The sequence below is a fragment of the Varanus komodoensis genome, unplaced genomic scaffold (genome assembly GCF_004798865.1).
Source record: "Varanus komodoensis strain SLA01 unplaced genomic scaffold, ASM479886v1 scaffold3, whole genome shotgun sequence".
In the NCBI taxonomy this organism is placed as follows: domain Eukaryota; kingdom Metazoa; phylum Chordata; class Lepidosauria; order Squamata; family Varanidae; genus Varanus; species Varanus komodoensis.
The window spans coordinates 60,364,964-60,437,052 of NW_025335761.1; the positions used below are offsets into that span (position 1 = coordinate 60,364,964).

The window sequence follows — 72,089 nt, forward strand, 5'->3', positions numbered from 1 at the left end:
TTTATTTATTAGAGAATTATTAAAAATGATTCTTATTTCTTTGAAAAGAAAGCCACCTTTCTTTAAAAAAAAAACCAAGAACAAAATTATCAAGACATAAAAAACATCAAATGGCCAGAAATATTTTCCATTAAAATACTAAAATGTATATATCATTAAAACTGACGTACAAGGTGCTGTGCAGCTGATTATACAGCAGTTAACTTGTTGCACATTTGCAGAGATGCTGGGATGGGGTCCTCGTTTTAAACCCTCTCCCCAAATCTCTCAGGTTTCTGCTGCCCTGTCCTTGTGCTGAGCCGTGGAGAAACAATTCCCTCATCCTGAAGAGTCTTTCCAGGGAGCACAAGAGCCAGGACTATTTTTACTGGAGCTGAAACTAACATTTCCAAATATTTTACATGTCTCCAAATGTCCTATTTGGCAACTTAACAGTGGAGTGGGAAGAATTAATGTTCAAATTTGCATTTTGAATGTGAAACTTTACATCCATTTGAAATGAGTGTTTCAATGCTTTTGACATGTTGAAAAATGTTTTGGAAAAAGTATCCAAGATGAAGTCTAAATTGTACAACCATTTAAAACACCCAAATTTTGAAATATATACACACACACACAAAAAGTATCAGACACTACAAAAATTATAGGGCAACTATGAAACTTAACCAAATATGCCAGATTATTGCATGCCAAACACCAGGGTTTTCAAGAACAAAATAGAATTACATGTTGTTTAGCATGTATCAGAAATCAAATGCTAAGCACCAGTCCATGTCAACTGCCATAGAATATCCAATAGAATGTCCAGTGGAGAGATCAAATATTCAGAGAAATTTCAGCAATTATTCAAGAATTCTGACAATATCTGGAGAATATTCAAGGGAAGCAATTCCAGAAGATTCAAGAGCAAATTCATTCCAGCATACTGACTTTTTTAAAGAGCAGTTTGGAGAAAAAGAAGAGCTGAGTTGTTCCAAAAGCACAATATTGATGGAAGCAAAGTCTCCATGTGGGCCTTTGTTCTCTCCCCTTCAGTTGCCATCAGGTGCAACATTAAAAGCTGGACAAAGCTAAGGAGGAAGAAGATTTCACAGGAAGGATGAATGAGGACGAAAGGCAACGTCCTGTCGAAAGTCGGCTCCTGGGCAGCATCTTTGTTCCTGCCCCATCAGATGCTGGTTCCAACACAATCCCAAATAATCACCTGGCCTTTTGTTTGCTTGTGTCCATCTTCTCCTCCCATGTTCCAGGGATGCAATTAATGACGCCAGGTGCTACACCTCCACCCCACTTCCTATGAATTTCCCATTCACCTTTGCCAATTGTGCATGGACAATCCACTCCGAAGGTTTCTTTGTGAAAGTCCCCTGCCCTCGGTGTAGCATTATGACTGCAAGGAATCCAACACAATGGGAAGGAAAAGGGACTGTGACCCCCCCACAAAGAATTTACGCTCTCCTGCTGGGCCCCCCCAGGTGATGCCGGGGAATGGATGGCTCACGTGCCACAACGCAGGGGCCTGTCTTCCTGTTGTAAAAGCAAGCCTTCGTAGCAAGAGCAAAGAGGAGAAGCCTCACACTGGCACACAGTCAAGTGCAATTCTAGGGCTTTGTGCAGCGATGTTTGCTATCAACCGCCCAGCAGTGAGTGGCTGAAATTAAGGAACACGGTTAGAGATTGGATAATCTAATGGGTGTGGATGATTTACGGCAATCCTATTAATGAGTGCCCTTTCCTCAAATCCAATGATTTGACGGGTTGTGGCTTCCTTGATGGAGCCAATCCGTTTCATACTGGGTCTTGCGTTCAGGAGAAAAGAAATAACAAGGAGCAAGGCTACTCCTGCAACCTAAGTGAGGGCTGCTCGTTACTGGTTTTTCGGCGCCAGGTAAAGACCTTTTTATTTAAACATCATTTTAATTGTTAGAATATATGGTCTGGCCAGGGCAACTTCTTCTTCCTTCTCTTCTCTCCTCCTATATTATTTATTTACTTATTTTATACTGATAATTTTAATTTTATATTATTATGTTTGTAACTCAGTGTATTTTTTGTATTTTTGTATTTAATGGTAATTTATTATGTGCTATTGTATTTCAATGTATTTTATTGTGTTGTAAGCCGCCCCGAGGCTTCGGCAAGGGGCGGCATAGAAATGCTATAATAATAATAAAAAGTAGTGGCAGTAGGAGTTGCCAGAAAGGTGCCAACAGCAGTGTTTGCCGAACAGGAAGAGAACCCAGGTCGCGCCTCGCTTATCTGGCGCACGATGCTGCTGAGACACTGCCGTTGGTTCCCAAGAGTTCCTGGTGTGGCTCCCACCTGCTTGCTGTTCACAGGAGCCAAGTGGCTAGGTAGCTGAGACCTCGGCCACGTGCTCTTGAGGTGCATTGCTGGCCTCCTGCAGATAGATGGCAGCATGGGCCCGCCACCCACTCATACACGCACGAACCAGTTGGCATCATGGGAGCGTCCAGAGCATTGCTGCTGTTCTTATGTGCCATCAATGGTGCCACCCCTTAAGTGACAGCCCTCCAAAGTGCTCACAGCAGCCTTGTTCCGTTCTTCTGAGTTCAAGGCGGTGGCTTCTCTTACGGAATTGATCCATCTGATATTTGGTCTTCCTTTCCCTCTCCTGCCTTCAATTTTCCCTAGCACGATGGCCTCCTCCAGGGAGTCTTGCCTTCTCATGATGTGTTCAAAGAAAGACAGCCTCCATGTTGTCATTTTTGCTTCCAGGGAAAGCTCTGGCTTGCTTTGATCCAGGGTCCACTTGTCTGTCTTGTCCTGATGGCCCAGGGTATTGGCAAAGCTCTCCTCCAGCACCATGTTTCAAATCCATCAGTTTTCTTCCTGTCAGCTTCCTTCGCTGTCCAGTTTCCACGCCAATACATAGCGAGTCCAAAGCATTAGGCCACTTCATTTAGCTAACCAAAGGAAAATAAAAGTCCAGTGATTAGATTAGAGTAAGGACAACACTTTAGAAGTGTAATTGCCGGAGTTGTCATGGATGGGCAAAATGGGAATGAAAACAAGGGATAGGTTTAGAATGAAAAATTAAAGCTGACTTTATTTTAAGGCAAGGGAGAAAAATACCTGCTTCCATTTCTTGATGGCAAAAATGGTATTAAGCTAGTCTGGGTCCCAAAGAGTCCTGATTCTTCTCAAAAATGGCATCTAGCGCAGGGGCAAACCCAGGTGTGGACATCTAGGTTGGCCATCACAAGGTAGGCTAAACTAAGCTTGTGCCAGTCACACTTTGCAGATGACGTGACCTTGCTTGCTATATAACCTTAATTGGCTTGGATACTTCAAAGATGGCCTCCTCCTGTATTAACTTGTCCAGAGTTAAGAGTGGTACTGGGACTTCAGTGAACTGGACTCTAAGCTCTGCTCAGCCGTGGAACCAACTGAGTGACTTTGGCCCAGTCTCAGGCTCTCAGCCCCACCTGCTTCTCAGGGTTGTTGCTGTGGGGAAAAGGCCGAGAGGAGGAGAAAGATGAAGGTGGCTTTGAGTTCTTGAAAACAGAAAAAGGCAGGATATAAATCTAATAAATAAAAAATAAAGCGGTGAGACCCACAGGTGCATATCTCATCTTTGGACTGGTGAAAACAAGACTGTTCAATGAAACGATCAGTGATTGATTTGATTCTTAACATTTAGAGGGCACTCCTGTTTTGTTGGAAGGCCTGTATTTATCTGCTTTGTTTCAGTTTTGGGGGGGGGTGTGGTGGGAACTGCTGTGCTTATAAGGAAATATAAGCATATAACGAAATGACCATTCCTCCAACCACTCCTTGTGTGGAAGGATGATTCAGAAATACACAAAATAACAAATAAAAAACACTTTCTGAAGACTCGGGTAGGATTTGACTGGCAGTCTAGGATTCCCAACGGGAATCTTCATACTCATTCAGCCCTGGGAATGTCGGGCTGCTCTGGCTGAACTGACAAATTTTAAAATCCTTCACAATGCCCAGCCTCTTCCCAGGTGGGCGACAGGGTGCAAAGGTGGCGCATCCTTTGATACACAACCGTTTAATGGACAAAAGATGGGCTGAGCTGCCTCTGTGCCTCCGAAATGAAGGGGCAAGAAGAGGGGTTGGAAGACGCTTTCTCCGGAGTGCAATCTCTCTCCTCCTACGCTCCCAGGGGAAATGGCTGACCTCAAGCATCCCCTGCAGACATGATCTTAGCAAACTTGCGTACCAGCGCCCTACACAGATGGCTGAGGGCTCTGACAATGCTTTGCACTTGCACCTTTGTTTCAATTAGTGAATGGTTATCCTTTAAAGACAAAGCAGAACAGTTTGGGGATGGAGCAGGAGGAGGGAGGTTGCTGCAGACAATTCCAGCACAATAGGAAGTTTTTCTCTGTACTGGCAGGTGCGAGACAGTCTTTCAGACATCTGTGCATGCAGGTGATAGGTAAGCCAGTGCAGAATACGGTAAGAAAGAGCAGTGGGTAGAGCTTCCAGTTCGTGCGGAAAATCCACATCTCTTCATGGAAGGCACTGCATGAAAGGCGAAGTTATGGAACCCTGTGGCTGGCCAGCCTGCAAAGGCATTTTGTGACTCAGCCGACCTGCAGAAGGTGAACTAAATGGGCTGACTAGGAAAGGGCTTGGTAAGTTTTGTAAAAAAAGAAAAGATGACTCTGGAGCAATAGTTTTGGCCAAGGAAGATGTCCAACTCGAGGGTTCGCTAGGCTAGTCTTCTCCCAGGTGGCACCTTCCAGATATGGCATCAGTGCTGGCTGAGGTTATTAGGAGTTGCTCTCCAAGAAACCTGGAGGGGACCAGGTTGAAAAGGGGGTCACAGGCCAACATAAGAGATGCAGGGGCTAGATTGTACTTGAAGATACAACAGTGCATAAATGCAACAAACTCATGAAGGGCGTGGCTTGCACATATAGGCTTCTGTATTGCAAGGACTGTTGAAAAAGCCTACCACCCCATATCCCATCATAAAATCGTGACTAGGTTTGGTGTGGCTAAAAAAGGAAAGGTTGTTTTTCTGTGTTGCCTCCGGACTATGGAATGCACTCCTTCAAGAACTAGGACTGGTCCCCATTTTCTTGAAAAAGGATATAAAAAGTGTCCGTTAAAATTTAGCCTTTCAGACTGTGTAATTTTAATGTTTAACTGTGCTCAGTGTTTTGTTTTTATTGTTTTAAATAGCTTTGATGGATTTTTGGAATATAAGGTGGTATAGAAAGACTCCCTGGGAAGTCCTTGAGTTCCTTGATGAAGAAACATGGGAATATTAATTTTTGCTTCTGTATGAAAAGCAAAAGGATTTACACCTGTCACTATTGAAAGAATGTGTAAGGGATAACCCTAAAGACAACCCCCATCTTGAATAGAAACTTATTAATTTACTGGCCTTCTTCCTTTACAGTTGTCCAGAAGAAAGGTAACATGGCGGAGGAAAATGAAATGGTACTCTACAATGAAATTGCAGCCAACAACTGAGCAAGAATATTGCTTGCTTGCTTGCTTGCTTGCTAGTTGCAAAGTCGTGTCCAACCCATCGCGATCTCATGGATAACACTCTTCCAGGCCTTCCTGTCCTCCACCTTCCCCCGGAGTCCACTTAAGCTCACGCCCGACAAACTGTTATCAAAACACAGCAAAGCACATCACTAATAAAGTTAACTAACATTATGGGGAAGCTATACAATTCGTAAGTTTAAATGCGGTGAATGGGCAGGGACCGCTGGAATCACTTGGCTGTGTCTTTCCCTTCCCCTACAATGTGCTCTTTTCAGCCACTTCTTGGTAGAACTACCATGCTCTTTTGAATGGCTCCAATCAGTTAATATGGTGATCTGGCCATCCTCAGAGTTCTGCCTGAGGAGGTTTCCAGATAAAGAATGGTTCCAGGCATGGATGTGTATATTCTGCCATTCCTGGGAATCTCAGCTGCCACAGTCCACTGTTGATTTGTGTGCTAGCCTTCTCTGTGTTTGTCTACACCTTACTGCAGGGCCAGTGGGATACGCTGTGGTCGGGGTGTTGGGCTAGAGGAGAAATCGAGATTCAAATCCTCATTCGGCCATGAAGCTCACTGGAAGACCTTGTGCCAGTCACACGCTTGTGAGCCAAAACACTTCCGGGGGTGGTTGTGCTGCAGAAAGCCATTTTTGCTACTCTGAGCTCTTTGGAGAAAAAGAGGGACAAAAATGAGCTAAGTTAATGCTGTAAATTCCCATCCCTTTATATTACAGAAGGCAAATGGAGGCTAAGAGATACTGGACCAACACGAAGCCACTGGAGAGATGGAATCTGAGTCCGTGCTTCATAGACTCGAGTTAAGTTCCCCATCAACAGAACTAAGGACTCACTGGCTCCCTCTCAGGAAGTCTTGCTCTATGTAGCACGAATGTCACTATGCAAGCCGGAGGAAATCTGCTGTGATGACGTGGACCCATCCAGAGAAATCTCCTGGGAGGCACAGCAAACTCAGCACCATGCAAGTGTTACCCTTATTCCATTACTATCCAATTAAAACCTTCATGCACATTTACATAGGAAGTGATATGGGAGGTGGAAAAGGTGTGAAAGCTGTTGCAAGAATCCCAATTTGAGCCAGTAATTTCCACGGAAAAATCTACCAGGCAGCTTGACTTGCACTGGATTCTGCTTTTGCATCAGTTCCAGTCAATGCTAGCAATTCTTTGCCTTAGGGCTCTGTGTGAGCACCCAGCTCTTGAGTTCTGCATTTTTATGGGTACACAGTTACTCCCATGTATAATTAAGAATAAAATATTACAAAATTAGGAGTCTCTTGCAAATTATTGCAAAGTAGATGGCGTGGGATAAAAAGCACACACTATTACTGAGCTAAGGCCCTGGCCGAAAAGAAGAGTTATTAGTATAGACAGAAGTTCTTTTTTGAGGGGAGGGGCAAAACGTCTACTCCATTCCTTGTGTTACAAGATGTAGTTCTCCACCAGGTGGCTTGTGCCTATAAATTTTGCATTTCTGAATTACACTTGGTGAGAGTAGCATATAGAACCCCTTGACTGACAGTAAACCAAAGGACTCCAAGTGTATTGAAAACTATACATTACTTAATGCAATTTTAGCACAAAAGTACAAAAATCTTGCTTTTTCATGGGTGAGTTCAGGAACTAGAGGGGAAGGATGTAGGTGATATTTGCTTTCGTGTGAGTAATCCCATTGCTTTTCCATTTATGGGCCACACAGTGGAAAGCAGAAGCTGATGACTATTTGCAAGGAAACTGAGCAGGAAAGCGCCTGTGCGGTTTTTTGTATATCTTTTTAAGAAATAATGTTTTCTAGTAAATGCTGAACATCCAGCGTGGCCTTTGCTACAATATCCCTCAGGTGGAGAGAAGCCCTTGTCCACCAGAAAGCAGCACTTCAGTTGTCTCTGCCATTCCCTTGGGATACGCCCGGAACAGCTGTGGATATTTGCACCAACAGCCCTCGGAGTTACAAAATCGACTGTTCATGGACGATTTTGTACAAACGCTGACATTTGCAGCTTTGCTGTCACTAGTTAATGGCTTTTGGGAAATGGCTTCCTGGTTTGGAGGAGACAAGGAGCAGAACAGATTCTGCTAGGGCATTTTAAACAGCCATCTCAGCAATATTACTTGACAGCTTCTTTAGACAGTGTCTTACAGGGACAATCCTCTCCCCCTTTCTCCACCTCCCAAAGTTAACTATTTCACATCATTTAAAAGTCAGCTTTCCTCATCTAGTGTACCACTTCTTGTCACTCCTGCAGGCACCTGGCCTACTTGAACTTAAGCCACCAGATGTTGCTTTGTGAGTATCTCCCTGCCCAGGGCACTCTGTGAAACCAGGATCTTGGCTGGTGTATACCCACACCTGCTTCTTCCAAGGCAAGATGGCATACATAAATAGAGAAAAGCAACTCTGCATTCTGATACAAGAAGGCCATGGTGTACTGTGCACATTCCCTTTTTTACAGGATGTTATTTCCAGCTCCTAAGATTTCTCCCATATGTTAATGTGCATCTTTCTGTGTGTGAGGCCTACGTAAGCACCTTTCGAATTGAATGCAAAGCACTGGGAATACCCAACAAGGCAAAATGCGCATGAAAAACGGGACCAAGAAAAGAATAAATTGGGTCAGCACTCACGATATATATAGATTCTTCGCATGCTTCAGGGTATAGAATTCAAGTTGTCAGGCTGAAAAGCACTTCAGGGATCCTTGATCTGCATTTGACCATACTGAGAAATTGAAGCCAAACAAATCTTCAGGTCTAGAAAGCATCTGAGAATTAATTCCAGTGTAAAACAGCTGATCTTCTAGCATAAATATATACCATGGCCCTAAGATCGGCCTTTCTACCTTTGCACCAGCAAGTATCCAGTGAGAGCCATTGTGGTGGTAAAGAGTTAGATTCAGGACTGAGAGATACGGGTTCCAGTCCTCACTCAGGAATGAAAGTCACTGGGCGAGTTTGGGCTGGTCAGTCACTCTCAGCCTAACCTACCTCACAGGATTGTTGCTGTGAGATCAAAATGGAGCTATGCAAGTCACCTTGGCTCCTCTGAGAGGAAAAAAGGTGGGATATAAAGGCAATGTGCTTTTTTTTAAGGTTTCAGGAAAATTACAGGTGGTATAATAACTGTTCCAGGCAAATGGGTGGAAAGGATTATTAAAGATAATAGAAGGGCAAGTCTTGCTGAACAAGAATCAACATGACTTCAGCCAAAGGTAGATCCTTTCTCACTAACCTTTTAGAGTTGACAGTCTCAGCAAGCACGGGGATAGGGATGATCCAGAATAAATTGCACAGCTGAGACTTTCCAAAGGTTTTCAACGAAGCTGGATGTAATAAGATAGGGCATCTTATGGATCTTAACTAGTTGAAGAAAAAGCAGTGAGTAGGAATACATGGTAATAATGTGGCTCTAAGCTGTAGGGTCTCCAAGGACCTGTACCTGACTCAGGTTTTTTAAATTATTTACCAGGATTTAGGACTGAGCTGTGTTATGGCCATATTTGCAAATGTCACCAATTATTTTGGGTGATTAAAACAAAAATGGATACTGAAGTGCTCTGAAACAATGTCTCCAAACTGAGGGAATGGGCATAGAGGTGACAAATGCAGTGTAATGCAAGCAAGGTAAGGAGATGTACACTGGCACAAAATAAATCTTCACATATATGCTGGTGGTGTTTGACCTGAAAATACCTCATGGAGAAAGGGAATTTGGAGCTCCGGTGGTTATCCTGATGAAAATAACAATTCAATGAGCAGCTGGTATGAGAAAAGGTTAATTCCATGTTGGAGATCATCAGGTAATAAATAAATTTGCCTGTATTGTAAGAGCATACTTGGACTAGTGTATTCAATTCTGATTACTGCCCCTCAAAAGGATTATGAACAGTAGGAAAAAGTTCCAAAAAGGATAATAACCAAAATTATCAAGGGGCTGGTAAAATTCCCAGTATGGGGAAAGGCTGCAACATGTGGGGCTTCTTAACTCAAAGTAAAAATGACTTAACTGTAGATGATATAAAAGTGGATAGGAACTTTTTTTTATAATACCAAAACCTGAGCTCATCCAATGAAGTTGAATGGCAGGAGATTCAGGAGGGATGAAAGGAAGTACTTTATGCTGTACCGGCTATGGATTTGCTACAAAATGTAGTGATGGGCACCAATTTAGATGGCCATACAAAGAGGAAAAAGCAATTGAAGATAAGGCGATGAACAGCACAATAGCTATTTATCGCCTCTTGAACCCAGTTGTTGGCAAACCATAAGCATGCATGCACGATCACACGCTTGTCCTCTTCTGGGCTTCCCACAAGCTTCCTGGTTGTCGACTTGCTAGATTAGACAAGCCTTTTATGCAAACCAACAGATCTTTTAAGTTCTTATACACTGGATGACCCAGCAAATTGGGATCCTTCTTCTGCAGTCAGGAACAGCCATAGTACATAAACCTCCTGTTTCATTAACCGAGTCCATTTTAACACGGGCCAACTGCCTTTCAGCCCAAGCTCATCCTCTGGGTTGTTGTGGGGATAGGTACAAGGAGGCGCCAGATGAGGACAGCAGAGCAAACAGCTGTGCATAACCACCCAGCACAGAGCTGAATGGTAGACCAGCAAAAAATGCTGCTGCTTCTCCTCCATAATGTCTAGCACTTATCAACTGATATTGCACTGCTTCTCTACTCCTGCTGCACATAAATGGCTGCTACAGGTAGAGCAGCCACAGTGATATCACACACAGGGTGCAAGGAGGAAGAAGGGAGCACAGGAATACCACTTTTTGCAAAATACTGTTTTTTTTTTTTTTTTGCACAGTTCCACCAAGATGAATGGAAACAATAGAAACGGACTATTGTGCTAACAGCAGCATTAGAACGATGGCAACTTGCCTTCCTGTGGGCACGAGAAGGCAGAGTGTTTCCACCACACACTTCAATGAATTCAGGGATGAAAGATGAAACACTTCTCACCAATGGCTGGCCTATTGTGGTAATCTCTCTCTTTGAACGGTTATTGTCAACTCTAACTAGTGTAGTTCTGCATAACAGCATCAGTACTGTTTTGTTCTACACTGCATTTTGCATTCTGCGAGGGCAACACTGAACTCCATCACAGAAAGATGAGATTCTTTTCTCCAGCTTGAACTTCACCTATTTCAGAGAGGAAATAGGAAAGGGACAGAAAGAAATTTAGCTTACTGTTCTGAACTACCTGTACTGCCATATTAAGTTGATACCCCAAACACTGGTTACACTTTTTCCTCCCCAGAGGCTTTAACCCATGAGGTTAGAAATCTCTAACACTTCTCAGCCAGTGCATGTATGGGCCTTACAGGGTAAAACTATGAATTTATGGCACTGAAATAGTTCAAGTAGTTTTAACATATCATACTGATTTTGTGCTGCATAATCAGCAATATTCTAAACATTAACCCTATAACATAGTTGTAGGAATTAACACAAATTATGCTTCCACATCTATTATGCTCAATGTACAAGCAGAAATCTATCTTTTTTAAAAGCTGCAACATGACAGGAGCTTGATATACATCAGTGTTTTGTAAACCACAAGATGTGGAACCAACTCTTACAGTTATACTGAATTAAACATTGTTGGCTACTATAAAAAATCAATGTTTAGGACTACTTAAGTACAATGTTAACACTGGCTATTGTCAGAACTCACTGATAAATGTAAACTATAATAATCAAAAATTTAATGCCATCAAAGATAAGAAAGGTATACACAGCAGCATGCACATGAAGTAAAAAAGCAGAAGTATAAAATATTAACATCTTACGGGTAAATTTTGGACCATATTACTTTATTTTGTCAGCACACAGGCATTCATTCCTCCCTCTAAATTTAGGGAAATAAATAGCACACAATTCTTCAAAACTTTGCTGCATTGCCCCTGAGGTGTTCCAACATTTTTAGCATGTTTAAAAAGTTGCAAAAATGAAAAGTGCTTTCTTTTTTTGCAGACGAATGGACAAGAATGAGTGCCCTTATTAGAGGATGATGATACAATTGAGTATATGAATCTAATCTCATTTTGGTATACATAACACAGCACTGCAGCAAACAGCATAATGGACACAGTGCTCTGACCTTTTTAAAGTGCCAAATATAAGGTAGGGCAAAGCTACAGCTCCTGTGGCTCTTTCACTCCTGCTCCAACCCCTTTCATAGCACAAGTAGCAACAGAAGAATTGGTGGTGTTCTTAAAAAAACAAGGGTGCACCTATAGTACGTTTTTAAAATGTGCTATGTCTTTGACATTTTATATTTATTATTTTAACATATGGCTTTCCACTTGTGATTTTAAAACATAATAAAACAATTTCCACAGTCCAGTCTGAGGTTTTACAATTTTTAGAATTACACTTCAGTTTACACAGAAATAGGACCAGTTATTTCCAACCCTAAAACCATTTTAACCTTCTTAACTGAACATGTAGCATTTTAAATACATGTCTCTTGATTAGGTGGTTATACAGCTAAACAACTGACATCTTTATAGTTTGAACTCAGCAAAATTGTACATTTTAAGCATTTATTTGTAGGTAGGGTGAGGGATTGGTTCTTCAAACCGAAAGTTCCTATAAATTTATAAATACAAATAGTGCGTATGTTTTCTTCATCCATGCTTCAACAGGGTACAAACTGAATACAATGACGTTAAGGTTAAGCACCTGACACAAACAAGAGGAAGAAAATAAAGTGTTTGCTGGTATAATGCTATACTGGAGACATTAAGTTACTTTTTCACTGGTTCAACACTCCCTAACTCTTTAATAGTTTTAAGGCTATATATACACACAAATGTATATTTCAAAGTTAGGGAAAAAGACAGATATAGAAAAAATGCATTATACATTGCTTCCTATAAAAAGGTATATTTTACACCTTTTTAAAAAACCTCGCTACATTGCTACAACCTATTTATATATTTTGTTGATTTTCCTTTGGAGGGGCTTCTGCTGACTGAAAGATTAAAGATAGGTACATACTGATCGTACAATATCCTCAGCTAAAAAAAGACAAATACAAGGTGCACAAAACAGTAGTTCTGCAAACACACGACTGATCTGAACAGTTACTTCTGTATGCTCAGTAGGAGAAAAGTCAAGTCAAATTAGTTGTATTCCTTTTATAATTTTTTTAAAAAATTAGAATTTAATCTCAACAATTAAATATTCTGAACATGCTGCATATCAAACCACACATACTGTTAAATTGCTATGGGATTTTTGTTCTAAGTTGATGGGGTCATAAAAAACATACCATAAAAGGTAAGATTGTCGGGCTCTGACAAACGTGTTAGCAAGAGGCAAGAAAAAGCTCATACGATTTCCCTCACAGCAAAAACCTTGCAAGAAACCATGTAAAAAGATCATTTCATTTCTCAAAACATTTTATGCCCACTAACAGGAAAAAAGAGTTCCCATGCCTTGGGCAACAGGAAAGAGTTCTTCCCATTTTATAAATGGGCAAGTAGTTAATAAAAAATATTTATCCACATGACATCTCATTTACAAGCATTTTAGAAGATTGGGCGAGGGGTGGGGAAGGAATTACACATATATTGTTAGGTTTCTTATTGTTAAATCAGGCTTTATTGATAAATTGAATTTGAAATATTTTACTTGGAACAGCAGCCAACCCAGCTGATCAGGGAAATAAAACCAGTGCAGGCTCCTACTAAATATAGAAAGATACAGCTTCTTATGCAACTGATAATTGACAGCAATGATTTGCTCTAAAAAGGTGCAAATAATCAAAGCATTTTAACAGCTATGATCTATATTTATGGTCATCTTGCACAGTTGGCGAGCCTGTCTCCTCCTTTTATTGAATGTCTCACATATTTTAATGGGAATTTTAGACCCCACAGGAATTAAAAACAAGAAACAATTAAAAGTTTGATGGAGAATGAACTGTATTCCAGTTATTTTCCATGCCAGAGTTGCAATCATCTATTTTTATATAAAATATCATTTACATAATTTCTATGCACCTCCTGAGCATTTAGCTGGCTAAGATGCTGCTCCCAGCAATCCAGAACCACAAACATTAGGAAGGGCTCGATGAATGTTGTCTTGACCAACAAACAAAGCCTTTCATTTAATCTTACGTGATGTAAAGCAGTTCATTATTAAATAAGCATTTGTACAACTACAATTGCACTTTACAGAACAAAATCATACAACATAAAATTGCCTAGAGTCCAATTTACAACATCATGGGTTCAATTTCAATTTTACAGAAGTCTGTTTTTCTAAAAAATAAAAACCAGTTCCTGGGTTAGATGTTGGATTGCTGTTTTCTGCTGTAGTCACTTTCGCCAACACATCTTTTTCCTTCAATTAAGGTTCAAGATGGATGTTAAGAAGGGTCACTGTGGCACAGGTGCATTTTCCATAAGAAGGATGGATGTAAACTCCACAGCTTAGACGGGATTTACCACATATCATCAGTTGATGCAGAATCCTTAAAGAAAACAGAAGGAACCCTTTAAAGTCTGGAGCGCCCAAAATTGCAGCAGTTTCTGGATAATCCAGACTGGAAAGGGTAGATATGTCGATAATTTTAGGATTACAGTTTTCTTTTCTTTGTGAAGATCTTCACTTTGGGAATAACAATCTATGAGAATTGGACAAGAGCCCTGATAAACACAACTGCTGAGGTCAGACCTCATTTTCAACTGATTAAGTCCAAAGCTGGCTATCTTCAGATTTCAGATTTAACTGTGGCTAATGATTTAACCTAAAATTTATTCCTATGGACATTCTACATAAAGCCTGAACACACCAGAAAGGTCTCTGCAGGATCAATGGAAGAAGTTTTTAGACTTTTAAATGTAAGGACCAGGCCAGGTATATTTTAAATAGTTTTTTTTTTTTTTAAACCATCTCCGTTTGCCATTTTCCTTTTTTTTTTCTCCTAAGCCATTCTTGAATAAGATACTGCTGGACTACATAACAGGTCTGTGCGAATGAAGAGTGGCTTGAATGCCAGATGCAGACAGGCATCAACTGGATGCTATGAAAGAAGCAAGAGCATTAGAGTTTTGCTGCAACTCACCACTTCTTAGCCACAGTCCTGATATGCAGTATTACATTCAGACTTTTAAAAAGATAAAGGGTTTTCCTGCTCTCCTAGCATTTGAAAGCAAGATTAATTCTGAAGAGGGGACCAGACATCTAGACATTCAAGATTTCTAGAAATTCTGAAGCTATAGTAAGCCACTGAGACAAGCATTCTTAGAAAACAATGTATTCAGAGAACTGCAATATAAAAGTAATTTTCTAATCAGTAGCACACTTAATTTTCTGAAACAGTATGCTTAACTTAGTATGTAAAATTATACAGTTTGATATATTTATGACAGTTCAATTGCTTGACCCAATGATACCCAAAACATCTTAGTTTGGGCCAGTGAAAGGGCTGGCGGGAGAACCGGATACCATCACCAATTTAAGAAACTAAACTACATTTGTGTTTTCTGCACCTGCAATGGCACCTTCTTGCTATCAGCATGATACATAACAGGAAAAAACATACAAAACCCTAGAACTCCTTTCCTGAGGATAATTAGGGCACATTATAATGCTGGGAAGTGTAGAACTCACTTGTCCCATTATATTTCCAATTCCTAGAAAAATTGATCAAAACCTCTAAGAACATTATTTCTGCCCAAAGTTTCCATTAAGTCACCCTGGCCTTCACATCTCTATGAAGGATTAAATTACTTATGTTACATTTCACTTTAAAGTAGAGGGTGACATGGGGCTGGATTTAGTCATGCAGGATGTATTCAGTAATTCAGGCATACAATCCACCCTGCACAGGACCTCTTTCTTTTCTTTGCCGCCAGCCCCGCTATGACTTCACTCCTATGAGTTCACTCAATTATTCTTCTTTCAATTCAGAGCGAAGCGTTCCAGATTTTACAAATACATCATTAGAATTATACAGAGAAGTTGTGTCCACACTGCACTAGAGACTTTTCCACCAGTCCCTGCTGCTAACTTGAATGCTAAGCTGACAAGGAGAAGGTTAGCGGCTCTTTTCATCAGTTGCCTAGTTTGTATGCATGAGCCCCAGCCCCCATAACATCTCTCAAAGAGCAGAAAAGAAGCTTTCCGGAAGTAAGAAAGGTTGTTTTTGTGCCATGCATTATGTGCCTGGAGCACACAGGAACAATGCGTGAACATGTTTGCAACAGAAGAAGGTAGAGACAAAAACACCACGACAGCAAATGGGAAGACTGCAGATGGTTGACATCCTGGTAATTGATAATACAGTTAAGGAAATCAGAAAATTTGTGTAGTGAGTTTCCATGCGAGCATCAAACCTCAACAGTGAGCCACAATCCAGTGCTGAGGCAGGGGCATGCTAAAGGCACACGGCAACTATGGACTTGCTGCCCTGAACTGCACTGCGGCACGACACATGGCGATTTAGATGCAACATAAGTTTCCCAGTGAAATTATTTCACAATCTTGCCCTCAAAATGAAGTTAGCTATTTTCTCCAATGTTTGTGTGTTCATACTGAATTATCTTGGTATCGGGTGATGATCTTGGAAATAGTCAAGTTGCATACCTGTAGCTGTCATTCTTTGAGTGATCATCTCTGCATTCACACATATGGGTGCTGCATCTGCACGGTGCCTATGTTCAGGAAGATTCCTCTAGATAAGCCTAGAATTTTTGGTGGGATCCCTGCCCACCCCCCACCCCCCGTTATAGTTGGGCTCCCACCATTTTCTTAGTTCAACTAGAGACTGATGTTTGCCCTTTGTCTTGGTCCCTAACTGTCCTATTACTGTGTAAACAGTAGGTAGAGAGAGAAACATCCACCAATACCAACATAGGGCCAGCAGGTGGGTTGTGTGAATGCACAGATGACCACTTGAAGCACACTTACAGGTATGCAACCTGGCTTTCTTCATCATGCTCTCTGTGCATCACACATATGGATGGCTAGCAGGCATACCATCAAAGGAGGTGGGAGGTGTTGTTACTGAAGTATAGATGACAACACAGCACAACCAAACCTGTCTGGCCTGAGGATTGAGTCAATAGTGGTAGATGAATGTAGATGGTGTTGACCACGAAGCTGTTCTGCACGGTGCATCCAATCATAGTCCCATTTGGAGGGCCATTGATGTTGATATCGCCCTGGTGGAATAAGCTCTAGGGTGACCCAACAAGACCAAAATCGCTAGCTGGTACACTAATTTAATTGTCTCTATGGTCCGGTGGGCACGGTGTTGAGGACTGACTGGCTCACCTTTGGAGTGGTCTGCATATATAATGAACGTTTTGTCTTGTGAACTCACTTGGTTCATGATCAATAGAAAGCTAGTGCACAATGAATGTTGAGTGTATGAAGAGTCTTCTCAATGTCCATAGATGGCAACAGGTAAAAAGGTGAGAGCACTATTTCTTGATTTATGTGGAAAGAGGAGGAAATCTTAGGGAGGAAGGGCGGGTCAGTATGGAGGACCACTTTCTCTTTGTGGAATGTCAAGTGTGGAGGATCTATCTGTTCTGTGAAGAGTCCACTTGCTCTGCGAGCTGAGGTGATGGCCACCAGAAAAGAGACCTTCCAAGGGACGAGGTGCAGGTTCATGGTCATGAGTGGTTCAAAGAGTGGCTTTGTCAGTGCGTGCAACACAATGGACAGACTCCAACTGGGGACAACAGAGCGAACAGGAGGATTTAGAAACACAGAAACAGAGCGAGTCAGAAGGGGTTCCCTGGGCCATCTAGTCTGACCCCTGGCTCCAGCCAGCTCCGCTCATGACATGTCCACTATGTGCATGTCTAGCCTATCCTTGAACACTCTCACCGATGGGGCCTCAACCACCTCCTGTGGAAGCCCATTCCATACCCTTGGGGTCCTAACTGTCAGGAAGTGCTTCCTGGCATCTAATTGAACCTTGGCTCCCTGAGCTTTGCTCTGTTGGAGCACGTCCTGCCTTCCTCTGCAGGGGAGAACAGGCCTCCACCCACCTCCGTGTGACACCCCCTCACGTACCTGTATTTCGCCAACAGATCCCCTCTGCGTCTCCTCTTCTCCAGGCTGAAGAGACCCAGTTCCCTCAGTCTCGTCTCATACCCCATCCCCTGCAAACCAGCCACCAACCTTGTGGCCCTACACTGCACTGACTCTAACCTGGCTATATCCTTCCTGTAACGAGGGGCACAAAACTGAACACAATACTCCAGTTGCAGGCACACCAGAGTTGTACAGAGTGGTAGTAATACCTCTCTCGATTTAGATTGTTGAGAACTTTCATGAAGCAATGTGAAAGGGGTGGAAGTTGAGTAGCCCTCAATGGGACAGGTGGAAATTGTGGACAGGTATCCCTTGATAGAAGTTGGTTTACATTCTCTTTGGTGTAGGGAGCACAAAAATTCTAGTATCTTTTGAATGGTTCCCATAGCTGGGTCGAAGGAGTGGTCCTTCACATAACTCCTGAATTTTGTCCATTTAGTTGAATGGGAGTGTCTAGTGGTAGGACACAGTGAAGCTTGTAGAATAGCTCAGACTCAAGGGTCCAAGCCAGTCATTGTGGCTGTCAAATAATCGATCATATTACTGAGGGAAGCTTCAATGGAGATGTTTTTTGAAGTTGTTAGAAATGGGATATTAGATATGGAGTTTTGGACAGGTGTAGGAACTTGTAATTGGAGAGGGTTCAGGGAAGTAAGCATGGTCATTAAGAAATCAGCCATGCCATCAGGTAAGCCTTTGAATGTCAGGGTATAGTAGCATGCCCTGCACTTAGGACAGCAAGTTTGGAATGGAGGGTCAGTATAGGAAATGCCATGTGCCCTAGTAGCTGAATTTTTTTAATGGAGGATCACGGTTTGGTGTGCAGGTCAGTGGTTGCAGCCATGAGTTTTTCCATCTGGTCTCAGGGTAGGCACACTCAAGCCAACATGGAATCAAGGACCGCTCCAATGTATACAATAGTTTATGAAGGAGCAAGCATGGATTGTTCAATGTTAATGCACAGACCCAAGCAGTGAATAGTGCAGGTGGTTTCAATTGACCACAGTAAGTCCTGTTTGTATCGGCTACTAGCAACCTGTTGTCTAAGTAAACATGTACTCTGTGGAGTTGCAAACATGCACACACTGGAGCCATGCATTTGGTGAACACTCTTGGTGCCATGGATAGGCTGAATGGTAACATCTTGAACTCAGTACCAATTTGGAACCATAGAAAGTGGGTGTAGTTGGGATGGATGCTGATGTGGAAGTACACATCCTTCAAATCTATGGATGCGAACCAGTCCCCTTTTTTGTAATAGCAGCATAATGCTTTGCAGGAAGACCATTCAGAACTTTTGAGTGAGATGAAACAGTTTACTCCCTGCAGATCCAAAATGGGCCGCTGACCGCCATCTTTTTCCCCAACTGGGGGTGATATGTTACTTAAGCAACTGGTTCCTGCTACCCATCAGCACTGCCCCTTATTGGCATCAAGCTGTCGCTTGCCTTGCTGGGGTCAAGCAGCATCTCGATGGTGTTGGCGGTTTTGTGGTTGCTGTCCATATGGAGGATGCTCATGATAGGGACCTGGATGTCTGGTGTGGAAGTCTTGGCAGTAGGAGGGTCAGGCCCATGGCCACTTATGTGCCCTTAGTTGCACTTAGAATGGGCCAATGCCCATATGTAGTTCTAGCCTTCTTTTGTCCATGTGGGCATGGAAGAGACCTTCTCTATCGAACAGCATGCTCTCGATCTGGGAACATGTCTCCCGAAGGAGGTTAGCTGCCCGAATATTCAAGCCCCTCAAATCACAGTAGCAATTTGTTGTTTTGCTTCAGTAAGGAAGGCTCTGGTGAGCTCTTGTTGATCTGGAAGAAAAGCAGCCAAAGCCTCCATCTTCTGGCACAAGACCTGCTACCTCACCATAATGAGCTTTGTAATTCAAGATACGGAGGCTCGGGCTCATCACGGTATATATCCGTCATACCATCGCGTTCAAGGGGTGACCCTCTCTATGGTCTCCATGAAGCCTTCCTTATGTGGATTCAACAATGATGGAAATCAGGTGTGGATGGTGCAGAAGGTAGGGAATGTATCTCTCCTATACCCAGTACATCCCTTCCAGTCAGTGGAGGGTGGGATGCGGCCGGTTGGGAAGTTCCCAGGGTTCTTTCTTTGCTCTGGCCAGTGTTGGTATGAATGGTATTGCTACTGGAACTGAGTCCTCCATCTGGATCACTTCACAGATGAGGTCTTCATTAGGCTTCATAGTTCACTGAACCTGGATGCTTAACAATGTGGTCAGCCAGAGGACTTGCTCAGAAAAGTGACCAAGGGTTTCTCCTGGGGATCCCAGGTCTTCAGAGGTGGCTGCATTATCTGGCAAAGTTGAAACGGGCTCCGCAGAGCCTGCCATGTGAGAATCGGAAGTGTAGTCCATTGGATTTGATGACTAGGACCTGGTTGATAGAGAGGATCTTTGGACACCTCCAGGGTGCTGCTGAATGGATGGCTGCAGAATGTTAGAGGTGCCCGGCTAGGATTTGGGACGTCAAAGTGATCCTGGTGGGAACCAGTGCTCCATTGGTCTGGCTGGAGCTGGTGGCCCTGTGCAGTCACAGGAGTCCGTAGCACGTTCCCATGAGGGAAGTACTGCACTGGGAATGGGTATGCAGCCCAGTAAAGGTTCCCCCTATATATGGTTGTGACATTGAAGTCCCCCACGGAATGATGAAGGGATATCGGGAATGGGTTAGTTGATGCAGGACCAAATGGACGAGGTGTCTGAGGGACTGGTTCAATACTCGCTTCATGGTGTAATGTGTGCAGAGATCTAGGAAGGGAGGCCGGAACAGCTGGAGAATGGCCCAGTGAATCTCCCCTTCAGAGGATGATGCCAATCCCACCTATTCAGGGTGGCCCCTACTGCGGTCTGATCAAGCCAGAGTAGCTGGGGGAAGGACAGAGTGGCTCAGGCTGGTAGTGTGACTTGAAGCAGACAAGGTGGCCAGAGAGGCTGAATGGATTGGCGAGCCATGACACTCAGAACGAACGGGAGAGTGGTGTTCTTAAGTTTAGGCTTGTAAGGCTTTTTAGCCTCTTTGTGGCCCTTGGATGTAAGGTGCTTTCATTTTTCTCTGCGGTTCTTAGGTACATCTGTGGCAGTCAATGGCTTCAAAGCTGTTGAAGTTGGCTTCAGCTTGCCTGGAGCACCAGTCGATGGATGCTTTTTCATGGCCTCTTTTGAAGTGAAGGGGCCTTCACCCTTGCTGCCGCCAACATCCTTCATAGCAACAAGAGCACGTTTCCACATTTCCATCTTTAGGCAACCAGCCCTGTTCTTCCTGGCTTGCTTGGTGAAGGCCTGGAAGAGTGGGCACTTGTCCACATGATGTTCCTCTTTTAAGCAGAAGAGAAAAGGAGAATGGCCATCGGTAGACGGCATTTTAACTCTGCATTCTGCACATTTCCAAAACACCAAATTTAATGCCACCGGGAGAGAAAAGGAGGCAAATAGAAAAGGTAAGAATAACAAGGGGAGAGATGATAAAAGGGCTTATTTTTTAAATTTTTGTGAGGTGGTGAGGTGGGAAGGAGAGGTTGTGAAAATGGGAAATAGGTGAGAGTGAAAGCATCTCAGAAGATCAAGAAGGAATAAGAATTAAGAGTTGTAAAAGAACGCTTGTGAGGTAAAAGGCTACAATAAGAGCTAGAGATCCTGAGGCACTGCAAATAGCAGTTGAAAGTGGACTGAGAAAATGGCAGGAGCCCACCTATTTAATATAACGGGGGTGGGCGGGGGGGCACTCTTGCCAAATATTCTAGGCTTAGCTAGAGGAGTTTTCTCAAACACAGGCACTGTGCAGCTGCAGTATCTATATGTGTGATGCACAGTGACCATGACAAAGAACTGGAGGTTTTTGTTATATGAACATAATATATTTTAAGGAATGGCAACCTTTCAAGCAATCAGGATTGTTTAAGATAGGTAGTAATGACAGGCTGGCTGGAAAGCACCAATACTCACAGCATCATCATTTCTGTAAGGATTCAGTCTGTTATAAACGGCTTCAATTACGCTCCGTCTAAAGCAAGCAAAAAGAAAGGGGTTTAAATGCCATCATTTCATTGAGGCCAAATGCAACTTTAAAAGTTTCCTAAAATGGAAATACTTTGAAACTAACAGCTTATCAGTGTCATTTAATATTAGTAATAATTTGCCTACCCATTTATAAAAATTGTATGCCACCTTCCTGTTAAATGGCATCCAAGTGGGATTATCAAAATGTCATAAAGCCAACCCTAAAAACAAACTGACTGAATAAAACCATACGAATCTCCATAGATAGATGAAAGCAACAATTAAGGTATTCAATTGTACTTCACAGACATTCTATGTACCAAACTGGAGAGATAAATCTATGAATCAAGTTAAATACTACAATAAATTAAACCAAAACAAATGCAAACCACAACATCCAAATAAAAAGACAGGCGTTATCTGACACCTAAAATAGATTAACACAAGGTGGATTCATTGATGGAGTTCCCATCTACTGTTACATTCCTGGCCATGAAATTCTTACCTTATGGATTTTTTTCTATTTTTTTAAAGCTTTACAATAAAGCTTACAAATATAGACCACAGGCTAAATCTAAAGAATCATTCAAGAATCAGAAAACACTAGTTGTGGGCCAGATCCAAAGGACAGAACAACAGGTTGTATGTGCCCAAGTGAGCTTCTGCTTTATGAAGAACAGACCCATGGTAAACTTTCAAAAATCTTGGTGGCAAAGCTCAAGCAGTTGACCATGGCTCAGGTAGGTTTCAGGATCCTAGCGTGTATGTGAAATTTCCAGGAACACCTGCACTCTCTACAACAGGGAAATTGGACACATCGTTACAAGCTCATCTAGACAGGAAATTCTCACAGTTGTTCTGGATCTGCCAAGCTAAGTGCACAGTAAATCCCACTTCTAAAATCCAAGATCAATTTAACTCACCTCTAATTCAAAAGTGGCAAAAAGTCAGAAACTTCCATGCAAAAATTTCAAAATAGCATAGGTTAAAAAATTATGTAGAATTGCAAGAACAAATAGGCCAGTTTGCACATCATGACACAAGGACTTGCCAGGATGTGTGAGGCCTATGTGGCTTCTGGTTCCTGTAAACAACATCCAATTGGCCTGATCAGAAGTTTTGAGTGCGACATGCAAACCTGGACCAACAGTTGAATCGCTTGATCATCTTAAACAACCCACCAGTACAGGTTCACATGTCATGCTCACATCGAAGTCTGTTGACAGTAAACAGAAGTCGCTGACAGTGGCATTCATCCCTGTTAATTGTGAGATAAATAACCCACTATTTACCTCCATAAAGTGCAAACTGAGTCAAGAAACGGTTTTAACTTACAACCTCAAATACGCTGCAATGAATAATTTTTTGAAAAAAAATTAACCCTGTTTTTGCTATAAAAATAATTCAATTTATAAATCATTCAATTTATAGCCTCTTTGAGATTATTAAAAATATAAAGGCATTAAAATCCAAGATGATCACATTATAAGAAAGCTAGAATTAAAACACAGTTCAAAACAGAATAAAAAGCAGGAACGTCAAGAATGTACAGGCAGTCCCTGGGTTACAAATGAGTTCCATTCCTGAGAAAATGCAAATTCCTCTTTAAGTTGAATTTCGTATACAAGACAGATCACATACAGTTGGCTCTTCATGTTGCAGGAATTAAGGGAGCAGGACCTCTGTAGAAGTGGAAAAACTGTGAATATCTCTAGCTGCCACCCCCATTCACCAGTGCTTCCTCTTTGTAGTAAGGAAATGCCAGAGAGATTTCCCTCTCCAGTTGGATGGGTCAGGAAGGCCTGCTTTGGAGGCTTCCCCCTCTACCCTTTTACTTCTCCTCTATGGTGATGCTTTGGAGGCCTTCCTTCTCTCCCCATCCGCTTCTTCTCTATGGAGATTTCCTGTAGTAGGCCTTTAACTTGCATTTCTAAATTAATAGACTTTATGACCAAGTGTTTGTTAAGTATGGGTTGTTCGTAACTCAGACGTTCATAAACCACGGACTGCCTGAAGTTCAAAAAGCAGTGCTAAAAAGGCTGACTGTTAAAAGATAGCAGTGACAGGACCAAATAATCCTTCGTAAGCAAGGTGTTCCACGGTCTCAGTACTGCCTCAGAAAGACCCAACCCCTCATGTTCCTTACCACTTCTGACAGTGAATGGACGCAAAGCAGGGTCTCCAATGAAAAAAAAAAGTTAAGCATTTTTATATGAATGAATATAATTCTTAAGATATTCTGGTCCCAATCCATTTTAAACTAGCTCATAAATTAAATAAACTGATAAATACAGAGGTCCTGACATTATAGTATCTGATGTACTGATAATTACTTTGCGGTAATATTTGGCCTCATACTATCTGTTGAGCATTTTGATATAATTAAAGTTCCAAAAGTTTATCTTGTATTTATGTTTATATGCTCCACACAATTCTATCAAGGAAGTCCATTAATCCACCTCTAAGGTTTATAAAATGAAACAAGAAAGTCAACTATGTATTAGATGAAACTGTAGCAATATGTACCAAATAAAAACTATTTTGTGCACTCAACAGCACACAAACTGAAATAGCAAAACTATCATAGCCTTGCACCTCAAGACATAAAAATGATTAATATTTAATTACTTCTGTTAAAAAGGCTACCCTTAAAAATAGGCTGACCTTTCTTCAGCTGTGATAGGACACAGATTTAACTTTAATTTTAGCATCCACCTCCCAGTCAGCCACAGGACAGTGTGCATGCTTTCTTTTCCTCGTTTAATCTAACGCCAAATTTGAAAGAAATGGCTAAGGTTAATGCTGGTAAGCCACTTTTGAAATAAGTTGGTGGGTTCCCACTTTTTAAGAATAGCCTTATGAGAAAACATGCATACTGATTTAAAAACAAAAGCAGATTCAGACTGATGTAAACTTACTTGCTTGCCAGTTCACCTCCTGGTGGAAGGTTTGGGATGCTCTCTGTTTGTAAAGTACGCATGACGTGCACTAAGTCTGGCACTCCTTCACCCTGCTTCTTTATGATCTCTGGGAATCAGAAGTACTTTCTTTGTAAATTCAATCCAAATGCAATTAAGAATTCAACATTTAGTTTAATCAAAGATGGACTAAGGCTTCAAAAACTTGTCAAATCGAGAATTACCCCTTAAGTGACTTTGGTACCCTATTAAAATAGTGGGAGAGGAAAAAACAGTTCTATGAGATGTCCTTGTATTAATTACATCAGTCGTCCGTAGATCTTATGATTCAAATTTCAGAAATGCACAATATATTAATTTGATTAAATCATAATCTAAAAATATCAAAGTTTTGATGCTGTTATGGTATTGCAAAGGAACTTGTGCTGCCAGAGAACTGAGATCTTGGCTGCTTAAATTGCCTGGGAGAAAAACAAATTAGTTATAAATAGACTTCACAGATAAATATAACTGCCATTTTTAGCCAATGAAAATTGTACACTCCAATAGAGTAGCTACCATTAAAATATGACTGATATAGTACAAATGATACCACCTTAAATATAAACTCTTGTGAAATGACAAATTTTGCATTGCACAGCAAAATTATGTGGTTATAAGGCTCAAACAAATTCACACAAATACTTAAGCCCTATTATATATGAATGGTCAAAACAGCCAAGAATCTGAATTCAGTTACACCACTGGCATTGCCTTTTAAGCAATATGTGAGCACCGAATGCACTACCTATAGCATTCTCAATCCAGTTTGAAGTCCACTGCAGAGAATCTACATTTTATACAGCACACCAGGAAGCAAGATTTTAAATCCTTAGAATTTTTACCTAAGAAATCTTGGATCTAATTTTCCAAGATTCTTTATATTCCAGCTCCATGGTTGAACAACTAAAAAGCCATTTTTAGAAAGATAAAAGAAATATATATGGATATAAGAATTTGCCTTAAAGCAAGTGAGACTGCTGAACTGTTTAGCCCAGTACTGTCTCCCTTAAATGGCAGTGGCTCTCAGAGTTTTCAGGCTGAGTTATTTCCCTGCTTTGCTACTGTAAGAAAAACTGTTGAAGGCATAAAGCCTTTTACTTACAAATATTTTCTCCTGCAATATGTTGGACACTCAAAAACAATATAATGGATACTACTAGGAATACAATTGTTTTAAATCATTATTTTGGTCTTTTGGCTAACATGCTTGAGTAAAACTTCATGAAAATACCTGGAAAAAGACTAAGATGAGAAGCAGTGTCTTCCCAAAGTTCATCTGTAATGTTAATGTTTCACCCAAAATAAAATGAGTATCACAAAAATAAAACACCAGTAAGCTGTATGAGAACCATCTGAACAAGAACAGGATTGGGTAAAGTAATCTTAGGAAGCATGAAAACTATGTTTCAGTAACCTTTTAACCAAGGAAGTTTCAGCCCCATTTGTAGACTGATAGCAGGCACACTGGAAAAAGTGTAAGTGGCCAGGTATCACATTGGCAGGACTTTAAATTTAACATTAACTGATTTTTATAAAAAAAAAAAAAAAACCTCTACATAAAGAGCCATTAATAGTAACCAAAACCTAAAGAGCTGCTTAGGTATATGTGAAAAGTTTACCCAGGCAATCACTGACTCCCCTGTCTTTTTTGAACAGCTGACCCCACCTCACTTTCAAAAACACAGTGCTCTGCAGCATGGAGAGCTGCTGCTGAGGGAAAATAAGGTTAGTTACATGGTTCTTTGGATCCTGGACAGTATTTTGAAGAAAATACTTGACTGAGACTCATTATTTTAAAGATGAATTACTAGGGCCAGAATTTGCATTTCACCATCTACTATTTAGGAGAAAGGTTTCTAATACTGAAAACTAAATAAAGAGCAAAGATCTCAGATTTGTTTTGTCAAGTTCTTTTATTGTGAATTGTGAACAACTAGCATAGTCTACATCACTCTAACGCTATGTTGTTTTTGTACAAAAATAAAAGGGATTTAAATCTGTCTGAACTAAACAGTTCCATGACCTAAAGCTGCAGTACATTTGAAATACATTCTCCACTAAAATACATTTTTACTCAATAGAGAGATATGTACAATCCACAAATAATTTATGGCACAAATAGAACCAAGCTACTGGCCTTTATCTAGTAATATCTTGTATCAATGCATATTGCAGCTCTTTCTCATTAACTTAAAACACCTTCTCAAACTGTGGCACAGAAAATTAATGAAAGGCAGACAAAAACTGTTGAATATAACTTTAAAACAACTGTTCTTAAATAAAAAGTGTAGTGTTTTTAAAAGTCTAAAAAACATTCTATATATTACACTTTGGGGAGAATGTTATTGCAGCCAAAGATCAGCTTATCCCCTTTCCTAAATGAGAGAAAACATCTAAACATTGGGTTTTTATTGATGATCCGTAGTCTACACCACTCAGGTTGATCAAATTAAATGAATTCTTTGAAATACAGACACTTAAATGGCATATTTATTCAACATATATGTATTACAAAATGTATTCCAAAACATGGTTTTCCTACCCAATCTGTAAAGTGCTGAAAAATGTACTATAGCTAATCTTATTTTCTGTCTTACACTTAATAGTTTATTTTGCAATATTAGGGGTTTTTGTGTGTTTCAACAGGAGAAATATAAATTAAAATTGCCTGTGAGTTTTGTCAAACATGCCATTTTAAAAGAAAAATGCACACTTTGAAATACTTGTTCTGATGTTTCCAGGAAATAGCAGAAAGCGATTATTAAGGACATTTCTGGATGATTCAACTGTTATATGAACATGTTTATTTTCCTGAAGTAAGAATGTAGCAGCTATTAATCAGAATATTCCTCTTCTGATGATGAGGACAGGTATGCCACCTTTAGTGCATGCTAGACAGATTTTGTAGTTCAGAGGCTGACTATTTTTCCTAACCTCCTCTTTAGCATGACCCACATTTAAAAAGTGAGTTTTAAAAAACAATTCAAGGGTAGTATGCAGTGGCAGATGGGGGCTTAACAGAAAACACTGCAAACACTACCCTTTGGATCATGGCCATATCATTTATTCATATATAGTCTAACCATTTCCCCTCCCTCAAACCAGTCTCATATTGATGCAGATGTGTTATTCTTGGCATTTATGGGATTTGCTCATATTGGCTGATACTCAAAGAAGCTCATGCATGCAAAGTGAACACATACACAGAGAACGAAGAATTTCCTTCCTGTCTGTAGCTCCTCATACCCTACCAAAGTATGCTCAAGAACACATTCTGCTCTTCAGAAGCAACTTTTCAGGTGTACAGAGCCGCAACAGGATGAAAAGTCCTTTTGCTGCACATTACATATAACCTTTTGTATTCCAGACACTGAATGTAATTTTAAGGTTTCAAGACAAGGAAAACTATCACATGGACAACAGGAACAAAAATTCCTAATGTGTGTCCACATTTTACATATTAAATTTGGATAAATCTCTCACTGGATCAATGCAGATAATGTTCCTTAACCACAGTTAATGTAACAAGGAACAAGCTGCATTATATCCAACCTACCATATATCTTGCATTTCAACCATCCACAGAAAGCAGCTCTTAAAAAGGAAAATTAGCAGCCATTCTTTGCATTTCCCCAGCTTAAATAATATGAGCTATAAGGAGCACATTTAATAGTACCATTAATCATGTATATACATCATCTTGTAATAATTTTTACAACCACCATCTGAAACAGCTTGGTTTTAATGATTCCCCTTATTGGAGATGGGGACTGGGAGAAGGTCAAGGGAAGGTGGCTTGCCTAAGATCACCCAGGCAATTCACAGCAAAGATGAGATGAAAGATTTAATGATTCATAGCTCAGTCTCCTAGCACTGTACTTCAGCAGCTTTCAATGAATATGCTAATAAGTCAGTTCAAGACTAACACAACAAAATAGGCACCTGTTATTTTTTTATGTTGTGTGATGCCTTTTACAGAACAAAAAAAAGCAAGTGCATGAAACGTTTAACTCAATAGTTAATACAGCAAACACAAATACATCTCACACAAGTGCATGATACTGATGACTCGATTGACTTAATTACCTTCAGCTTAGATCCATAACACCATTTTATCAGTACTTCTCTTTCAAAAATCTGATGATTTTGTACTAAATAAGGGATTTATTTATTTAGAACAGATATGCACTCAAAGTGGTTACCTTAAAACCTGCAACTCAAATATATGACTTAACAGTAAGTAAACCCTGTTTACAAACTGGGGCTTACTTCAGTGTAAACATGCACAGGATTCCACTGCACATGTTCAAAGGCACTATAAAATACAGATTGTTGCACCTTTTAAATCTATGTTTTAACTAGAATCAGTTTTGAGCCATATGACACAAAATGTAAATTACCATATTAAAACTACTACTATACTAATTTCAAAAGTACCCCTATGCAGCTGTAACAGATGATGATAAATATTCCCTTAAATATAATCATGTTGTGATAAGCTGTCTTCCCAGAAAGTTGGATCCAAAATCATTTACAGCTTAAATGCACAGCTGATATCAGTCTTGCTGTAAATGTTATGCTCAGACCTTTACCTAGTGAACTTTTTGTAAGCAAACTTCAAGAAAACTTATTCTAATAGGACATACTGCACATGTCCAAACAGGCAACAAAAGTACCTTTGTGAGATGGTGAGATGTAAACTAAACATCCTATGGCACTTAAGGATTTGATAAAGAACCTATAGACATTTAGTGCTTGACTGTTGGGCTTTTGTTTAGAAATGAAGTTACTTATTTTTTTTTAAAAGAGCCACCTTCTACTCTGCTCTCCAGGAACTTGTCCAGCTCTGCCTCTCTCTTCACTGCCTCTGGTAATACCTTTGGTGCATTTGGAAAACAGATCAGTATCACACTCATGTTGTCTCGGCTTCCCTGGAAAGGAGGAGGGAAAATAAGAAATTTCAGACAAAGTTCTAATTTTCAACAAGTCTGATAAAATTGTTCTTCAAAGTCCTGACCCAACATAATCAATTCTTTGTTTCAAAATGCTTTATACTAGTTCCCAATACAGACTACAACCACAGCACTAGTAAAATAAAGCATAGGTTGCCTCAGGAAACAAAAAAGCAGGGCCACCTTCTCACATATTTTTAATGAAGTTGAAGCTTAATGTCCCAAAAAAACAAACAAACAAACAAATTTAAGAATTGGAACAGAAGAAGTTGATCTATTTGATCCTCAGCTACAGGCTTTTAAAAACCTAAACCAGATATAATATTATTTGCCAGTACCATTATACTTGACTTAAAAAATCAGAAGCAGCACCAAGTGGCTGAAAGAAAACAACCTGGTTTAGACACAATCCTTTCCCCTCCAGCTATCTTGCCAGTTAAACTATACTGTACAGCTGTCTGTCTCCAATGGGGAGAAGATATGGCAGCTATATCTCTTCACCCAGGACTGGTAAAGCAACTGGGGGTGAAGAGTTGCAACAAACTGACTCAAACTGACTCTAAAAAGATAGTATCAGCTGTTTGCACTCATTTACTCATGAAAGTATTTTTCACTGTAAGAGCTCATACAATGCAAATGTCAGCAATATAGAAGCAAAATAGGTTCAATTTAAAGGCATTTGTTTGATATTGGACTGCTTCAAAACCCAGCCATCAGCTGATTATGGTTAACAAGGCATCTCTTCATGATTCCTGCATGTCTTACTAACAGCGTAACTTAGAAATCATACATATTTTATTTTTTGCAATTCAAATATTTCCTTCAGAACTTTCAGCTACCTTGTACAAGCAGGTGTCGACTATCTCATTGCAAACTTTTTCAAGGTCGTCTGTGACTTCAAGCCTTGATCTGACGAATTCACACAGCTCTTCATTTCCCATAACATCCCAGATACCATCACAAGCCAGTATGATGAACTGATCATCTTCTTCTGATCTTTCAATTTCATAAACTTCAGGCTCAGGGGAGACAAGCTGCTCTGTAGGACCTTTCCCATGGACACATTTGTAATCAAAATCCCCAAGTGCTCTAGACACAGCAAGAGAGCCATTCACACGCTGAATCATTACTGAACCACCTGCATTCTGTATACGTTCCTTCTCCAATGGATTATTTGGTTTGTGATCTTGGGTAAAGAAATGCACCTTCCTGTTTCTACAAAGTAAACCTCTAGAATCTCCACAGTTGATAAAGTAAGTGTGCTGGGGAGAAATCAAGACTCCCACAGCTGTTGACCCGCTTCTGTCCGCACCATGTTTCTTCTCTGAAAGTAGCCTCATTTGTTCATCAATTTGCAGAAAACCTGTTCTGATTCCAGTCTTTACACTTTCCACAGATGGTGAAGCACCACGCCCCTTAAAATCGTGATTGCTTGTGATGTGATCTAATAAATGCTCGCAGCAATATTTGGCAACTTGGGATCCGGCATGTCCATCATACACAGCAAAAAAAGACCATCCATCAAGTCCATTTGGTAAGCCAATTACAGCTGTATGCGCATCCTCCATCTCAACTCGCCAACCTTGCATGCTACTGAGGCCATAACGCAGTCCATTGCCCTGCCCTTGGGCATTGTGCTTCTCCATCTTTGGCTTATCTAAAAAAGCTCCCATGATTTCTTGTCTTTTCAGTTCTATAGAGACAAAAAGATTTGCTGTTAAACTATTGCTAAGGAACAGTTTGAAAGTTAATCTTACTTTGAACATATTGCTTAAAGGCAGTGACACAAGCCCGAATTGCAGTCCTTATCATATGAAAATAAGAGAGTAAAGCTGAACCATACATTGATAGCCTTAACTTGAACTGTTGGGGGTTTTGTTTTTTTTAAGAATTTATGGGTTTCATTATGTGTTATTTTTATAGATATTAAACACTATGCAAGAGAAGGATTTACTCTTTATTAAGGTGGCATTTATCAAACTATCAGCAGTTAGTGTAAGTAAATCAAATCACTGCTCAAACTCTTCAGAAATAAACTATGTTTCTTGGCTTCTTCGTTGCACTGTGCAGTATGGTATACTCTACTGTATATAGTAATATTTATTTTATTGTTTTCATTTCTATCCCATAATTCAACCAAAATTATGCTCCAGGCAACTAGTAATAAAAGATGGCAAAATGACAACTCTAACTAAAACATTGCAGTCCGTCAATTAAAAGCGTGCTCAATAAATCACAAAGAAAAGTCCATTAGTAAGTAACAGCAGCACCCATCCGATTAAGAACTTAGTCTAGAGGCTTAAAGCCTGACTGGATAACAATATGTTTTGCCCAATGATGGAATGATAACAGAGATAGAGCTAATTTAGCTTGCCTTGCCAAGGAGTTTCAAAAACTGGGAGCAGCAACCAAGAAAGCCCTCTCTCAAGTCATGTCAAACATACCCCTAAATAAGGATAAGACTGACAGAAGGGCATCTTCCAAATATCTTACAACCTGGGCAAGCTCATACGCTGACTTTCAAATACCTTGCCCCCTAGCCATATAATTATAGCCAGCACTTTGAATTACATCCAAAACTGGCCAAGTATCCAGAGAAATTATGACAATTGAGTCACATGCTCAATTGTAGCTAGCCCAAAGAGAACAAAATTGCCACGGCATCCTGAGTCAGCCAAACTTTCCAAACACTTTTCAAAGTTAGCCCCGTGTAAAGCATGCTAAGAATTGTCCAGACGTGGTGTAACTGAAGCATATGTCACCATGGCAAGATTATTTTCAGGAATGCATGTAGCTGGCACATTAAGCTGTGCAAATCCATTTGTGGCTAACAAGAAAACCTGAGCATCAAGGTTCAGGGCTGAAGCCAGCAGTACCTAAATATCACTGATCCACTTTAAGAAGAACATTACTGTACTGTACTGGGAGTTTACAAAATTTTACCTTCTTGAAAGAAAGTTCATTTTGGTTACAATGAAGAGGTAACATTTCTAGAAGACTTAAACAATTATTTCATTCACAACCAGATGGGGGGCAACCCTAGACTTACTCCCAAGTGGAGCTCAAGAGCTACTGCAAGAAGTCAGAGTTGTTGAACTGAATGGAAGCATAGTCCACTGCGCTATTAAATGCAATTTAAATAGTAAATTACCAAGGAACTCCAATACAGCCATATTTCATTTTAATAGAGGAACATTTAAAAAAATTCCCTCATTTTAGATAAAGTTGAAAGGAAAAGTCTAGAGTGTTAAATATCTCTAGAGTACTCTGGAGTTACATAAAACCACAGCAAGAAATATTCAAAACTTAAGAGGTCTCATGCATGATTAACAAGCACTGTCAAGGAAGTTGCTAGAGAAAAGTTTTCCTTCAGAAAAACAATGCCCTGTTCAGACATGAACAAATATAAACTTGCACAAAGAAAATAAAGCAGGTAATAAGGGATGCAAAAATGGATTTTGAGGAACATATAGGTGATAATGTTAAGACTGGAAACAAGGGCACACTTTTATGCATGCTTAGTCAGAAAATAGTCTTAGAGTTCCCAGCATTCCACAGCTAGCCATGAAGGCTGGGTAATATGTTTCTGTATATAGCTCAGGGGTGGCCAAACCAAGGCTTGGGAGCCACATGCAGCCCTTTTGAGTTTATTTTGTGGCTCACAGTGGCTTATTTTGTGGCTCACAGAGGGCTCTTCTCCCCCCAGTCCAGATCCAGTGATGGCACAAGAAAGCTCCCGAGGCCACTATCCTGTCCCGCTCTCTACCTTGCCACAGCATGTCCCACCTGCTCCTGATGATGAGTACTTTGGCAGTTCTTCTTTCTAATGGCCCATTCCTTTGGGAAGGGCCCCCCACAGTTAGTGTTTCTGGTGTCTATGCATTTTATCAAGCACATTAAAAATCATACACTGATAAGAACAAGCATGCATAAGGTCATAATACATAAATAATATTTTTTTTTCATGTCTTGCGACTCTCAAACATCTGAAATTTACCATATATGGCTCTTCTGTTGAGCGAGTCTGGCCACCCCAGTATAGCTTGAAGTGCCTGATGCTGCCTAATCTAAGAAGCCAAGCAGGGTCAGCCTGGTTGAAATCTGGATGGGTGACTTAATATTGTGAACCACCCAGAATGATTATGGTGGTGGTGGTGACAGGGACCTTTATCTGTCTAACTGTTCATACAATGGTGCCATAAATTTATATGAAGCAGAAAATCAGCTAGTAAGCCAGTTGGACTACTGGATGAGAACAGAGTTAAAATACTACTAAAGGAAGAGAGGCTTGTCCATGTATATGAATATTCATAGCAGGTTAAAACTGTTTTCAGGAAATCAGACAAGGCGCATTTACGAGTTTTTTTAAGTTTAGGAAAGAAATGATAGACATGTATAAAGCAAGTGGGCTAATAGTATTTTTGTGCAGGATAGTAATTTAGTTGCAAAACTAGGTTAAGCCAAAGGCTTCATACTATCCATTAGTAACCTACAGCTTCAGGCTAATTTGCTCAAATAGGATAGATGGCCCTGTTTGTTTGTTTCTGTACCACCAGATAGCCAAAGCACTCTACACAGCTCACAAAAAATTAAAAGCATAATAAATTACATCAGAAAAGTTTAGAACTACAATATAAAGATAAAAATAATAACCAAATAGAAGCTAGCAAGAATGGAAAGTTTTAAAATAGAATACCAGGTTTAAAACAGAAGCTGAAAAAGCAAAATATCTGGCAAAATAAAGATCTCTTCATCTGGCACATTGTAGTTTGGCAGCTTGTCTGAATCAGATGAATAGTCGGCAGGATCCAACGGTGAGAAGCGGTTAGAGGGTGAGGAAACTCTTTGAGGCAGAGCAGGCTTTATGTAGACAGGTGACTGAGCTGCAAGGACTGCTGTCCACAGTTCCTCCGTGTGATAGGTTGAGGGACCCCACTGCTAATAATAGTGAGGGTTTGCTGGTGGCGGCAACAGCACCCAGTAGGGTTACCAGCTCCAGGTTGGCACCAGGGACCTGGACCATTCCCTTGGCTGAAGAAGTCACATGATGGCACTGGAGAAAAGGTGCCATGCAATGGCCTGGAGGCTGGTCTCGGTGGCTGCATCAAGGACTGTTGCTCCCAATACAGGGAGTACAGCAGCTTGGCAGAAAGAGTACCAGTAGGCTGGCTGGAGTAGTTCTTATTTATTTAAAACTTGTCTACCCCGTCCACCACTGACATCTCAGGACGGCTAACAATAACGAATAAATAAAATAAACAAAACAAGCACAGCATCCTGCAACTCCAGATAAAAACCCCAGTTTAAACCAACTAGACATTAAAATAGTGGGAAAACTAAAAAGTCTGGGATGGTGAGTCCTGTATTTCTCCTTCAGAGAAGGAGAGCATCATGGCCAATTCAGCCCAAACCATCAAGGGTCCAGATGGAGGCACCAGCACAGGAACTGCAGCAGGAACCACTGGCGGAACAGGCATGCATGCGTGAACAAACAACACCAATGGTGAGTGATGTCAAGCCTGTTTCTTGGGTTTGTCCTTGCCCTTCTTTGCCACCATTTGCTCAGCATCTACCATCTTATGGGCCATCTTGGCTGCCTTCTTCACCCACTTTTTTAATGGGTGTGTGCTTAGATGTGGGTGGCACAGTTGGAGCAGCTGTTGGAACCCCAGCAGCTACCAGTGGAGGGTGAGAAGCAGGAGTTGCCCATGAGGTTGAAGGGTGCTACAGTGGCACTGCCATGACCAAGTCAAGAGTCATAAGGGCATGGGTCCACATCTCCAACTTGAGCTGGCCTGCTTGTTTTTCCTGAGCTTGCTGTGTGAATGCCTGATAGTGAGGTCAAGAATCCACACAGAGATCTTTGCCTAAGCAAACTAAGCATAAGGGGTGCCCATCAGTAGAGGGCATGTGTGCCCATCAGTAGAGGACATCATACACATTTCCTAAAAGCTGCCTTGTGCACCATCAGGGAGAGAAAGAAGAAAAGAAAAGATAGTTGAGAGGCTATTCAAAAAAGAGAGAATGATAGAATGGGGTTTTTTTTGGTGTGGGGGGATAAGGGGTGGAAAAAGTCTGGGTTCTGAATACAAGAAAGAAGCGAATAAAATGAGTTGGAGAAAGAGAATAGGGCAGCAGAAGGTTCTAGAAAGCGATATGAGAATGTGTTAGGAAAGATCCAAGGCACTCACAATGGAAAATAACAGATCAGAAAAGAACTGGGGAAAATGACAAAAGCCCCTCCTAAACATACCAAGGGGAGGGAGGGCAGGGCTCCCACCAGAACAAGTTTAACTGCGAAAATCCTTCCGACAACAGGCCCCATGCAAACTTAGAGCCCATATGTGTGATACACAGATACTATTAAGAAAAACTATTCCAAACTGCAGAAAATGAATCAGTACAAATCCAAAGAAAAATATATCAACTAATATGGAAAACAAAACAATGGTCCACAGACTGGCAATGTTCAAATTATATTCCAATCCCCAAGAAAGGAGATTTAAAAGAGTGCAGCAACCATAGGGCCATTGTACTAATTTCCCATGCAAGCAAAGAGATGTTCCAAGAGTAGGACCAAAGAACATTACCCTACTTGGGAGTAGGAAATGCCTGACACTTGTGATCATATTGCAAATATACATTTCCTACTGGAGTGCACCAAGAAAATTCATCCACACTATTGTATTCCCAATCACTATGTATAGCTGTGAAAGCTGGACAGTGAAGAAACCTGACAGGAAGAAGATTAATGTGTTCAAAACATGGTGCTGGAGGAGAGCTTTGCTAATACCCTGGACTGACAGAAAGACAAATAGTGGGTCCTAGATTAAATCTAGCCAGAGCTTTCCCTGAAAGCAAAATGACACAACTGGGGCTGTCATACTCTGGACACATCCTGAGAAGGCAAGACTCACCAAAAAAGACAATCATGCTAGGAAAAGTTAAAAGGCAGAAGAAGGGGAAGTCAAAATTTGAGATGGATTGAATTCATACAGGAAGTCACAGCCTCCAACTTGGAAGAAGTGAATGGAGTTGTGATGGACAGGACATTCTGGAGTTCTTTCATTCATAGGGTTGCTGTAAGTTGGAGGCAATGGCACATATCATCATCATGGACTAGCTGAAATGTCTGGATATTTTTTCAATGGCACATATAATGCATTATGTTAATCTAGACAAGAGAGGTTATTAGAGAATGGATAACTGTACCAGGCTATCTCTGTTCAGATAAGGACATAGCATAAGCTAATAGAATGTGCTCTGTGCTACCTAGTCCACTTGTGGCTTTAGCAACATCTCTGGAGCCAAGATTACAAACCCGATTCTTTAGAGGGAGTGAAAGCCCATCAAAACAGGTTTAACATAACTTAGTCAGAAAATGGACAATCCACGAAAAATACATCTGCCTTGCCTGGATTCAGTCTCAGTGTATTAGTTTTCATCCAGTTCAATACCAAACCCTGGCACTAAGGAGAGCTAGAGCTAGTCATGCACATATTGGTGATAACTAAGTCCACATCTCTGGATAAATTTCCCCAGTGGTTTCACTTAGATGGGGAATAAAACAGCACTTAAGAACCTCCAAGAATTACTGTCAAGAAATGGAGTAATAATCCCCTAGCAGCATCCAAGGCACTGGGTATCCAAGTAGGAGCCGAACCACTGGAATTCCTCCAACTCCGAGCCTATCTAGTCTAAAAATCCTATCAAAAGGGATCTAGATAATCAGTTTCACTCAGGAGAGGTCTAATAACTGCCTCCTCCTAACTGACTGGCATCACTCCCTCTCTCAAGGAAGGATAACCTTTTGGACCCAACCAACCCAGCTCCTCACTATTCGATGTAATAAGCCATAATGGGCTACAAACACCCAGGTGGTCAATCATAGTTAGCCCACAGCTTGAGGGAAATTGATGGATAGAGGTGTGCATGGTACACCCACAGAATTTCTAATCTGTTCCAGGTACTCAATTTAAGGTACAAGCATTCAAGTTCAGCACTCAAATGGACAGAAGGCCTAATGATGGATACACAATTTCTTTAGACTATAACAACTCCCACTCCTCAACCCTGAAGTCAGTGTTGCCATTACATCAAATAACCAGGAGAGCAGGTAGAGACAAACTCTTCCCAGTTCTTCCACCCTGAAGGTCTCAGTAATGCACACCAGGGCAGCCATCAATCCACAATTCAATCATGAATATACAAAGATTTTATTTTGGGTCAACCTCGAAATTTGCAGCAGTAAAACCAGACCTTAGGAGAAAATTGGTACAACAATCAGGAACTATCTGGTTGGGAGAAGATCCAGAGGAGGGATATAAGCTTACAGTATCTATCCGCTCTTCTCCTTGGCTGCCTTGTTCAGCCCTGAACACCATACTGTTTCTATCCATAGCCACACTTACAGGGGTACTCCCAAATTTCCCCAGACTATCCCATAAATTTCTCAGGCACATGTTAAAATGTTAGGTTAAAATTCATAGTTATGGCCATCACCATGACAAGAGCACAATTTTAAAGAGCCAAACTCCAACTATATCCATTCAGAGGCAAAAATCAAGCCTTCTCTTTGACTACTATCTCCCCTCAGCAAGCTTGTGCTGGAAGCCAACACCTTGCTCTCTCAGCCAGGAGAACTCACAACAGCCCACTTAAAAACATTCACTCTGTTTGGTGATGCTGGCAGAGCGACAGCTCCTTGAAAGCAGGAGACCAGATTTATTCAATTCCAAACCTTCAATGTGCTACCTTATCTCTAGTCATGCCTCCTGCTGGCTTCCTGCCTTGGCTGAGAACCACAGGATATATACTCTACCTCCAGTCACCACTTGTGCGTGCAGAATACAGCATGTAGCGCCAAGCCAGAGTGACTGTATATATGTTCTCAAGATCAATTCATTTCTGTTTAGGTTATCAGAAGAATATGCAATTAATCCAAGCAGCTTCCCAGCAGCACTTTTAGAAGAACATGTCTCTTTTTTTTTGATTAACTAGGACAAAATATCAATGAAACCAATAAATATACTTTAAAGTCCACATGAGAAAGTATACATCAGTTTGCTTCCACAACAATTTACTGATTATTTCTTTGTGAACATGTTCATAGCGTCTTAAACATGACTGTAGCCTCAAACAAGTGGAAATAGGAATGATAAATACCTAATCCATACATAGTGGTAGGACAAGAATGCATTCAAAGTGGTAGAAAACATCAGACACAGGGCAGATATGATTTAAATCATGATTTAAATAATTAGTCAGACTAGATTTAAATCATGTTTTTCTACATAATTTGCACACGTGCCTGCCTTACTTGTACGTAGAAGAACTTCATAAAATTTTCCCAAACTGGGTCTCTTTTGAGGCCTGCTGCAATTATAGGTTTTCTCCTCTGAGGAAAGAATAATATGATAAGCCTCAGGCTATACACAAAAACACCTAAAGACTTGTGGAGTAGTCTGCTCAAAACGTTTCACTTTCCTTTTTACTGCTTGCCCCCACCTCACACTCACTTAGCTTCTTGGGCAGATCTATTCCACTCCCAACCAACTTCTTTATTCATTGAATGTTTTGAAACACAGCATTTAAGAGGTATGGGGTTGATTCTGTATACATAGTTTTAAGGTCTTTTTCTCAACTCTATGTTTAACATTTTTGCTGTGAAGAAAAGGCCTGTGAAAAATTCACAGTTTTAAGAACCATAAAACCAAACATCTGTGATAATATCTTCTAGACAGAAAACTTGCCTGATAACCTTACAGAAACTTCTGGAAGAGCATGACACGCAATGGATTAAAGGAATGCACTTACCCAAGAATTTCAACCTAGCATGAGGCTGCATATTCATGCAACCTTATTAAAAATTAATCCTTATTTCATGTTGAATAACATTTGGACTATAACATATCTTAAATAGACAATTATCTTTAGATCAGTTTTTCCTCAAAAGTATTTTATTTAAAACATCCAATTTAAATTTTAAAAATCCAAATTTTAATTTTTTATAAATCATTTTTATCCACCCTGCTGTGGATAAATGAACAATGAAAGTCTTCACTGACTGCTATATTTAAGTAAACTTAACTATCCATTACTTCTCCAGACCACTGTTTAAAAAGTAGCATTTACAGCTACTTCTATCATTTTTCTCAGTGGCAACCTTTAAAATATTTAGAAGTAAGCCCATCATTGCAATTCAATTTTTCTCAACAATAAGTTGTTAACAACCACATGTAAGTTACATGTTCTAAACCACATGTAACTTACATATACTGGACTGGAGTCAATGGGATCTGTTCCTTGGTTTGTTTGTTTAGAACATTTGTATGCTGTCTAATTGTATCACAGCACCTCTGGATGGCTCAGTCATGAGATAAAGCACAATAAAAAACTAATTACAACACTTAAAAGTACAATGTTAATACAATACAAATAATAATACAAAGAAGATTGAGTGGCATTAACTATTAAAATAATTTTTAAAAAGGGAGGACTTCACCTAGTGCCAAAAAGAGTATAAGGAAGGCACCAGGCAGATCTCCTTGGGGAGAACATTCCAAAGGTACCTTGAATGAATAAAAAAAAACACTTCCTTGTATGTAAAGGAGGCTGCAATTTCTGCCAAGACAAAGTTCTCTAGATCCAATTTATCTATATAATTTAAATTATCTGTATTTAAATCCTTTCTTCTATATAGTTATGGTGAAAACCACAGCACCACCATAGTCCTCAAAACATTGAAATGTTTTGTTTATTTATTTATTTAAAGCATTCATATCCGGTCCTTTCTGATGAACAGCTCAGGATGGCTTACAAATATGACTGCAATTTTATTCAAAACATTTACTGTACTATTGAATTATAGCAATACAATAAAATGAACAGATTGAGGTAGGCTTTAAATAGTGATACACATTCGCATGTACAAGCCAACTGCACAAAATGTCAAAGGTTACTGCTACTAAATCCTGTCACAGCAAAAATGTGAAAGTGAGGTATGTGTTTATTTGAAAGATGTGAGGTGCCTTGTTGGTTCCATTTAACAAGAACCATAAAGTAGGTTAATATTTCACTACTGTTTCCAGCAGCCAGCTGATCTAATAAGATATTCATTTATGTTAAGACATATTCTCAAGTGGTAGCAGTATATTATTGGCCATGATACAAATAAGTTTGAAATTCTGTTGCCAGGTGGAGTCAGTGGTTAGAAAGTTATCCCCTTAAAATAAAATGTAGCACTCAACTCACTGATATAAACATGACTCACTGTTTCATGGTTCCCACTCTAGGGAAGTATGCAACTTTCTTAATGTTCTGTACTTAGTATATTTATATCCTCTTTTTCCTTTCAAGGAACTCATGACAGTTTACCCTATTCTCCTTTCAATTTTATCTTCACAACAACCCTGTGAGGTAGATGAAGTTGAGAGTCAATGACAAGACAAAAATCACCTAGTGGGAACTAGAATCCAGATCCCCTAGGTCCCACTCCCAACACTCTAATCACTAGTTCACCTTCCCATGTAACTATTGAAACATATGCAGCAATATTTGACTAAATTAAAGCTACTTATGTAAAAGCATGAATACACTCCGATTTGCTGGACTTTGCAAAGCAATCTGTATTTTCATAGATAACAGACACACATCACTTTTAATGTCACTCACATCTTTTCAAGGTAATACTAAATGATAAAAGTCACCTTTTACCATGTTAGGTTTGATATTTAAAATTTAGAAGCAAACAGATGGTTATGGTTTATATTAATTTTTATTCAGTGTCACTCAGACCATCTCAACATATTTTTGAACAAGGAGGTGATCTTAGTGAAGGAAATTAAGGGTGCAATCTTCTGCACTTTTAGACTGGAAAAAGTTCTATGCCGCCCAGCATTCTAGTTGTACAACCTTCAACTAAACGATTGTGCCTTTAAAAGGGGATTTATTTGTTCCTAGGAAACATTCCCAGCTTATACCCAATACCATTTTTCCCTGGAGTTTCTTTAGAATACTAGCTGCAGAAATTCTGATATAAACCAGAGTATGGGTTCAAAGATAATACAAGAAGAACTGGAAATGAGTGGAGGAAAGGAAGAAGATCTAAATTCAGGAAAAGGAGGAAATGTAAGGAGATGGGACTGTGGAGTCTGCAAGCCAACTACTTTAATTCAGCTGATGCTGAAGCTCTCCTGGGGCTAGTGGGATTCAACAAGACAGGTTTCTCTAAGAACTTCTCTCAAGTCCTCTACTACTAAGACTACTGTTGGTGTTGTTAAATACATTAGAATGCTCAGGTGTCCTTTACAGGTGGCCACATGCTTAGCCACTTTTATTATGAAGCAATCATACATGAACAGGTATATTTTTCTTTATACAGAGATGTCTCCATGCACCACTCAGAACAGCTTTGAACAATTTAAAACCGCAATAGCACATAAAACAATTCAATAAAAATGTGTTAATGAGATGATGCAACCATGAAGGTAGAGCCGATCACTGGATTTTCTCCACAAAACTGGATCCCAAGATATATCATTCAGCCAAACCAGAGTCCCCAGCTCCGTCAGTTAAATCAGATAACTTCATGGAAAGCAGCACCTTTCTTCAAAAGAAGACAAACCCCTACTAATATTCAGAAGCAACTGCCAATGCTAAATAGCAGGGGCAATCTTCAGTCTCTCAAATATGTCACCTAGTTGTTCTCCACACCAAAGAAAATTCTGTAGTCATCTTAGTGATTCTCAACTCAGGTCCTTGATGGTGGATGACAACTCTCTTCAGGTCTGATCACTGGCCATGTCAGCTGCATATACCTTTATATAAGACCCATCATCCCTGCCCATTGGGACTTCATACAAACATAGCAGGCCTTGCAAGTAATACTGGACCAAAGTGGGGAACATTGCTACAATGTGCCTCATTAGTATTACATATAAGCAGCTGTACAGTAGTGAACTGAATGCAAACATTATGAGCATTCTTAGATTTCTTTTTAGTCATCATGGAAGCAGTTAAAGCCACACAAGCCTGCATGCTCTATAAGTGAAAGCAGTTGTCCAGAATGAGATTGCAACTAAAATGCATCCCTGTATGGTAAGTCAATTCTATTCACATTACAAAACATGCTCTTCTAGCATGTATATGAGAAACATATACTGCCATAATTATTCATATCCTGAGGACCAGGATGCCTGGAATATTTCTGCCCCTCCAAAGCTCAATTTAAGTATTTGTTTCTCAAAATAAAAAATCATCACACAACACCACACCAAAGCATACCAAAAGAGGGAAGTGTTTTGGAACACCACTTCTTTCTAGTATTTCTCTGCTGTCAAAGCAGTGCACAATATAAAGTAGTACTAATAAAATCACAGCAGAAGCACAATTTAAACACACTTTAAAAGATCTACAATAGCTAGTTATGATAAAGCACCTAGAAAATTTTCATTTAGACTACAAATGATCAGTTACTCTCAGCCTAGCACCTCCCCCCCCACCCCCAAGGTGGGATATCAATAAAAATGTACAATTAAAAATATTACACTGGAATGACAATCACATTTTCACTACTGTAAAAGCCAGGGCATGAAGCTGTGTCTTCTGAAAAGCATTAAGGGTATAATGAGAAAAATAATGTGTAAAGATGACCCCAAAGGTACACAGAATCTAGATCATGTAGGGTTTTAAAAAGTAACAGAAGTGAGTGTAAAAATAACAAAACACTTTGAATTGAGTCAAGATCTTGGAACCAAATAAGTAAACCAAAACATGACTAACATGGTCCATGCAGCTCTTTATTACCAGCAAATGCACCACAGAAGTCTGCATTAGCTAGAGCGCCAAAACTGGTTTCAAAGGCATTCTCACACAGAGTATGCTGTAACAAGCAAGAAAGGAAGTCATCAAAGTATGGGCAACTGAGGCAAAATCTCTGCCAGAAATTAGTTGTGCTTCATTCATGAGCCAAAGCTAGAGAAAGACAATACAGGCAGCTAAAAAGACTGTGCTAGTGAAACAGGACCCAGAACTCCCAGGTTACACAGACCCAGGCTGCATGATAAGCCAGGCCACCCACAAGGTATGCTCATCTTTTGCACCTGCTAGTATGAATGTGCAACTCCCAATAGGGTTGGGGTTGCACCATGTTGTCCAAACTCAGCTACTATGGGTCATTCAAGGCTTGAAAAGAACATTGCATTGCTCTCAGCCAATAAGATTGTTGATTGACTCATAGTTGCCAAGTCTGGACAACATGACACAATCCCATTGGGGGTTGCATGTTCATAATGACAGCGGCATGTGGCCAACATGCACTATAGCTCATTGTGGGTCTAACAACCCATTGCAAGGCTGATGCCCTCTGTGAACTGGTCCATACTGTCCTTTAAGAGTGACGGGCAAGAGGCAGGCAAACAATAGGTATCCCACTGGCAGCTGGCTGGCCACTGTGTGAACAGAAGACAAGATTAAATGGAACCTTGGTCTGACACAGCAAGGCTCTCCATAGTCTTATTTTTACATTTTATTACCTGTGAGAATAGTTTTTTTTAATGAAGGGCCTTTTTTGGCTGCAAACCATGCTAACATTGCCTTGAGGGGTGATAACATTCTTTGTATTCTAAAGAACATGTTCACAATCTCTCAGCATGCACAACACAGATTCTACTGAATACAAGTAGAATTCTGCTTCAGACCACACCAATTCATACAGCAAAACTGATGACTAAAAAGGCAGGGCCCACCAAACATGCTAACAAAGCTATCAAGCACATCCCCTCCCCATCTTCCCTTTGGAGTCCACACATGATTTGAACACATGAATAGAGCTTCTCACTTTATCATACATGACACACTGTATTAAAAGTTTAAACCACTGTTTGGGCAATACCCAAATAGGCCATTGAGCAAAGGAGCTCACCATCAATTCCATTCTGTAAATGGTTCCCACTGGGGATTAAGCACTTCCTCCAGGGGCTGCAAATGAGAATACACATTAAGGAGCATCAACAACCTGTTCTGATCCGGAAATTAGCATTTTTACTAATTTTGGGGTGCCCTAAAGGAAACACTAAAGCCCCATTGTGCAAGCAATCAGTGTCACCTATAGAACAGAATTAGCAGTTGACCCCAGTTTCAGTTCAGGTACTGTCCAATAGCTGTGTCATATATGATTAAATACTTTTGTGAAAGCTATGAAACCATGCAAAACAAAACAGAATTACATTAAATATTGTATGTGACTTGGGCAAATATTTTGAGTTAGATCCATACTCAAACTCAGCAGAGTTCTGTTTATACTGGAAGAAGGAGATGGTGATTTTCATCAAGTTCTCTGCACCCTATGGAGCAGTGTGGAAGGCACTGCTGGTAAATGCAGGGGAAAGGAGGAATAAGAAACAATCCCTGTTTTGCCTCCCTCCACTGTATCCTGGCTTCCTCCACACACAAAACAACCTTTTCATTTATGGAGGGGCAAGTCTGGATGTGATATAGCAAATGAAAAGGAAATTCCTTTTTAATATTTTGCAAACCTGTTTATTAAACATTAAATTTAATATTAGAATGTAATCTTTCACAGTCCTTAATCAATCTGAAAGTCACTCTCTCTCCTTAAATGTAAACTTCTTGAGACAGTGCCTTTGTAGCCCACACAAAGCTTATTCAACAGTGATGGCCTGTATTAAAAAACAAAAACAAAAAACAACCCAACAAACAAAACTAATTCATTTCTTTTCCATATTAGTGCAGGTTGATATTCAGGAAATTAGTTTACTACCTGCCATATTTCATGACTGGCTACTATGGATAACAACTTTTCCTATATTATTTACATAAGTATGACTCAGAACTTTGCATGAGAGCTGGATTGCTGTAACCACTGAAATGGAAAATCTCACAAGCAAATCTGAGCATGTAGTATCACAATACATACTTGCAGCATGCTTGTTAACAGCCAAAGAAATATTTGGCTGAAGGAATATCCTTTTGAACACTACACCATATATAGAGACTGCTGTACTCTAATATTACTTCTCCAGTTTAAGAGTAGAAACTGAATTAGAAAATATATACAGAATACCATGTGTTCTGATAAAATAGAAATATATACCTAGATAAAAATCTATACTGAACAATTCTGTAACAAAGAATGCACTATTTCCCTTATTCCTCAAGAACAATCTACATGCAACATGGGCTATACACTAACAGAATGGATTTTACCTCCCCACTACACCCCCACGTGTCTCCTAAATCTGCTCTCAAGGAAGGGAACACACACTTCTGCTTATGTCATTCTGGATTCAATCCATACCCTGGAACATAACCTGTTGATACAAAAGGTTGCAATCAAACACTGAAACTACTTAGTCAGCAAGTACCCCAACTTTTAAAATGGTAAAATATCCATTCCATTGACTTTTGTGAACACCTAGCTCAAATGCAATATGCTGTTTGTGTGAGCAGTTCAATGGCCCTCATAACCAAAGGATAGTGCACAGAAAGTAAAAATAAGTCCCACATTTGCATGCAGAACACCCATTCTACTCATTTCTGAAAACTTTATTTCAATTTTAAGCATTAATTTACTTCCATAATTGTCAACACACATGGACCAAATTGCTTATACCTTACACAGTGACATCAGCAACAATGCATTTTGCATTACAGCCTTAATTTAATACAGCTTAGTTACTTAAGTCTCTTAAGTATTATAGTTGATAAAGTTTAGCAATCAGCCTTACCTCTAAGTAGCCATGTACATAGGACTGTGCTGTATAAGAATTGTTCCATAAATCACCACTGCATATTTTGCCTAGTTTAAAGTGTATTTAAAAATAGCATTTAACAACACAATTTGTCATACTGCTTTATGACACCCTGGAATCTATCAATAAACCAGTTAAGCTGGAATACTTGGGTTTGAACCAATGATGCAGCTCAATTCTAAATTTTAAGATGACCTTCCTTTTTAAAAAAAATATTTTAATAACTGTCATATACCTTTGTTTTGTACATTCTGCTGTATTTTATTTTTGGTTTTAATGTGTTATGGGTTTTATTGTGTTTTTATTGCGTTGTGAGCCACCCAGAGGTGCTGTGGCACAATTGGGCGGCATACAAATGCAATCAATCAATCAATCAATCAATCAAGAAGGATATATGATTAGCAACACAGACCCAGTAGTAATGAAGAAGGTGGAAACAGTAAACAATAGTCCAGTGTCAAGACTTGAGAAATACAAGAGGAAATGCAATGCTTAGTGCCAACAAAATGAGCTGACCTGGAACTACCAAAGTGCATGGATTGCACCACTTTACAAAACATTCTTCTTTGCCAAATGCAGTACATCAGACCACGCAGCTGAACAGAGATCACAGGGATAATTCCTCAGCTAACTTGGGAGAGGGCTAAGGGCTCACCACTACACCTGAGGAGTAGGCCGAGGAGTCTTAATGCAAGCAAACTTGAGGATCCTTGGCCACATTAGACAACTCTCTCTTGAAGGTCACCTACTTCAACACAAATATTGAAGACAAATTTACCTCAATATTTGTAAAAAAAAAAAAAAAACTTTAACGATGCACTTTCCTGATACACTAAAGAATAACATTCAACTTAATGACAATTACTTCACATAAATGTGCTTGAGATCACAGGTGTGCACTCTGGTAATATATGGAACTCAATTCCTCTAGTGTCAGTGCAATTTACTCCTGATTAATGAGTGCAATTCAGACAAAACATTTTAAAATGCATTGATTTTTAGTGGAGGAGTTAAGTGTATTATCTCTCAGTGTATCAGGAAAGTGCTTAAAATGCAGCTGGATCATGCCCAAAACATTCAGGATCAAGATACCACTTTCTCTGGAGCTCCCTGACACTGGTAGTTTATTCTAAATCATGCTGGCAATGAAGTGCTCAAAATCAGCCCTATTTTAAACTCTGTTTAAAAAGTTTAAATACTCAAAAGCTAAGATTCATTCACTTTACCAATATACTATGAAGATTTTATGATTAGCACAGAAATAAACATGTTCCTGTTTACATGGACTATAAACTAAAACCTAAGCTTTCGGAACAGGATGTCACTTACATAACTGCTTTGAATGTCATTTTTATTGTAATGGCTGCCATAAAGCACAATGCTAATGAGAGACTTTAATACAAATTTAATAAAGCTGTCAAATATTCCATCAAGCCAAGAAAATTCTAGTGTAGATGGAAGTCTACCTTTTTAATTCTATCATTATGTCATGTGACTGAACTGTGAATACATATTTCATTTAGAAGTAGGCACCACCCATGTCATGCACTGATTTTTAGAATGATACTCCATTTCCACCAAGGATTTCAAAGTGTGTACAAGGATCTCTGCCTACCTTTTATCCTCATAACAACCCTGTGAGGCAAGTTAGAGGAAGGTCACATTCAGACTTAATACTGAAGTCAAAGAAACATCTCCCTGCCTCTATCCAATTTTCTACTTACCACCCAACTTTAGAGTCATCTGGGGGCCCTTACACACTGGTTCCAAGACACATCTGAGACCCACTCTAATCTATTAGCTAAGCATATCAAGAATAAAATCTCTTGTATCTACCAGGACACAAAATCCAACTTTAGAGCAGTTGAAACAAGTGATGTAGCCAGTGCATAGTCTGGTCCACTTTTATTGGCTGAATTTCAATTGGCTCAGCTTTAGGATGTTACCAATGTGCTTGAAGAGGTTCTTGCTACTTTGTCCATACTAGACTCTTGCCCTTCTTGGCTTAGCAGGAAAATTAGCTAAGTTGGTGGGGCAGAAACTGCCAGCTGGGCCAGAAAAATCAGTGCCTCTCTACAAGAGCAAATGGTCCTATGCTGCCTTGAAGAGATGGTGAGGTTACTTCTGAAGAACACTTTCTGGACTAAAAGAATCTAAATAATCTTAGCAAATGTTATTTTCCCGGACAAAGTCCTGGAACAAGTGGTGGCTAACCAGCACCACACATTCTTACATGAGACTGATTATCTAGATCCACTTCAGTTAAGGTTCAAGTTTTAGATCACAAATGGCTTTAATTCCCTATTTGCCCTCCCACCCCGAGATCGGCAGCAGAAGCCCTCCTCCAGGAACTCTCTGTGAAAGATATTAGGAGACAGAGTACCCGGAGGAGGGCCTTCTCTGTGGTGGCGCCCGTCTATGGAATGGGCTCCCCAGAGAGGTCCGCCTGGCGCCATCGTCATATGTTTTTCGGTGCCAGGTTAAGACCTTTTTATTTAATCAATATTTTAACAAGTTTTAATATTGAATTCTATTACCATATTTTAATTGCAGCCAGAGTGGGTCATTAATTTATTTATGTTATACTGTTATGTATTGAATTTTATTTGTGTAAGCCATCCTGAGGGCTCTCGCAAAGGACAGCATACAAATATCTCCTCTCTCTCTCTCTGACAGCCTTTACTAGCAGACAAACAGGAGAATGAGACCCTGTTGATTTTCCTGGAACTCTAAGCAACTTTTGTACCCATCAACCAAGGTATCCTTCTAGGGCAAATGTCTCAGTTGGAAGCAGGGGATATTGCATTAGAGCAGTTCCATTTCTACATGGGAGGGCTACTTCTAGGAAGCAGTGTTGGGGAAGTATCACTCATTCCAGTGTATTCTCCAGTATGGTCTTCCATGGTACTCAACATTTACATGAAACTGCTGAATGGAGTCATCTAAATTTTGGGTTGTGCTGCCAACAGTATGCTGATGATTTGCTGCTCTATTTCTCCTTTTCCTCTTTAAAAGATGGGTCTGTGGATGTGCTAAATCAGTGCCTGGCTGTAAAAATGAATCATATGAGGGTTAAAAAACTGAACTCAATCCCAACAAGACTGAGATGCTACTGATAGGTGGTTCCTCTAGCCAGATGGAGAGTGTTCAACCTGTTCTGGATGGTGTTACTCTCTTGAAAGAGCAGATTCATAGCTTGAGGGTGTTCTGTGATCCTTTATTGGTCACTTGTGACCTAGGTGTCTCAGTGGCACTGAGTACCTTATACCAGCATTGGTATTTGGACAGGGACAATCTGGCTTCAGTAATTTATGTTCTGGTAATTTCTAGACTAGATTACTGAAATTTCCTGTACATGGGGCTGCCCTTGGAGACAGTTCAGAAGCTGAAGCATGTGCAAAATGTGAAAGTCAGATTAGTAACTAGAACCAGATGGTCCAAACATATAATTATCATTCTGACCCACTTGCATTTGCTCTTATATGCTTCCAAGCACAATTTAAGGTGCTGGTCTAAAATGGTAAAGCCCTTCATGGCTTAGAATCATGATACCCAATGAAGCAACTCTTCTAACCATAACATACCTGAACACTACCCTCACCATCTGAGGCCTTCCTCTGAATGCTACCTCCAAGGAAGGCTTGACTGCTGGCAACAAGGAGCACCTTCTCTATGGTAGCCCCAGAATTATGGAATGATCTCCCCAACTAAGCCTGCTTGGTACCTACCTTATAATCTTTTTAGCACCAGGGTAATATTTCCCTCTTTACTGAGACACTTAGCAACTGCAAATAGCACATGGGGGGGGGGCACGCAGGGGGACTGCCAGTTGTTTTTCTGCTGACCTAGCAGTGTGGACTGGTTTTAGCTGTTTAGTTGGAAAAATATGATTCCAGTTGTTTTAATGTAACTTTATGATGTTTTATTGCTGTTTTACTCTGTATTACATTTTATTGTTTTTATTACTGTTGTTCACTCTCCAAAGAATCTGCTATTGGGCAGTACAGAAATTGAATACATAATTAAAGCATAATGCTACATGAACAAGATCAGTCTCCACCCAGACATGTATGCCTGAAGTTCAGAAAGCTTATTTGTTGCTTCATCTGAACTAGGGAACAGAGTTTATAGCTATAATTAGCTTCAACAAGCCTGTTTCATAGCCCATTAAGTTAGTTGGTCTAGAAACTAATCACAGTTAGTGTTACAACATAATCTACATCCAGCTGAAACAAGAGTTTAAAAGAAAGCAAGAGTAAAGGCTTTCAAGCTTCTTTTCCCAGCTGCACATAAGGAGGAGGAGAGGGATGAACACACAAGGCCAGGAGGTGGCAAGTGTCTTTAGTTAAAGCTATGTTTTAGGGTTGCACCTGAATGACTGCCCCAAGGTCACCAAGTGTGCTTCATGGCTGAATGGAGATCTAAACCGGAAACTTCCTAATACTAGTGTGACACACTAAACCACACATTTTAAAAAACGAACTTCTCGTTACCATTTAGGCATTTAAATATCTTTAAGCATGCAACCCTACTGAATGTGCCCTACTGCTCTAAAGTTCTTATGTTCTGCATGACTGAACCCATCAGGACAGAAGGAGCAATGGAGGCAATTTCACCTCAGCATCCTCCATCATTGGCAATTTACACTAGAGAGACTTTTCACCCCATCTAGTTAGTACATTTTGGAAGAGGCTCAGCATCTCTCATATCCTGACCTCTTGGGTCTTCTCCCTTCCCAATGGGCTGCTCCCTTTCCTCCTCCTCTGAGGTTGTTATTCTAACCTCGAAGGGCAGCCAGTGTACTGTACTGGCTGCAAGGGAGTAGAGGAGGGAAGCTGCTCTCTGACTGCCCTTCCAAGCCAGACAGCTGCTCTCTGACCTTGAAAGGGTTTTTCCAAGTAATCCTATAGTCCCTGGGACACTCTCCCAGGAACTACAGGATTATTCTCGAAATGTTCATATGATATAGCCCTAACAATTACACACCACAAACAACCACACAGTGAATCAAACCATTGATGCTTTTAGCCCAGTACTGCCTACTGGAAGAGTTCTTCAATGTCTCAGGTTCGGGCTCTTACAATCCAGCCAGTTGGACATTCTAATGGAGAGATGTTAGGGACTAGGATCTAGGACCTTCTGCAGGCAAAGCATATGGCTTACCGACTATAGCCCTCCTATGAATTTATAATCTGATTTCATTGTTTTTGTTTTCTGGTTTCATAAATGTCTTCAATAAAATTCTACTAAATTCCAGCTTTACACAACTGATAATTATTTAGTCTTTTGATCATGCTTACTGTTAACTGATTACTAGATTGATTAAACAAACTTCAGATGTTTGAGTGCAGCTATTATTTCCCCTTTGAAGGCGAAATAGAGACCAAGTTTTGATCCAGTTGAACCTCACTAAATTAGGAACTCCACCATACAATACTTCTAATTCCTTCCCTCCCTGACCCAATGCAGAAGAAGGAAAGGGGAAAAATAGGGACTGAGTTCTATCTAATTTTGGTTCAGAGAGTATTAAAAAATAACTCCACTCCCACAGTGTTCAAAGCATCAGTACAGTGTAACTGTTACAATGTTTGGTCTCAGCAGACCCAGGTTCTAGTCCTCACTGAGCTGTGAAGCTCGCTTGCTCTCACTGGCTCTAACTTACTTCACAGAGGGATAAAATGGAGAACCACATGAACTGCCTTGTACTCTTTTGCAAGAGGGAAAAAGATGTGATACACAAGTAATAAATAAGATTACCAATAAAGATCTTGTTTAAATCTAACTCCCAGAACACTAAGAGCAGATATGCAATTAGCCATACACATGAACCAGGTAACTGCTATAGGCATGTAGCTAACTGGCTCCATTGCCCTACCAACTAAGAATAATACTGATGAAGGAAGGAAAACACTGAACACTGAGTTAAACACTAACAGTTTCAAGGTACTACAGGAGCCTGTCTTAGTTTTGTGGCAAAAGGCCAGTGTGGTATAGTGGTTAAAAGTTTAGGACTGAGATTCAGGCAATCTGGATTCTAGTCCCCACTCAGCCATGGAGCTCATTAAGTGACATTGGGCCAGTCATAGCCTAACCAACTCTCAGATTCTCACAGGGTTGTTGTGAGGATGAGATTGTGAAGAGAAAGAGAATTATGTAAGCTACTATGAATTCCTTGGAAGGAAAAAAGGTAGGCTATAAATGTTTATAAATTATTAATATAGCTATTGTTTCTGGAAGTTAATTGGACAGTTACATAAAGGTGGATAGACTAGCTAAATATATAATCTGAATGGCTGGTTGAGAGGATGAATGGGGACAAAAATACAAAAACAAGGGTAAAAATAATGAATAGATAAAACAACATCCATGGAACAGTTATATATAGCTTTCAATGAAGTGTCCATGAAAGCTTATACCAAAATAAATGTTAGTCTTTACGGTGTGACAAGACACTGTACTTTTTTCTGCAAGATTACCATATTTATCCTTCCATAAAGAACATAAAAGCATCCTGCACTTATATTATCACTTAATACTTTTAATTCTAAAGCAATTTTATGAGATAGTTATCTGGCAACCAAATTCAGGTGACTTCTACTTCATATTAAGGTGTGAAAAGCACAGTTGCTTTAAACTAGATATAGAAAAGTCCACTACAAGAGATCTAGTGCTAAAAGAGGGAGGAAAAAAAGCACAGCTCCAACGGATGGAAAGTAGTATGCTGAGAGTTTTTAAAACTATTTTGCCATGTTTAGAATTAGTCTCTAGCCGTCATCTGCATGCATAAATATTCCACCCATCTGGCTCTTGAAGGAAAGCAGTCCCAGAGGAAAATTACCTGGCTACACTTTATCCTCATATATGCTTTATTTTTTCCAGATTGTGCTTCCAAATGTTCATTTCTACTATTTACAGATTTATTAAAGAAAAAAGGAAAAAAAATTGACCATTCCTCCTAATGGCTTCTGTTATTTCTTTTAGGGCTCCGGATAACCAAGACTCCAGAGAACTGAACTGAACTGATCTTAACTTCACTCAAGCTTGACAACGCCTTTAGTAGTGCAGGCACTGCAGCACCGTCTGCAGACTCAGGAAAAATTTGCTAGGTCACATTTGAGTTATTACTGTTATAATTAAAATACCCTTTGCAAATTATTTTAAATCTGTTTAACTGTTAATTAAATGTGTCATAGAAATGTCTCTCTAATAAAGTCTGAGACATGATGACACAAACTGCTGACCATGTTTCAAAATAGATACCCAATTTTACAAATCAAAACCCCATAAATATTAATATTTACAGTGGTTCTCAATAAGGCACAGAGATGCAGTTCCATCACACAAACTGCAAATTGATCCAACATGAGCTAGCCATAATTTCCCTCACCAAAATAACATTCCACCTTGCAGCTTTCTATCCCTAAACCTGAACCCTAACCCAACACCAGCATTTCCAGAACCTATTCCATTATGCAAAATTACATAAATCTCTCTATTTGAGAATCAGACCTGTGCATATTCTATAATGCAGAAGTACAAGAATGCATAGTAGGTCCAAAACTCAACAGCCAAGCAATCCCTGCTTACACTTGGGAAAAAAGCCACAATCTCTCATTTTTATGGCTAAGAGAGTATTGTCAATGTGTGGACAATGTTCAATAAAATCTGTGGATGAGAAGGCTGAGCAGATTTTTCAATTATTATGGGCAGGGATTTTGCACCCTGCACAACGTTTGGGCCCTCCCCACATATGCAAATCTCCTTGACTTTCATAATATATACATGCTGCAGAATTCATCTTATTTTGGTGCAAAATCTAGATTTTTAAAGTACAAGAGACATAGCTGCAACAACATGCACCATGAAAAGCTACAGAATAACTGCATTTGAAAAGGGAACTTTAAAAATGTACTAAATTACCTTCTTTATGTTCATGGGAAGAGGCACAATCCTCCAGAAACAATGTCTCATATCCACTTCAACTTTTCAAAATATCAGAAAACGCAGCATTTACATAACCCCCTTTTGTTTCTGTTCATTTCCCTTTCACACACCGTTTTTCTAAATGAGATAGCAATAGTTGTGTATGCAGGAAGCCAAAAACTAAGGCAGAGTGCTTTATAAATATTACACATGTGAATATATGTACCTAGTGAAGTGGATTATGTAGCAGGGTGGGGTACTTTATAAATAGATTCATTTATTATTGGTTCTCTGTGAATGATACCGGAATGCTTTGTGGCAGGAGGAGAATGTGTGCTTATAACCATTATTAATAAATCCTGGCAGACAAGGAGATTTTTCTCCCACCATCCCTCCAGGGAAAGAAACATACATCATGCTACGTCACCTTCACCACCAGATTCAGTAGATATAAACAATGAACTCAGAGAAATCAAATTTCCTACACAGGCATCCAAACTGACTTTTTCCACATATAAGCATGCATTTTTCACATACAGTTTAAAAATCTCTGATTGAGCTTAAATCACTAACTACACTTACCTGGAAAATAAGTTAGATACAATTTATAACTCTCAGTATAACAGACTACCACATTAATGAGCATTTATAAAGTACGCTTTGGAAATTTTGCTCTGACCATTTAAAAAAGAGAGTGTGTACTATAACCACCAGCTCTTGAAGGACAGCACTAACCCTATACAAACAATGTACTTTTAAGGCCTGCTAGGCACTTTCGTCCCTCCAGGTGCTAGTGAAAAGGAAAAAGAAACTAAGCAGCAGCAGCAAGGGGAGGCATTTTCTTCGACAGTTACCTTAATCCACCCTTCCTTCTGCTTTACGAATTTCAGATTGTAAGCGCCTTGGGGCAGAGACATGGGCTCCTTAAAAAGCCGCGAACGTGATTTATGAACAGCAATAATAATAGTAATTAATAATAATAATAATATAGCAACACTGTAATTTCAAAGGGAACACCAGCCCCTCCGAGAAAAGGAACGCGGGAAGCCACAAGAACAACAAAGCCAATGCAACCTTCATGGCTTTGCCATATGCCAGTTCCGGCAATCCCCCTCCTCTTAAAATACCAGCTGTTGGAGGGGCATAGAGAATCCCTTTGTGGATAATTACAACAACACCCCCTCAACACTTACACACACGGGCGGGCCAGTCGCCTCGCCTCGCCTCCTCCCCGCTTGCTTCCAGGCCCCGAGGTGCAGGCGGCGGCGGCGGCGGCCTCCTCTCAGGCCCCTCACTCCATCCCGCCCTCCACCATCTACTTACCCCGCTGCCCGGGCGGCCAGAAGGGGAGAGGGCTGCAACTCCGCGCTCTGGAGCGGGATAGCGATGTCTGGGCCAGGCCGGGCCAGGCCGGGCTGGGCCAAGCCGAGCCGGCGAAGGCGGTCTCGCCTCAGTTCATTCACACGGGGGAGACGACGGCGACGGCTGCTGTTGTTCCTCCTCGCTGGCCGAAGGGGGGAACCGACTGCTCATCTCTCCCGCCTGCCGCCTTCTCCCCTTCCCCGGCAGCCACCCACCCGCCTCACTCGCTCCGTCTTCCCCTCGCCTCACGCCGCCGCTCGCAGCCACAGGGCGACCCGCTCCCCTTTCTTTCCCTGCCCCCTCCTTCCCCCCAGCTCCGCTCAATTCCCTCAGGCGGGCGGGCGGGCGGGCGGACCGACAGGCAATCAAGCGAGGGTTGCGCACGCGCAGAAGAACCGCCCTGCGCGCGAGAGACAGCTGCTGGGGAGGGGGAAGGGACGACGTAAGGCAGAGAGAGCCAGCGCCGCGAGCCTGCGTTCGTTTACGCCGCGTGCGTGCGAGCGAGCGAGCGGCAGGATGACTGTTCAAGACCGACGCAGGGAGGGGAAGGAGCGAGGAGACGTGCGCGCGCACGCGCCAGCCAGACTCCCACCCTTCCTAATGCCTCAAGCTTTGCCATCCCGATTAACCAATGAAAGCGAGCCTCCCCCCCCCCGCTTCCCTCCGCCTTCCCGTTGTTGGTGCTCTGTGGTAGCAACTGCGACAACGGGGGGTCGCTTTTTATTATTAGTGCCGCCGACTCTGGAGCGGCGCGCGAGGAAAGCCCGGATGTTGAGGCTAGAGGAGGCGGAGAACCGCGAAAGGAAGAACGAGGAGGGGTGTTTGCTGAGGCTTGGCTGTTATTACATCATCCCCGGGCCCTACTGCGCCTGCGCACGCGCCTTTTCGGGGCTGAGGAGAAAATGGAGGGGGGCGAATGAGTGACTGAACCAGCGCCTGAGGGCAGCGGAGCCCGAGGCTCAGCTCTCCTCTTCCATCGCTTTCCATTCAGATTTGTTTAATTGGTCTTGGTGAAACAAGTGGGGACAAATAATAACCGTGTTGTTCTTGTTGTCTCCCCATTACAGCTGTGCGTATAAATAGATGTAAACGTTCAAACACTTTCCACAGTTAACCCCCACTGCCTCATCGCTTGCCTCGTAATTTTTATCCCCTCACGCACACATTTTCTCCATATTTCTTTTTTATAACATCTCATATCCCTCAAGTTTTCTTTTTTCGGTTGAGTGTGTGCCGAGTCAACGCCAGAAAAAGCTCAGGAAAAAGGCGAGAGGACAGATAATCCCGCCTACCCATTCTCTGCAGGCTCCACAGAGGAAAAATGGGGGTGTGAGATTTAAAAGCCAGGTTATCAGAACAAGGAGCAAGATATATTAAGAAATAAAGACAAAAGGCTGCGCCTAGAGGAAACAAAGGCTTGAAAAGGGTGGCAGTGGATAGGCTGCTTGAAAAGCAGAGAAAATGTTGATATATGCATGGAAATACTACAGCTTACCTCACTGATCTTTTGGTCTTACTATAAAGCCAGTGACCTGGGAACCCAATATGTGGGGAAACATAGGACTTGCTTTCTTTTTATATGAAGGATTTATGCCCCATGTTTCCTAAAAGCAGTTCAAAGTGGCTAAGATCAAGAAAATAAATATATTTTAAAAAAAACAAGGAAAAACTCTAGACAAGAAGCTAAAACATCAAAACACAAAACAATAAATACCATGAGCAATGAGCAATTCAGATTATTATTATACAACCATGCCAACTAGCTAATAAAGCCTGGTTGTAATAGGCCAAAGACCTTTCTTTAAAAAAAAAAAGTGGTCTGCCAAAATATCATAAATGAAAGGGGTAGATCAAACCTCACTCAAGAAGGAGTTCCAGAGCCTCATCAGGACTTTGTAAAATTCATACAGGTTTATATTTGATTACCAACTTTCCCAACAAAAAGTGTCTAAAACTGGATAATAATGGTCACAACTCACTTAGTTCTAATTGCTAGAATCCATTGCTGCTCTAAAGCTGCTTCCCCCATTTTCCCCCCCAGACAGACCAATATTCACACAGAGGGTTTTTTTTAAATTCTTTATTCTTTCTTTTTGGTGAAAGTAAATAACTTGCAAAGTGTATACAGCAAATAGTAATGTATCCAGTTGCTTCAGTACTCTCCAGGAGAGTATACTATATATGCATAGGAAAGAAGAAAAATCCACAAGAGAAAAAATAAATAGTTCCAGAGAAGTCTTCAGCTAGAATATATTAGTTGCCTTTGACTACAATATATAGGCCCCTTTCTCTCTTTTGGATGTTGAAGAGAGTTCCCGTTACTGGTACTGCAATCTGGGCCTATAATCTGTAATCAGATTAAAGACAAATCTCAGTCAGCAAATCCGAGACCACAGGGCTTCTCCCTTATGTTGAATATATTCTCCTGCAGGCGGAACTGATTAAAAAGTACACACACATGCGCATGCGTGCACACATGCACATGCGCACACAGAGGTTATGACATGGAAGCAACACTGTAGGATCACATGCAGAAAAGGCCATTCTAACTGGATACCTAATATTTGCAAATATCAAAAGACAAGGTTATCACTAAATCCAAAGTGTAAATGACAGTGACACATCCCCACTGGGCATTTACAATGCAATTCATATTTCCAAATGCTAGGTGTTTTAATTTTAAAAGGATGACCCTTTTCAGGGTTAGTTTAGCTATTACTAGCACATGACTTCAGCTCATGCTGAAATAAACCAAGGTACATTTATTAGTCAAGATAATACAGATTAATTATCCCTACTTCCTAGTTTTTAACTATGCTGCCAGGGTCTTGTACACCAGCTACAAACCTGAGTTTGCCATTCAGGATACAATTGCCAAAGGGGCACAGCCAATGTTGGTCCCTTGGCAGTTAAACCTGCATGATACATGTTTCTGGAATCTTTACAACAAGCCCATATGGCAGGTTATTATTTCAATGACCCAAATGGGACTTGCAACAAAATGTTGCAGTGTATTCCCATCTCAAATAGAAGTACATTTCCAGACAACCAACCATGATACTAAGCCGTTAGGAACTCAGTGAAGCCAATTCATTATACTTGCTCCATCTCAGATTTCCATTTTTCTGTTCCAACCAACATTCGGCATTCAATGGCTCCTGAAAGTCATTAAGCATCCCTCTCCACATTATGATATTTAGGGATGCCCCATCTGTCAGTGCAGGACCATTGAGTACGCCGTTCAAGGAAATGGTATTACTGATAGTGCAAATGATGGCTTAGTTAAAGCCACCTATTTCAAGAATAGGCAGAAGGAAAGGTACTAAAATAAAATGGCCAATATCATGCAAAACAATGGTGCTACCATACTAAGAATACTGCGTACAGTTCTGGTCACTGCATGTAAGCAGGTATATTAAAAGGGAAGGAAAGGGCAAGCAAGGAAGGAGCTGGAGCAATTGCCCCATGAGGAAAGATTATAACATCTGGGATTGTCTGGCTTTAAAAAAGGCATGTAAGGAGAGACATGATTGAGGTAAACAAAATTATGTGTGGTGTGAAGGAAGTGTATAGGGAGACATTTTTCTCCATCGCTGAAACAGGTTATTCCATGAAAGTGATTGTTGGGACTTTCAAGATAGATACATGAAAGAACTTCTTCACATAGTGTATAAATTATGGAATTCACTACCAAAGATGTTGTGATGGCCACCAAGTTGGATGGTTTTAAAAGGGGATTAGACAAATTCATGGAGAAGAAGGCTATCAGTGACTACTAATCCTGGTGGTTATTGCCTACTTTCAGTAACAGAGGCAGTGTGCACACCAATTGCTGAGGATCACGGACATATACGCATCATATGGTAGACAATGATGCACTATCTTGTGTGTGTTTTGACAGAAAAATTCCTAGAATCCCTAGAATTTTCCAGCAAGCTTTATAGGATTTTTTTCCTGCCGGGATTGCAGCCCTATTTAAGGTTATTTCCTCCCACCCCAAGCTTCTTAAAATATTTTTTATTCATCTCTTACCATTTCTTCTCCCTTTCAGGGGATTCCCAACAGCCCTTTTCCTATCATTTGTAAAGCACTGTTTTTCTACCGTCACTGAAAGTGGACTTAAAATAGAGATTCTACACAGCACTTTGCAAGCACTGTATTTTACAGCAGAGTCAGGCAGGGGCATCAAAATTTTCAGCCCAAGGGAGAAATACAATTTCTGAGAATCTCTCAAGAAATATATTCTTATATGCAGGGGGTTGGATTCAATGGCCTTACAGGCCCCTTCCAACTCTACTGTTCTATGATTCTAGTACTGGGTGGGGCTGAAATCAAAAGAGGTAAGGCAAAGACACCCCCAGAATTTAATATAAGAGGGTTAATGCCAACAATTGAGACTTAAAGAGAGGTACAGGGCTGACAAAAGGTGTACCTTAGGTGTACCTGAGGAGCAAAACACCTTAGAAATGCAAATGCCTCTGTCCTGAAAGGCCTGCCCCTTGCGGCATACCTTAGACATGCTAACTGTTCAACCTGCAAAGACTCCAGGCTGTCACCAAGATAAAGGAGATTGTGCTACAAGACCTCCTTTTTGCCCTGAATGCTGGATTAGAGCAGGAAATGCAAGCCAGCATGCACAAAAACTTCCTGCCTCCTCATCAACACAAAGAAAACCAAAGTGATGCATCAGCCAGCCCCAAAAGCCCAACACCAAGAGCCCACCATCACAGTGAAGGGACAAAAGCTGCAATCAGTGGACCAGTTTACATACCTTGGCAGCACCTTTTCCCACCCAGTGACAAGTGACATGGAGGTCAACTGCAGAATCGCCAAGGCAAGCTCTGCATTCTGCAGACCAAAGGGTGGGACTGCTATGGAATAAGTCCTGCTACAAAGCTTAAAGTCTACCGAGCAGTAGCGCTAACTACCCTGATGTATGCCTGGGAGACTTGGACTGTATACAGGAGGGACACTAGGCAACTGAACCACTTCCACACAACTTGCCTCCGCAGGAACTAGAGTGGTGGAGAGTCAATGACTTGCCCAAAGAGTGAGGGGGAATACAACCAGATCACTCTAGTTCTGGTCCAGTACTCTCTTAGGTATAGGACTGCCTTGGCTTTGTTCACATATTGGCCAACCAGCTGCCTGTGAGAATTTCATAAAACATGAATACAACAACACTTCGGTCTTGCATTCCCAGCAATTGGTGTACATAGGCATACTGCCTCTAATACTGAAGGTAATATATAGCCATCGTAACTACATGCAGTGATGGCCACCAATTTGGCTGGCTTTAAAAGGGGATCGACAAAGTCCATAATTTATGTGCTGTGTGAAGAAGCATTTCCTTTTATTTAATCCTGAATCACTGAGTGGAATCATATAAATTGATGAACAGCAACAGCAGTGTTGGACTGAACCCTTCTAAGTCTACTGTTCTATGATTTTTACTGTTCAGCTTTAGAGAATTGCCCCGTTGGGTTTAGTATAGGAAAAAGTAAGAAAAATATCTCCCTGTCAAGTTTGGGGCGGCAGGCATACAAGATTGCAACCTCAATGTCTAAGCAGGGCTACTAAAGGCTAAGAACAGCAGATGCATGGGGAAGGTGACTTTTCCCACTAGACAGAGGTTCAGTGCAAAGATGAAGATAACCAGTGGGCGATAATGAAGTGCTGACCAAATGGTATTTTTTATCTAAACAGATGACTCTATTTTTATGCTTTTCCCAAACATAAGCCTGTTCCAGTGTCAACAAAACTCCCGTTCTGCACTCTGAACAACAACAATAAAGCATCTTAAATATTATTAGTTTTTAAAATTACATTTCCAAATCTGTCATTTCTAGTTCACACAGCAATGGAGCTATTTGCAGCCACACTTCAGTAGCAAACCAGTGCTCTCTGAACTCCATGAACTCTATGGAATCCTATGAAATGTAAAGCCTGTAAAGTGAGGATCATGGGGGTGGGGATTATGGACTTTCTGAAGTTGCCCATTCCACTCTTCTTGAAAAGTTTGATAGAGGAGAGTTCTTTGTTAGAAAGCATTCCCTAATTGAAACACAGAAACAGCGCGAGTCAGAAGGGGCCTCCCGGGCCATCTAGTCTGGCCCCGGCTCCAGCCGGCTCCGCTCACGACATGCCCACCATGTGCATGTCCAGCCTATCTTTGAACACCCACACCGATGGGGCCTCAACCACCTCCCGTGGAAGCCCATTCCATACCCTCAGGGTCCCAACTGTCAGGAAGTACTTCCTGGCATCTAACTGAGAATCTGTCTACCCTGTTATGTACCATAAACTGATCTCCAACTTGGGGTGACCCTATGAATGAGAGTCCTGCAAAATATCTTGTGCTTGTCAGCCTGTTCAGTTTGTGTCAACTCAAGTTTGTGGCTTTCTTTATGGAATTAATCCATCTCATATTTCCTCTTCCTCTGCCTTTGACTTTCCCTAGCATGATTGCCTTCCCATGATGTGAGCAAATACAGCAGGTTCCATCTTGTCGCTTTTTGTTTCCCGGGAAATGTCTGGCTTGATTTTATCCAGGACACACTTTTTGGTCTGTCCAGGGTATTTGCAAAGCTCTGCCCCTATTGTTTTCTAGTTCCTTCTTGCTACCATTCCAAAGCCTCATTCTTCAGATTTCTTGGCTGCAGTGTCTGTTTAAATTGATGACTGAGCCAAGGTATGCAAATGTTTTACAATTTCCATGTCTTCACAGTTGACATGAAAATTGTGTAATTCTTCTGTGGTCATGATTTTAATTTTCTTAATGTTTAACTGCAGACCTGCTTTTATACTTTCTTCTTTCATTTTCATCAGGAGTAATTTCAGTTCACTGCAGCTTTCCACCAGTAATATATCAACTGCATATCTTAAATTACTGATTGTCTTTCACCAATTTTTACTCTTTTCACTGATTTGATGTACAAAGTGTACAAATGGGGAGATAAAATATACTCTTGTCTGATGCCTTTGCTCATACGAAATCATTCTGTTTCTCCATATTTTGTCCCAAAAGTAGCTTCTTATTCACAATACAGGTTATTTATTTATTTATTTATTTAGAAAATTTCTATGCCGCCCCATTCGCCGAAGCCTCGGGGCAGCTTACAAATAAATCAATTAAAATACTATAAATTAACAATATAAAACAAGTTAACAGTATAAAACAGGTTACACAGGATGATTAACATTTCTTTCACAACCATCCATAGCTTCTCATGATCCACAGAGTCAAAGGATTTGTGGTCTGTAAAGCATAGGGTGATCTTCTCCTGACATTATTTGGTGCGCTCCAGTAGGAAACATGTATTTACAATATGATCTTAAGTGCCTCTTTCTTTTCAGAACTGAGCTTGAATATCAGGCATCTCTCACTTCAAATAGGGAGCTACTGACAGAAAGCAGCAATGAATTGAAATCACTTTCCTTGAAGGAACTACAAAAGCAGAACTATAGCTGGATATTCAGAAAACAAAAATTGTGAATACAGAAGAATTACAGAATTTTACTGTCAACAAGTGAAGAAATTGAAATTGTGAAATTTTTCAGATACCTTAGCTCCATTATCAATTCAAAGGGAGACTGCAGCCAAGAAATTCAAAGAAGACTACGACTTGGAAGGAAGGAAGGAATTAGAAAATATAATCCAGTGTAAGCATTTTTTAATAGACTAAGGTCAAGACCTCCCACAATTTTGTATTCCTGGTCACTATGCATGGGTGTGAATGCTGGACAGTAAAGAAAGCTGGGAGGAAGAAAATTTATGTGTTTGAAATGTTGATTTTTTTTTCTATACCATCTATATTTCCACAGAACATCTCCATAAGGTTTACAACAATAAAAGCATCAGAACAATTAACAGTACTCAATTAAAATAAAATTAAATCAGATACACATTAAAATTAACGATTAAAAAACTGGGTCAATAAAAAGGTCTTGGTCAGATGCTGGAAAGAATGAAGAGTCAGTGCCAGATAAATCTCTCTGGGGAGTATATTCTACAAACAAGGAGCCGCCACTAAGAAGGCCCTTCTGCTTGTACTGGTCCTCCTCACCTCATTCATGGAGGGCTCTTAGAGAAGGACCTCCATAGAAGATCTTACGAACTGACCAGCTGTATACGGAAGGAGGTATTCCTTTAGACAACCAAACCCTAAACTGTTTAGGTCTTTTGTTATTGTCAACATCTTAAATTTGGCCTGGACTTCAATTAGTAGCCAACACAGATGATACAAGTCCAGCGTTATATGGTCACATCTGCCAGTCCCTGTCAATAGCCTGGCTTCTCTATTTTATACCAATTGAAATATCCAGACTGTCTTCAAGAAACATAGAAACAGAGCGAGTCAGAAGGGGTCTCCCGGGCCATCTAGTCTGACCTCCAGCACCAGCCGGCTCCGCTCACGACATGCCCACCATGTGCACGTCCAGCCTATCCTTGAACACCCGCACAGATGGAGCCTCGACCTCTCGTGGAAGCCCATTCCACACCCTCGGGGTCCTGACTGTCAGGAAGTGCTTCCTGGCATCCAAATGGAACCTTGGCTCCCTGAGCTTTGCTCCGTTGCAGCACATCCTGCCTTCCTCTGCAGGGGAGAACAGGCCTCCACCCATCTCCATGTGACATCCCCTCACATACCTGTATGTCGCCAACATATCCCCTCTGAGTCTCCTCTACTCCAGGCTGAAGAGACCCAGTTGCCTCAGTCTCGCCTCATACCCCATCCCCTGCAAACTGGCCACCAACCTTGTGGCCCTACGCTGCACTGACTCTAACCTGGCTATATCCTTTCTGTAATGTGGGGCACAAAACTGAGCACAATACTCCAGTTGCGGGCGCACCAGAGTTGTATAGAGTGGCAGTAACACCTCTCTCGATATAGAAGCCACACTTCAGGCTATGCAACCAAGGGTGGCATTCGCCCTCTTGACCACCGCATACAGCACATTACAATAGTCCAAACAGGAAGTTACTGCTGAAGGAAAACATGATGCTGAAGGCATATCCTTGACTGATAGAGAGATAAACAAGGGAGTTCTTGATAAAATCAATCTATACCTTCCCCTGGAAGTTTCATCTTCTGGCACGATTTCTTGTTTTATTTTGGATTGTTTCATCATAGAGTGTTCAAAGTAAGAAGATTCAGGAGTGGTTTGCCATTGCCTTCTTCTGTTCAGTACTAACCAGAGGTAGCTTGAGTGTCACTGCACTTGTCTGCAAAAGATCATCCACCAGTGTTGCTTTCAACTACATCCACAGAACGTGCTCCAACGGAGCGAAGCTCAGGGAAGCAAGGTTCCATGTAGATGCCAGGAAGAACTTCCTGACAGTCAGGACCCCGAGGGTGAGGAATGGGCTTCCATGAGAGGTCGTTGAGGCCCCATCGGTGCGGGTGTTCAAGGATAGGCTGGACGTCCACATGGTGGGCATGTCGTGTGCGGAGCCGGCTGGAGCCGGGGGTCAGACTAGATGGCCCGAGAGGCCCCTTCTGACGCGCTATGTTTCTGTTCAGCAGCAGCCCTTCAGGAATTTCTCTGCCCCCATTGTTAGGAATGAAAGAGGTAGTTATTCTTGGCACTCCTTCCAAGGTTAGGCAATTCAGACTCGTCAGATGAGGAGCGGCCCTGAAAACCAGAATCCTCACATGCTGCAGGGGGCTTATCTTAAAGGCATCCTCCTCCGGTGTTCATGTGAACACTGAGAATAGACATGATTTATGACTGCAGGGAGGGGCATGGGAGAAGAACTCCTGCAGCCAGCCAAGCCTGGTACAACTCTTAAATTTTGTTAAAAAATAATTTTCAAACTAAAATACAACCAAAATAAAACTACATTTAAAATATAAACATGAAATTAATCATACAATGGAAAGAATTCTTAACAGTACTGTGCCCCCTATCACCAGGACCAAGGATAAATGTTACAGGTAAAGGGAACACATTCAAACATTCTTTCTATATTTATTTCTTTATTTCTTTAAAGTTTTTATATGCCGTCCCCATTGCTACATAGCCTCGGGATGGCTCACAGGACATTGCCCCCTTCCAAAACTGCAAATGATTCTTTTGATGGCTCAAATCCTTTCCCTTTTGTAAAGACATGCTCAATAAATACACCCCAAATATCCTTAAACTTATTTTTCTTTAAGTGCCCTTTTCTCGTTTTAATACCACATGTAAATTTATTAATAATAGCTGTATTCCAAACTTCTTTATACCAATCACACAATTGGTAATTGTAATTTACTCTCCAATCCTAAACTATAATTAATCTCACTGCAGTTATTAAATTTGCTGTTGATCTTTATTATTCTAGCTCCATTGTTTCTTATCAAATATTGAAATAATGCAATCTTGGGGCATATCTCTATATGTAGACTTAATATTTTACTATATTCTTTAAAAACTTTCCAAAATTTCATTATATATTTGCATTCCCACCACATATGGAAATATGTACCCACTTCTCCAACATAAATTGGAATTTTATCTATACAGTTCAACTTCACCAGAGCACTTAAGTAGCACTTCCATTCAATTTTATAAACATTTTCCTTTATTCTTACAGACATATACATTTTAATATCCTCTTCATCCAAATATTTTCCCAATCTCCATTACTGATGTTCTCTCTCATATCTATTTCCTATGTTGCTTTAAGTGAATCGTATCGATTTTGTTCTTCTGACAATATCTTCTAAATGTTACCTACTACCACTTTCATTCGCATATCTCGTTTTTCCTTTTCTATAATCATATCTTCAGACTGTGTATAATCCCTGCATCTACCTCTTTTCTTTATCCATTCTCTTGTCCAACATTCTAATTGAATCACATTAGACCAAGTTATTTTCTCCTTTCCTAATATTCCCTTTATCTCTCCATTTTTGGCTCATTCTTTGTTGGTTGTGCTTACTGGAAGTGCACTGGAGAATAAAAAGTGTTTGCCTTCTTGGCCCCTTCCAGCTCTCCTATTCTCTGATTCTATGAATCTCTGCTTTGAGCATTCTGTCTTGGGTGACTGTGTGTGTACGACTGTCTTACCCAGTAAGACAGGTGGCAAGGCTCTCGGTTTCTCTGGCTCTCTCAAACCTCTCATCACATTAAGTTTTGGGTCCAAAAGGGGGTATCTTACCTAGGTCTGGCTTAAATTCAAGGAAACCTAAGAAAGGAGGGCTGTTACGCCAGGTCTCTTGTAGAGTAATACACCTCAAAGGAGGTGCTTGCTCTCCAGATTGCCACAAAAGCTCTGGGATTTTTTAAGCAGGCTGAGAGAGCAAGTCTAACCCTGGTTTTGCATTCACACAAACACACTCAACACAGAAGAAAATCTATTTGTCAGAAAAATATAGAGCAGCACAAGCCTTTAATCTGATGTTGTCTAGGCAGCAAATATTCCTGTTGCATCCCAAACTTACTCCATATTTCTAAAGCGATGAAGAACTTCCAGCCTAACAGAGTGACTAACCGAAGGGGTGTCCATTACCTTGAAGAAACTACCTTGCAGGGTAGTTTCTTGAAAGCAGTCTTATGTCTGGGCAGGAAGGCTGGGGGGGGGGGCGTGGGGGCTGTGTTCAGAGCATGTCTTTGCTTGAGTTCAGAGCTAGTGTGTATCTTTTTTCTAAGTCCCTGATCTACTATTTCTCTAAACATGTGTCTATGGGAAAGATGAGTTGCCCAGACTTATGCTAATTGTTGGAAGGGTGTTTGATTGCTTCCTGATCATAGAATCATAAAATAGTTGGGTTCCAAGGAGCCAGAAGGTCACTGGCTCTAAGCCCCTGCTCAGTCTATGACCTGAACTATTGTTTCTCTGGAAACAATAGTTCAGGGTGGTATTGATAAAGTAATTTCTAGGTGTCTCAGGACAATGGGGCATCCTCTTTATGGGGTTGTTTTGCCTAATCCAGGGGTCGGCAACCCACAGCTCCAGAGCTGCACATGGCTCTTGAATCCCTCTGCTCTGGCTCTGTCGCTCAAAATACACGTCACAGCCGCCGATCGGCGACATGTGCCGGCACGATTTACTGAGCTTTTTCCCCTGGTAGGCCAACCATGGATAAATCGAAGAAAAGAAAAATTTCTGAAGAAAACAGAACATTTAATGGTACGTGGGCAGATTCATTTGCTTTTACTGATGATGAGACTGGTTTACCGGTATTCTTAATACGTGGTGAGAAATTGGCAAACAACAAAAAGTCGAATGTTGCAAGACATTTCCAGAATAAACACGCAGCCTTTGCTGAAAAATATCCGGATGGAGATGAGAGAAAAAAAGCCATTTCGGAACTGATGCGGAAGCTTGATCTGAGCAAAAATCATAATTTAAGTTCGGCTTTTTATTTCATAAGTACAAGGAGGACTCAGATAGACATTGAGTATTTTATTTGAAAGTAACCTTCAACCCAGCTTCTTTTTTTGGAGTTCAAAATGTTTTTGTTGCATGCTGAAATAAAAAATTGGTTTTCTCTGTAGCAGTTCACTGATTTCATAAATGCAACACACTACAGTTTCTTTATACATAGCATCAAGGTAAAAAATGAAATACGCAGTGTTATCTTCATTTTAGATGTCAAAAGGATTTTGTGGCTCCCGGTGTTCTCTTTTCTGTGGGAAACGGATCCAAATGGCTCTTTGAGTGTTTAAGGTTGCCGACCCCTGGCCTAGTCTTTTCCCAGGGAAATGTCTGACCGTAAGAATTCCAGCATTCATTCTTATCTCACACTGGTTAGCCCAGGATACTAGGTCCTTTTTCCTGAATTCAGGCTTACCCATTAGGGCCCATGACCTAAAATCCCATTCCGGCCTGGGAGTTTATGGTTATGGCACTAATATTGATGGATACATGCGTTTCAGAATGGCAGAGGCCTTGGAGTTTCCTCTCAACACTAAGAACCAGGGAAGCAGCTTAGGGTCCTTAAGACCCTCGTCAGCCTTCCCCTAGAGAGTGAGATGTACTGCACTGAAATCTATTTAAATTGTACCTATTCAGATCGTTGTTCTAGTTTGTAATCTTGTATCTATACTTATACATGAGAACATGGAAACTGTATGCACACCTGCCCTGTAACCAGCCCATCTAAGCTGTTCTTTGCCACTTACCTGCTCAGGTGGGTGAATAGCAAATGTGAGGAGGTAAGCAGGTCTTCTCCCTCTCTCAGAGAAGAGGTGGCTTTCCTCTCTCGTCCCTTTTTTGACTCCTTTGGAGCCAACAGCAGTGACACCATGCAAGAGGCAGGGGATGAACAGATGCAATCATTCAGACTCCCCCAACCTGGCACCCTCTAGATGTGCTGGGATGCTGGGGAAGTGCAGTCCAGCACATCTGGACGGCTCCAGGTTGGGGGAATTTGTCAATATTTGATCATGTTTGCCTTCCAGCTGTGCTTCTCCTAGTCCATGCATCACTCGCCTTTTCTATATTTGACCCAGCCGTAAGATGCCCATTCCTTTTTATGTAAAAATGATCTAAAGATGCACTGCTATATGAGAGAGCGGAGAAGGGGAAAGAATGCCAACAATGCTTTGTGCTCTGCTTCAGGACAGCCAGTAGAGGGTGCTCAAAATAACCAACATTTCAGCAAGTCCCCAAAGGTAAACCCTACCCAAAAGGCTTCTCCAACCTGGGGCCCTCCAAAGGGTTTGGAGTACAACTCCCAGCATTCCTAACCTCTGACTATGCTGGCAGGTACAGATGAGAGTCGGAGGGCTACACAGCCATTAGCCAAAGCTGGTTCCATGTTCCCTTTAAGCCCTGGGAAATCTGTCATTTGCAGGCCTCTGCTAGCAATTTCCCTGAGGAAAAAAAGACAAAGGTAGAAATGCAGAAGTCAGTGTGGTAAAATGGTAATAGCAGACTTCCCCAACTTAGAACCCACCAGAGGTTGACCGCAAATCCTACTATTCCCAGCCAGGAGTGCGGCCATGTCCCCTATCTATAAAGAATAATCCTCTTTTTAAAGGACTATCCAGCTGAAGGTGCCCCCTGTTTGAAAGGCTGTGTGCTGCCAGTCCACCTTACAGATGGGGAATCATATGACACTCAGAAACCTTGTGCTGTCCTTGAAGTTGCCATCAAAAGAAAGCATCTGGACAGCAGACTGGGAAGGCACACAGATCACACAGATGTCACCTTTCCCCAATATTTGGGCAAGTGCGTATAGTCAAGGCTATGGTTTTCCCAGTTGCAATGTATGGCTGTGAAAGCCGGACCATAAGGAAGGCTGAGCGCCAAAGGACTGAGGCCTTTGAATTGTGGTGCTGGCGGAGACTCCTGGATAAAAATATCATAATAAATAAATATAGAATAAATCCAATCAATGCTTAATCATCTCACAATTCCATTTTTGTAAGATTACCGATTTTTTTAAAACAGCACTCTAATTTTTCATAATTTAATGTGCTAGTGTTGTGCTTGCTAGCACAATGGGATTTTAAATCTGCCTGGAACAGCAAACAAAACAAAACTCAGAGCGAACACATATGCACACCTGGGCTAACCTGAATCAAGCAAGACCTAGTAATCGGGTTGGTTCACACAATACAGCAAGCCGTGGTGGTTTCTTGCACGGGGAGGCTTTTTGGGTCATCCGTATCGTGTCACAGTATTTCAAGCTCAGCGCATTTGATTTTAGAAACCACGATAAGAAACAGCAGTCTATGGCTGCCATGCTTCTCTGGTTGTCTCATTCCAGCATCATGGCTTCCACAGTCCTTCCAGGGTCCCATGAAAAGAGCAGAAGTTCAGGGGCGATGGCTGATGGGATACATGCCAACAGCAGGAAGATTGCGAGAGGGGAGTCGAAACCACGCTGGCACAGAAAGCACTCAATTGTCTGGTAGGCACATCCAGGCCAAAAGAATATGTACCATGGAAACCAGGCCGGGTTGCTTGTCACGTGAACCCAGCCATGGCGTGGTTTCCTCGTCAAGAGTCCAGTGTGGTGTGGTGGTTAAGAGCATGGGACTGGGACTCAGGCGATCTGGGTTCTAGTCCCCGCTCAGCCATGGAGCCAACTGGGTGACTTTGGGCCAGTCACAGACTCTCAGCCCAACCTACCTCACAGGGTGGTTGTTGTGGGGATTAGATGGAGGAGGAGAATGATGTAAGCTGCCTTGAGCCCTTAGTAGGAAAAAGGCAGGATATAAATCGAAAAATAAATAAAAAAAATAAAAAAAATAAAAACTAAAATCCAAAGAATCGTGAGTAGAGGCAGAGGGTTTTTCCTGTACCTGCAACAACAGTTCGAGAGGACCCTTTGAGCAGAGTGACCAACAGTATCCAGGTGTGATTTTTGTGCAAAACAAAGCTCACTTCTGCATTACAAAATGACCTTCAAACATTCTAGTAAGGACAGGTGTGCTGTGTAGCAGATTAAAGGATATTTCCTTTGCAGGGCAAAGCTTCTCTGGAGGTGGGTTGTTTTTCTGCATTGTGGACTGATGGTGTTGAAAGTGCTCTGACACAATGAAGTACCCTATATACCAGTGTATAAGATAATCCTTGAAACTGGAAATGGAGAGGCAAAAATTGGTGGGTTGTCTTACATGCAGGTGAAAAATTTTCATCGTATGATTTTCAATGTTAAAAAAAAAAAAAGGCTAGACCCCCGTACCCGTCTATGGCACTGGCACCAGCCAGCCTCCCTAATCAACCAGCTCCTTTGCAGGCAGCTGTGGGCCTCCAAGTTGGAGGGGGAACATGAATATTAGCTAGAATGTGGTAACATGAGATCACAAGAATCTAGCCGCTTCTGGCTGACAAAAACCCATATATACCAGTATATAAGAGGCCCTCGAAACTGAAAATAGGGAAGCAAAAATTGGAGGCCGTCTCATATGTCTCAGGCCAAGACCTTTTTATTTAAACGATATTTTAATAATTGTTGATTTTATTTATTGGTTTTAATATTGAGCCAGGACGTATCCAGATTTTATATGTTTGTATTTTCATGTGTTGGCAGAGGATGAGGTGGCTGGATGGAGTCACTGAAGCAGCTGGTGTGAGCTTGAGTGGACTCCGGGGGATGGTGGAGGACAGGAGGGCCTGGAGGAATGTTGTCCGTGGGGTCGCGATGGGTCAGACACGACTTCGCGACTAGCAACACCAACAATTTTCATGTGTATTTATTTATAATGTTGGAAGCCGTCCCGAGGCTTATGCAAATAGGACATACAAAAATTCCAAATAAATGAATAATAAATAAATATACCTAACATATGATAAACACCAGAAAAACAACCCAAAATATAGACTTTGTCCGATACATGAGTCATCTTACACAAAATAGGACATTTTAGGCTCTGTGCTTAATAGTGCTAGCTGGAACTGGGGAGTTCTTCATATGGTAATATGGTTTCACTCATTGCCGTAGGTGATCGGCCAGGAGGTATGTACCCCCGCTTCTAGCAGAAGGTAGGGCTGCTTGATCCACTCGGGGATGCTGCCGTGCTCTTGAGTAATACCACCAAATGGCATACAGGCTCCTACCGCCTGCCTGAGA

General features: G+C 40.9%; 1 protein-coding gene and 2 long non-coding RNA genes across 6 annotated transcripts; 1 reads left to right on the plus strand and 2 right to left on the minus strand.

The window, feature by feature from the left end:
- Positions 1-11,319: 11,319 nt before the first annotated feature.
- PPM1A (protein phosphatase, Mg2+/Mn2+ dependent 1A) lies at positions 11,320-55,812 on the minus strand. Of its 4 annotated transcripts, none has more exons than XM_044435915.1 (6): positions 55,537-55,812; positions 30,358-31,211; positions 29,380-29,497; positions 24,525-24,633; positions 21,553-21,610; positions 11,320-14,077 (listed from the first exon to the last, which is right to left on the minus strand). In XM_044435915.1, the coding sequence occupies exons 2-6, from the start codon at positions 31,189-31,191 to the stop codon at positions 14,030-14,032; spliced, it is 1,167 nt and encodes a 388-aa protein (XP_044291850.1). In that variant the 5' UTR covers positions 31,192-31,211; positions 55,537-55,812; the 3' UTR covers positions 11,320-14,029. The 4 variants fall into 4 exon arrangements, with proteins under 4 accessions (XP_044291850.1, XP_044291852.1, XP_044291851.1 ...); XM_044435917.1 differs by having other exon boundaries at positions 11,320-14,005; positions 55,537-55,810; XM_044435916.1 differs by lacking the exon at positions 11,320-14,077 and adding an exon at positions 16,472-17,215.
- On the plus strand, positions 23,156-42,632 carry LOC123026374. Its single transcript, XR_006415287.1, has 3 exons — positions 23,156-23,225; positions 27,560-27,565; positions 42,622-42,632. It is a non-coding gene; the product is annotated as an uncharacterized LOC123026374 (long non-coding RNA).
- A 9,218-nt stretch (positions 55,813-65,030) lies between the features above and the next one.
- LOC123026711 lies at positions 65,031-70,519 on the minus strand. The gene is made up of 3 exons (XR_006415368.1): positions 70,087-70,519; positions 69,257-69,381; positions 65,031-65,284 (listed from the first exon to the last, which is right to left on the minus strand). It is a non-coding gene; the product is annotated as an uncharacterized LOC123026711 (long non-coding RNA).
- Between the last annotated feature and the right edge of the window lie 1,570 nt (positions 70,520-72,089).

Bases quoted from the DNA above. Each gene is read 5' to 3' on its own strand.
- PPM1A (XM_044435912.1), bottom strand. From the start codon at position 31,191: ATGGGAGCTTTTTTAGATAAGCCAAAGATGGAGAAGCACAATGCCCAA. The intron at 29,498-30,357 runs GTAGCTGAAAGT...CCTCCTTTCCAG, and splicing joins TCGACACCTGCTTGTACAAG to GGAAGCCGAGACAACATGAG. The intron at 20,925-21,552 runs GTGAGTATTGGT...TCTGCTTAAAAG, and splicing joins CTTACAGAAATGATGATGCT to AGGAACATCATGTGGACAAG.